At 48.1% G+C, this 72,089-nt stretch overlaps 1 long non-coding RNA gene across 1 annotated transcript; it reads left to right on the forward strand.

Moving 5' to 3' along the window:
- The first annotated feature begins 27,907 nt into the window (after nucleotides 1-27,907).
- LOC143682360 (uncharacterized) lies at nucleotides 27,908-36,881 on the forward strand. Its single transcript, XR_013175090.1, has 4 exons — nucleotides 27,908-28,060; nucleotides 28,173-28,250; nucleotides 35,713-35,748; nucleotides 36,225-36,881. It is a non-coding gene; the product is annotated as an uncharacterized LOC143682360 (long non-coding RNA).
- Nucleotides 36,882-72,089: the final 35,208 nt, after the last annotated feature.

The following is a 72,089-nucleotide window of genomic DNA, read 5'->3' on the forward strand; positions in this document are numbered from 1 at the left end:
ATCACCCAACAATGAAATACTTAGGTATAAATCAAACAAAATATGCACAAGCTCTATATGAGGAGAGCTATAAAACTCTAGTAAAGTTGATCTAAATAAATGGGGAGATATTCCATGCTCATGGAGAGGAAGATAATTATTTGCAATTTGATATACAAGTTCAACACAGTACCAACAAAACTCTCAGCAAGTTATTTAATGGGTATCGACAAATTGATTCTAAAGTTTGTATGGAAAGGCAAAAGACACAATATAGCCAACACAATACTAAAGAAGAATAACATCAGAGAACTGACATTAATAGACTTCAAAATTTACTAAAAAACTGCAGTGATCAAGATAGTAAGGTATTGATGAAAAAATAGACAGATATAGGAAACACAATAGAGCTCCCAGAAACACACACGCAAATATCGTTAACTGATGTTTGACAAAGGAGAAAAGGTCATTCAATAGAGAAAGGATAATCTTTTCAACAAATAATGCTAGAATAACTGAACGCCCATATGCAAAAATGAATCTAGATACAGATGTTTGCACCTTTTACAAAAGGTAACTCAAAATGAATCATAAATCTAAAGATTGCAAAACGTTAACTGTTTAGGAGATGACATAAGAGAGAATCTAGGTGAGCTTGGGTTTGGCAACTTCTCAGATACAACATCAAAACAAGATCCATGAAAGAAAAACTTGAGAAGTTGGACTTGATTAAAAAGAAAAAACAAACAAATAAAAAAAAAAAAAACAACTTCTGCTCTGCCAAAGACATTGTTAAGAGACTGAAAAGACAAGCCACACACTGGGAGAACATATTTGCAAAACATATATCTGAGAAATATATGTATTCAAAATATTTTTTAAAAGTTCTTTAAACACAAACAATAAGAAATAATTTTGACCAATTACAAAATGGTCAAAAGATCTAAACAGACATGACACCAATGAAGATATACAGATGCTCAACATCATATGTCATTAGGGAACTGATGATAAAACCACAGAGATACTACCACACACCTCTAAGAAAGGCTAAAATCCAAAACACTAACAACACCAAATGTGGGCAAGGATGTGGTGTGACTGGCACTCTCTGAATGCTATTTTAAAGGCAATCAGGCAGTTTAACATAGACTTACCATACTATCCAACAGCCACACTCCTAGGTATTTACCCAAATGAATTGAAAACGTGTCCACACAATGATCTGCACACAAATATTTATAGCAGCTTTATTCATAATTGCCAAAAAATAGAAGCAACCAAGGTGTCCCTCAATAGGTAAATAGATAAGCATCTATACAACAGAGTATTATGCAGCAATAAAAAGAAATGAGCTATCAAGTCATGATAAGACATAAAGGGGCTTTAAATGTATATCACCAAGCAAAAGAAGTCAGTATTTAAGGGCTACATACCATATGATGCTGGCTAAATGACATTGTGGAGAAAGCAAAATTATAGAGAGAGTAAAAAGAGCAGTAGTTGCCAGGGGTTCTGGGGAAAGGTGAGGAGGGATGAATAGATGGGATATGGGCATTTTTAGGGCAGTGAAGTGATTCTGCATGATACCGTAACGGTAGGTAAATGACGGTATGCATTTGTCAAAACCCATAGAGCTGACCAACACAGGGTAAAGCCTGACCCAAAGTTTGGACTTCAATGGCTAAAGAGAAATGAACATTGGTTCATCAGTTGTGAACCAATTCTAATGTAAGGGGGCATCACACTAATGCAAGGGGCTAATAGTCGGGGGAAATGTGTGTTCTTGGGGAGAGTGAACACATGGGGACTCTGTACTTTCTGCACAATTTTTCTGAAATGCAAACCTGCTCTCAAAGGCATTCTAGGACGAATGATAGCACCTATTCCTAAGTGTCCGGAGGACATTCGAGATGAACCATGTGTATCACCGGACCCTTGGGAGATGCTCCCTGAACAGTAATTCTCGTCCAGTTTCAGAGTGGTCAAGTAGACCCGTGGTCCAACCACTTAGGGTGGCTATTCTTGTCCAGCCCCGTGGAGGCACCCCTCCCCTCTCTTCTTTAACCATTTGCTCAGATGCTAAATCAAAGCTGAGTGCCTGGTCCCTGACACCCTTCGCCTCCAGCCAGCCGCCAGCAGAGGTCCAGGCGTGCTTTATGGACCTTCTGCCCCCACAGTCAGTGGTTCTCTGCGGGACCCAAGGACGGGCTGCGTCCTCCCCTCTCGGTGGCTCCCGCCGCTGGGACCCAGGCCCCTGCCCACGTCCCACTCGTAACGGAAGGAGATCTGAAGTGCTCCACTGGGCAGCCAGGCACCCAGGATCGGCTTGGGAGAAGACCCCTGGGCTGGGCGTCCCATGAGGGGCTCTCGTGGTGATTGTCAACGTTACCGTCTCAATAGAAAGATGCTTTTTAATGAAATCTGAAGGGCTGATCTACGGATGTGCCTTGATGCCCTGTTGACGTTATTCATGACCCTGTGCTCACTGGGCTACTACAGCCTTTGCCCAGGGCTCTTTCTGGCCCACATTATACACTGGGCCTCTGCGGTGGCTTAGACCAGGAACGCTGGGGAGCTGATGCCCCTGAGAGCAGCCTCCACCAACCATGGCAGGAATTGGAGGATAAATACCCCAGCTCCCTCACTGCTGGGTGGGACAATTCAGAGGTGCTCCAGGCACACAGTGGGGTTGTGCTCCCTCTGCCAAGAGCAATCGCCTGCTCATTGACACACCCCACATCGGTTTCTCCCCTTCCTTGTCTCCCAGTCCACCCACCTATGGGGGCTTCTGGAATCACCTCCCAAATAAACTACCTGCACTGGAGGCGTCTTTGCCTCAAACCTGGCTCCTGGGACACCCAAATGAAGACAGATGCATCAAAATGGCCTCAACTGTTGATAATTTAGCTTGCAGTTTCTATGTGAGAGGCACTGTGCTTTCCATGAGTTGAGTCACTTGAAGCTTACAACAGACCTAGAGTAAGGTACCACTATAATGTCCATTTTACAGACAAAGAGACTGAGGCCCAGAGAGACTGAGTTACTTGCCTGAGGTCACACAGCCAGGAAATGTCATAACTTCTCTGTTGGAAGCAGGAGTAGAATGCCTGGACTCCACTGGCCGGTCCTTACCTCTACCCTCTGAGTTACCCAGGTCCTTCCTCACACCCCACTCTGGGATTCTGGGGATGGGAGACCCGACACTGCCTTGCTGTGAAAAGCAAGGATGTCTCAGCCCACCCAACTGGAATGGGAGCGATGAGCCCATTACTTACTGGGTGGATGCAAGATTGAATGACACACAGCTTGTGATATGCTTGGCCTGGGGCCCCATGTTCATTTATTCTCACTGCACCTACTTATGTGACTCATCAGCTCACAGAAGGGATGGAACCAGCTGCCTGGGTCGGAAATCTTATTCAGCCACTTGACCTTGGGCAAGTCACTTCCGCTTATGTGTCTCAGTTGTTCCTTTTGTAAAATGTAGATGATAGCTATAGTGTAACAATGCTATCTACTCACGGATTGGGTAAGAGGAGTCACAGATGACGCTGGCAGGGCACACAGCGTGCTGTTCTTACCATTAATACTCAAGTTCACGGCTTGGAAATCATTTAGTCATGCCGAGTTGTGGGATCTACAGCAGTACAACGGGGATGGGGATGTTACTTATTGCACCGAGCATTGTGATGCAATGAAGTAATGCAAAGGACATGCCTGGAATATAGTATTTACTTAATAAATGATGTATGTTAATATTATGGCTACCCAGTTTTGAGCATTTGCTGTGGGGTGCAGCCCACTGCAGAGCGTGTACACACACCATTTCCCTTTATTGTTACAACAACTAGGCTTGCCAGATAAAATAGAGAAGGCCCCATTACACTCGTGGTTTGGATAAACCACAATTTTTTTAGTGTGAGTATATCCCAAATATTGCATGGGATATACTTATACTAAAAAAAATATTATTCATAATTTATCTAGAATTCAAATTTAACTGGGTATCAAATTTAACTTGGGCTTTCATTTGCTAAATCTGGCAGCCAGAACAAGCAGTCATTTAGAGAAGCAAAGAGATGAAATGGCTTACCCAAGGCTCAAAGAAACAGATCCCAGCCAGGTCCCTTAAGTTCGGTAGCCCCTGCATTTGTGGGATGTAGCTAGCCGGGGAATGGGCTCACTCTGATTAAGTTGTTCTTTTCACCAACTGAAATGTCCTCTCCTCTGCCTGATAGGGGTTTGGTCTTCAGGTGTTTTGAAGAGCCTATTCCCATTTCCTCACTTCTCAAGCCTTGGGAACTCTTCGGGACCCACTGCCGTCTGTGTATACAGCAGTCTCAGCGACCACCAAGGCAGGCCACCGCTCTGTGCACAAAACTGGCCTGGGCACCCTGGGTCTTGGCTGCAGAGAGGAAAGGACCAAATCCAGCACTGGCTGGTGTCAGGCAACCCTGCAGGAAACAAACAAACGCAAGTGGAAAAGGGGGAAAAACATCTACCCGTTACTTAATGCTTTCCCTGCGTCCAAATATTTACCCTGGTGGGAACTGAGCACTGGCTGTGGTTAGGAAAGCAAGAGCGAGCTGGGACGGGGAGACCTTTAATGCACTAATGAGGACGGATGCTTGCATTTGCAGACCCAGAGGGGAGGGTTGGGTACGCCTCATCTGAAAACAAGTGTATCTGAGGTCAACTACCAATGGCAAGGACAGGAATGGGCCCATCTGGAGATGCACAGGCCCCCGGGGGACCCTCAAGGGGCCGCCCTCTCCAGTCGCAGCCTCAGCATCCTTACCTGCTTTCCTACCTGTCTCTCATCCAGCTTCCTGGGCTTTGTCTCGAAGCCCTGCCCCCTCACCTGTCCAGCCCCATCTCCCTGGTGACCGCGTCCTGGGCATCCCCAGACCATACAGTTTCTGGAGGTGGCCCCCACTTCAAGGATAAGGGGACCAAGGCCCAGAAAGAGAAAGGGACTTCCCCAATGTCCTGCAGGGAGCTTAGGCCGGAGCCAGCCTTCTCCCCAGGTTTCTGGACAACAAGGCCAAGCCCCCTTTCACCTGTATTTGGCAGCACACTAAGCCTGAAGCTGGAGCCTGCTTCCTACCTGTTAGGTGACCTCAGGGAAGTTGCTTCCCTTCTCTGAGACTCACTTGGCTGGGGTTGTAGAAAGCACACTGGCTGGAAAGAAATGAGTCTGGAGTTTTCCTGCCAAAATGCATTTATCCATGTATTCACCCACTCGTACCCAGTCAACTCCTCTGAGCATCTCTCTGTGCTGTCAGTGTCCTAGGACCTGCGGAGGCCTGGGGCTGGGGACCATGCCATGTCTCCGGCGACTGTCCCCAGTTCGGAGAGAAAGGCAGACAAGCAAACGGTCCCAGCCAACCTCAGACAGAGGAGACCAGGAGCCCGCGGGACTTCAAAGGATGGGGTTCCACCCAGCCGGCATTCTATATGGGATTGAGGCCTGAAAGATGAGTAGAGATGATCCAGGTGCATTTTAGGAACAAGGAACAGCCCTGCCAGATCCACCCGTGATGGCCATGAAGTCCAGAGCCTGCTTTGTAAACAGCAACACGGAGTCGAAAGAACAAGGCAAAGATGTCAGGCATGCAGAGGCATTTCCCACCTCCTCCCAGGTGGTCGGGGCCTGTGACTCAAGACATTTAGGAAAAAGGGATTGCATCTGAGTTTCCCACACTGGTTCTGGGCAGAGTCCTGGGCTTCTCTCCCATGCTGAGTCAGGCAGAGGCTCGCACCGTCCTCTGGGGAGATAGCAGCCGCCAGCTGCCGGACTCACGTGTCGCCAAGGTAAATGCTCCCAGCAACAGCCTCAGAGGTGTGGCTGAGCTCCACTCTACCCTCTGTGGGGGCTCAGAGAAGGGAAGCGAACTGCCCAGGGTCACACAGCAAACAAAAGTCTGGCAGCGATAAGAAGCCAGGCCAGTCTCATTCCAGAGCCACAAACTTGGCTTAAGAACTTTGACGATACTTTCAACCCCGGGAATCTGGGATCCTAGGGGGTTCTTTAAAGAAATCTAAATCACTCCCCCAATGAAACTCACACAGGAATGATCTTTTCCCAGGGAGGAGGGACTCCCAGCTCCTTAAGGGCTGTCTATATTCATAAAAAGCTCCTTCAGCACTCCAAAGATAACTGGTTTGTCCTCACCTGCTGTCTGGTATCGCAGCAAAATGACAGAGAGGACCCCAGGCGGCAGGGGAGCTGGACCCCCTCCTGAGGCAATGAATGGTTGATAAATCCAAAATGTCCCCTTTACACACACACACGCACAGGCACAGACACCCATGTTTGCAGTGAACTTGGTATTTTATAAAGGCATTGCATCCTAGCATAACGGCATTCACATGGGGACCTTGCAGGATGGGTTTTCGTACCTTGTCCCCATTTCCCAGAAGAGGAAGTTGAGGTTCCGCAAGGATAAGGGTTCAAGTGGCGGAACCGGCAGCAGGTCTACCAATTCTGCAAGGGTTCACCGGCCTGTGGCCGCAGCTGTCTCCAGAGAGCAGGAATCTTGTCTCATCTCCCGGCGCCTCCCCTTGCCTACATCGGAGGAAATTAATCGGGGGAGCCCCAAGAGGGTGGGGTTCAGGTCTGTCTCGTTCAGTTCACCCCATACTCCCAGAGCCTGGCACAGCACCTGACATGGAGTAGACTTGCAGTAAATACGTGCGGATTGGAACTGAGTTAAAGGTTTAGTGAATGTTTGAAAAGATTAATCAATCGATTAACCAATTAATTAAAATCACATAGGCACATAGCTAAAGTAGTAGATGAATTAACAGAAGGGGCACTCAGACATTTGGGTGAAATTAAAAATATGGGAATGGATGATGGATGGATGGATTCGTGAATGGATTCATTAGCAAATAGAAAGGTACTTCTATTTGTGCCTTTATATTTGTACATTTATTCACTATAGATGAATAAATGAATGTTGATATAAATAGACAAGTAAACAATAAATAGATGAGTGAATGACTAACTAACCGGGTAGAAGGGTGGTTTAAGTGGATGGTGGTTCATGCATGTTGAGTGATTACAGGGAGGAAGTACTTTTCGGGCCGCCCAGGGAGAGAGAGGCGCTGCTTCCGTCCTGGGCCACAGAGCACCGGCCTCCCACCTCCATTCGGATGCTGCAGTCGGGTTATTTTTGTCCCCGCTGCGAACGGGGAGCTATTTTTCTTTTTGGACGAAGCTTCTTAGAGGAAAAAGCACGCAGAGCCCTTCCTCCCACTGGTGCCCCTTGAGCTGTGCAAACCCACCCTCCGCCAGGAATAAAATCAAGCAGAAAGCCATGGAAAGTGCAGGAAACCAAACGTGGAAGGACTGAAAAGGGAGCTGGACAAGCTTTCCTGCCCTCCCTAGGGACACAGAGGTCCACAGTGGGAGATTTCTCAGGCTGGTTCGGAGGTTGCAGACAGCCGTCATCTCGCTGCGCAGCTGCTTATTGAGATTTCTGCACCTGGCCATTGGTTCTTGATAAGGAGATAGAGTGTTCATTTATCTGTTTTTGCAGGATGAAAGACCCAGAAGTTAGTGGAGATGAAGAATCCGACCGTGTGGCTTTGCCAGGGCTGCAGTCATTGGAAGGCGTGGCTGGGGCTGGGGGAAACCACTTCCGAGGGACTCATGAACATACCCGGCCCGTTGGTGCTGGCTGTTGGCAGGTGGCCTCAGTTGCTCTCTCTGAGTGCCTCTCCAGAGGGCGGCTTGAGCTTCCCCATGACGCGGTGACTGGCTTTCCCCACGGAGAGTGACCCCACAGAAAGTTAGGGTGGACTCACCAGGGCCTCTTCTGGTCCACACTAGGAAGTCTGCATACTGTCCCTCTCGCAAGTCACCAAGTCCAGGGCACATACAAGGAGAGAGGAGTGCAAATTTGCTTGCGAGGAGAGAAGAATGTAAATTTGCCTTTGGAAGAGAGCACTATCAGAGAATGGGGAGGTGTGTTTTTAAATTGCCAGAGAGAGTGCTGGAAGGCCCAAATGATGGGGCAAGAAGACGTCGTGAAGCTCTGCAGGAAGGAATGTCGAAGTACACTCTGCCAGGACGGTGGCCTGTGGCTGGGAAAAAGCTGGTTGTGTGCAGGAACAAAGGGTGTCCTTGGCTGGAGCACATGAGAGAAGCCCAGATCAAAAGAAGAGAGGTTGGAAAGAGGCCGGACTGGGGCTTTTCCCAGACACAGACATTTCCTTGCATGTTTATCCATGTCACTTGACTGACTCCTCCGGGATCCCATGAGGAGGTTGTGTTGTGATTCTCACTTTGGACTCTAGCAGCTGAGGTGTGGCGATCAGAAAGGTCACACGTGGGAGCCCAGAACTAGGATTTGCACTCAGGCAGGCTGGCCTCCAAGGGGACATCCCATAAAGGAAATATGAGGTTTATCGTTGAGAGCAAAGAGGGTGAAATGCCTCTGAAGGTAAAAGGTGGAGAAAGAGAGACCTGTAGAGACAGAGATGAACACAGCACAAGAGAGAAAGAGAGGCACAGACACGGGAGGATTAAGAACTGGGAATCTTTAGGCAGACAGGCACAAGGAGAAAGGAAAACAAAGCAAGGGACAGAGAGGCGGAGATAGAGGGAGGCCGAGAGACAGCGGAGAGGGGCCGGCACATGCGCGGGTGTGCGTGTGCACGGTGGGTGTGCTCACGGGGCGGTGCTGGGGTCCTGGTAACTCCCACCACCCACTGCCGCCCGACACCCCATCCCCTCCCCCCAGATCAGCGGGAAGAGTGGGGAGGGAGAGGAAGCTGACAGGAGACAGTGCGATTCCAGTAATTCCAGATGAAATAGCAGCCAGAGCACTTGCCAGGAAGTCAGGGTGGAGTGGCCAGGAGAGGGAGTGAATGTCTAGAGAAAGCTTGGCATTTAGCTTTACAATTCCCCCCTCTGTGCCCCCAAATTACCCTACCAATGCAGTAGGGGGTGGTGGTTCTGGGCCGGGAGGGCAGCTCACACCCATGGAGAGGGAGGGCACGTGAGGCTGGTGGCTTCCAGGAGTGGGGCCCTGAGGGACTGTAAGGTGACAGAAAGTGGCATGGGACATGGCAGTCTATGCTGCACCCTGGGCAATGGGGTGTTGAGGGAGGGAGAGTTCTGACTTTCCCTGTGTACCTACTGTGCGCTGGGAGGATCAATCCATTTTCTCTCTGCTGAAAAAGTGTCTGCCCCGAGCTCAACATGCCGTGTACCTGGTGTCATTTACCCCAAGCATCCAGTGCTTATTTGCAGCCAAGGAAAGGCGGGGGGACCAGAGAGGGCAAGACACCAGCCTGCTGTCGTCCAGTTGGTAAGAGGCAGCAAGGGTTTCCAACTGAATGTGAATGCCCAAGCGAGGCTATACTCCAGCTGTCTTAAATGAGCCCCCTCTTTAAATGCCAGCAGTGGAGAGATTCATGTTGTTTCTATCCCCCACCCCAATTTTTAATTTTTGTCAATTTCAAGTCTACATTAAAGTTGCAAGAATAGTATTTGTATTCGCTTTGCTTAGGGTCATCGATTTTTCTCATTTTGCCACATCCACTTCGTCTTTCTACTTGCTCTCCTTTCCCTCTCCCTCTGTTTCTTCCCCATCTGTCTTTCTGTTTCTCTCTCTCTGTCTCTCTCTAACCCCTTAATGCTACCGTTTAAAACTAAACTCCAGGCAGCAGAATATTCCAATCCTAAATGCTTAGCCTGTGCCACCTAAAAGTGAGAATATTCTGCTCTCATCACGACACCGTTATCACACCCAAGAAAGTTAATATCAATAACTAAGTGTTATCTAATGTAAGGACCATTTTCAGGTTTGCTCAATTGTCCCCAAAATATCCTTTAAACTATTATTTTTTCTCCATCCAGGATCCACTGCTTTGCTTTTGGTTTTCATGCGTCTTTTGTTCCCTTTAATCTGAAAAGTCCTTCACTTTAATATTTTTTTTCCTTTGTGATGACATGGGCGTTTTTTAATTGTGTTACAGGATGCCCCGCAAGCTGGGTTTGTCCAGCAGTTTCCTCACAATCAGGTTGAGGGTTAGCTTTTGGGTGGCCGTGAGGCACAGATCCTGTATCCCTCCCATGGCATCTGCTCTGGGGACACGTGGTGTCACTTAGCCTTCTCGCCGGGGGTGGGCTAAGGTTGGTTAACGTGGGTTCCCCCAGGTCTTTCCATCGTGGAGGTAGCTTTCCCTTGTGTAAATGACACATGATCTGTGGGGTGACACTTCGGGAGTGTGTGAAATCCTGTTCCTCGACAACCTCTCGCTCTTTGGTGTTGGCACCCCTTCATTTTATCAAGCCCCCAATATTGATACGTGTGTCTGTATGTCCTGTCCTACAAAACACACGCAGCCTTCTCAGAATTCTACCAATCCAACTATGGGCAACGCGAGTTTTTGCACGTTTTAATATACGATTAAAAGGATGCACAAGAGACTTGTGTCCCAAGAGTACTTGGGCGAATTCCCTTTTTGTGCGGTTATGGTATTCTATTCCTTATCTAATGCTGCTATAAAGCTTAGTGGCTTAAAACAATGAGGTTTATTACAGCCTGGTTTTGGTGGGTCAGGAACCCAGGCACAGCTGCACTGGGTTTTCTGCCTCAGTTTCCACAGGCTTTCATCAAGGCGTCAGTGGGGTTTGGGGGTCCCTCTGAAACCTTGACTTGGGGACGCAGTCTGCTTCTGAGCTCACACTCACAATGGTTGGAAGGACTCGGTTTCTTCGTTTTTTTAAATATCTTTATTGACAAAACAACATGCAAACATTCCAACTATGGTGTACAATCAGTGGCTCACAATATCATCACATAGTTGTGTATTCATCACCATCATCATTTCTTAGAACATTTGCATCCCTTCAAAAAAAGAAAAGAGAATAAGCTCATACATGCCATATCCCTTACCCTACCCTCTCATTGACCACTAGTATTTCCATCTACCCAATATATTTTAACCTTTTTTTCCCCTATTTTTTTCCTATACCCTTGATTGATCACTAGTATTTCAATCTACTCAATTTATTTTAACATTTGTTCCCCCCATTATTTATTTTTTAGCCATATTTTTTTACTCATCTAGGGCTCTGTTTCTTGAGAACTGTTGTCTGGAGGCCGCCCTCAGCTCCTTGCAGGTGTTCCCTTCCCTCTGGGAACCCGCTTCATCAGAGGAAGCACATGAGAAGAGCCAGGGAGGGAGGGGAGGAAGCCATAGTCTTTGGTAACCTAATCTCAGATGGGACATGGCCTTCGCCATATTCCATCAGGTAGAAGCAAGTTTCTAGTCCCCCCTACATTCAAGAGTTCGAGACCACGCAAGAGCAGGCACCCTAGGAAGTGGGGATTACGGGGAGCCAAGTTAGAAGGCTGCCTACCGCAGCTATCCATTTGATATACCGTTGAATTTGTTTGCTTCTGTCCGTATTCAATTTCAGAGTTCGCCGACCTCTCAACATCTTTGATTTCACTTTATCTTTGAATACGTAACATATTTATATGGCTCAAGAGCATAAATCATGGAAAAAGCAATCCTAAGACAAGCCTCATGCTTATCTCCATTCCATCACAACATTCCTATCCATTTCCTATAGTAATCTTCTTCATTCACATCTAACCAGAAGGGAATCCTGGGTTTGTTTGTTTTTTTTAACGTAAATTCATATATGTTTCTTATCTCCTGATATTGCTTGGGGAAGAGAAAGCATGTTAGAGATATTCTTTTGCACTGTTCTTTTTCATTTGCTAATATATCCTGGAAATCACTTCATTTCTGTTCAATGAAATGGTCCTCATTTTTATAGCTCTGTAATGCTCCATTATGTAACCACACCACCATTTATTCAATAAGCCTACGAATGGCTGTTTAGGTTTTTACTAATATTTTGCTGTGACAACTGATTTCATAGCATACTGTGCAATTGTGCTTCCAGATTTGGGAAAGCATATCTTCAGGATAAAGTCCAAAGAGTGGGATTGCTGTGTTAAAACATAAATCCATAGTTGATTTTGTAAGATATTGCCAAATAGCCCATTTTTCATTTCCACCAGCAGTATATGAGAGGGTCTGTTTCTCCACAGCCGTATCAACAGAATATGTTGTCAAGCTTTTAAATTGTCGATCTGAGAAGTGAGAGATACTATTTCTGTGTAGTTTAAATCTGCATTTCTCCTTTCATATTTTAAGGACTGTTCATACATTTCTTTCTGTGAACTGTTTCTTCACATTTTATGACCTTTTTAATATTGGGGATTTGATATTTATTCTTGATTTCTAAGGGCTTTTTATATATTAAGGGCATCAAACTTCTTTTATGTGATATAGATTGCAAATATTTTCTAACAGTTTCTCTTTTGTCTTTTGACTTTGCTTTTGATTTTTGCTGCATAGTCAACTTTACATAGTCAACTACAGCAGCCTTTTAATTTCATTATATTTTAAATCATTATAAGAAAGGCTTTATCTTCACTCAGTTGTAACGGAATTCACGCATGCTTTCTTCCAGTGCTTTTATGGTTTTATTTTGAGTGTAATTGTGATCACTGTCATTGTTACATTTAAATTTCTGAATCATTTTAGAGTTAAATCTGGTATAAGAAGATGATCCTCAATTTACAGAGGAGGAAACCGAGGCTCAGAAGATTTAAGTGACTTTTTCAAGTTCATACACATGGTAACAAAAGTATTGGTTTAATATCTACTACAACCTAGATACAAGACTATGCACTTTCTGTTTATTATCTTATTTCATCTAATTTTATTTGTTTTAATCTTTACCAAAACCCTTTCAAATAGGTTGTGTTTCCATTCAAGAAATAAAGAAACTGAGATCCACAGAAGTGATGTGACATGTTCAAGGTCACACAGCAGCAAAATGAAGGAAGGTACAAGGAGAAGTCATCTATGTCAGCTTTTGTTTAAGAAACATTCCTAGAAGCTGCAATATAACACTTCCACTCACATCTCATTGGCCAGAATTAGGTCACTTGGCCACAACCAGCTGCAAGGGAGACTGAGAAATGTAGTCCTTATTCTGGGGAGGGGAGCACGTGTCCGACTAAACTCATGCATTCTTGTACTACGGAAAGAAGGGAATAGGTTTCAGAGAGCAACAACCAAGGTGGTGAAACCGAGGTCTGGAGAATTATGTGATTCCCATAATGATACCTTTGGTCCACTGCAAATGATGGGACACAGAAGAACTCCTGGTGGGGTTCAGATGCCAAAGTCCTTGCAGGTTAACCCAGATCCAATGAGCTAACTTTCCCACACGTGGTTCTGTTTATCCATTTCAACATATGGAGCCGAGGTGCAAATGCCCAGGACCTACTTCCAAGACTTCTCTCAGATACCCATCCCTTCCCTAACCCTGGAGTTGACCGTCATCCTCTCTTCTGACTTATTCGATGGCCTCTGCTTCACAGATGAGGAGGGCACAAATCAGACCATATCCCAAGGTCCAAAGCCATAAAATGTTGTTGTTTTTCTTTCCCAAAAAAGAGCAATAAACAGAATGATCAGTTGGAAGAAACCCAGACTGGATGTTTTTGACTCAACTATAATAAGAATAATATGGCTTCTGATTTCTAAATACCTACTGAGTGCCAGTCCCTGGTTGGACTTTTTATGTGCATTGTCCCTAATCTACAACTCAAGTTTACAGATGACGATGATGGAACACAGAGACTCTAACTTGTCCAGGATTTCAAACCTAGAAAGTACCAGAAATTGGATTGGGAACCATTTCTGCCTGGTTGCACAGTACCCTGTTTCGGACTCTAACCTGCCAAGCAACTGCCCCTTATATATTCAGATTTTTACAGACTAAAATTTTACTGTGTTCTTTCATTCTGAGAACATGCACAAGGCACCTACTATGTGCCTGGAGCTCTGCCAGGTGCTGGGGATACAAAGCGGAACAAGACTTCCATCCCTCTTGGAGCTGACAGTCTTATGGGAGGATCCAGATGATAAACAAGTGCACCAAGAAGTCTGCAAAATGATTTCCGATCCTGATAAGTACCAAAAAGAAAATAGGGAACTGAGATGGATCTTGGGCAGGGGTAGAGAACTGGGTAGGTATTGGAGACAGAGGTATAACACCTGGGAACCATCTATGCAAAAGGCTTGAGGTCAGAAAGGGCTTGGTATATTCTAGGGCTTGACCTAAGGTTAGTGGAAGTGTGGTAGGCAAGGAGGCCCTGGAATGAAAATAAGCTGGCGCAAGAGGCAGGAATCAGAACAAGTAAGGCCATCAGAGGTTTGCCTGAGAGAGTCTCAGTGTAATTACTAATAATGCCCCCTTTTCTGCTCAGACATACCCAACTTGAATGAGAAATCATATGGTTTGTTAGTTAGCTATTGCTGTGTAACAAAACATCCCCAACTTAGCTTATAAGTCTGTGGGTCAGATGGGGTGTTGGCTGATCTGGCCTGGGCTCCCAATATGTCCGCTATGAGCTAGGGGTCAGCATGGCTGCTCTACTTCTAGGATTGGCTCCACATATCTCTCATCCTCCAGCAGGCTGGCCTGGACCTGTCTTCATGGTAGTAGCGGGGTTCCATAAGAAAGCAAGGAATTGTGCAAGGCCTCTTGAGACTTAGTCTTGGAACTGGCCCAGCCTTGCTTCTGCTACATCTGTTCAATCAAAACAAATCAGAAAGCCAGCCCCGATTCAAGGGAAAAGGAAATAGATTCCACCTCTTGATAGGAGGAGTTGCAAACTCAGCTTGCGAAGGGCGTTTTGGAGAATTGGAACATGTGGAAAAGTAGAGCCATCAATGAAAGAAACTTGGCACATATGATCACCTTACTAACAGGACGTGACGAGAATTTTGGATTTTCTAAGCCAGGGCTCGACAAACCTGTTCTGTTAAAAGACCAGTTAGTAAATGTATCAGGCTCTGGGGGTTTCTCTGACGCGACTGCTCAACTCTGCCATTGTAGCTTGAAAGCAGCCCTACAAAAAAAAATTACAGGAAGGAGTGTAGCTGTGTTCCAATAAAACTTTATTTACAAAAACAAGCAGCTGCTGGCACCGACCCCTGGGCTGTAGCTTGCTGGTCCCTCTTCTCAGTGCACTGATCCATTGAAAGGGGAATAACGAGACCAAATTTGTGTTTGGAAAGATGCCCTCAGACAGGGGAATGGACTATGGGGTGGGAGAGGCAGGGTCCAGCAGAGAGCTGACCTCGGCCGGGGCCAGGCAGGGGAAGTGGCTATGGGAAAAAACTAGATGCATTGGAAGCACACGTGAAAGTAGAAGCTGCAAAACCTGGTTGAATGTTTTCAGGTTCCAGGGTGCAGGAAAAATGCCATTTACTGAGATGGGCAAGGCTTGGGTGTGAGTGGGGACTGGAGAAGCTGAAATAAAAGACAGTGCCTCTACCTTTGTGGAGCTCTCATTTTAAGACAGGATCGTATTAGCTTCCTTTAGCTGCTATAACAAATTGCTGCTAACTGGGTGGCTTAACACAGCAAAATTCATCCTCTTAAAGAGCTCTGGAGTTGAGAAGTCAAAATTAAGGTTTCGGCAGGACCATGCTCGCTCTGAAGGCTCCTGGGAAGAATCCTTCTTTGCCTCTTCTGACCTTCTGGAAGTTCTTGGGAGTCGTTGGCTTGTATCTACGCTGCTCCAATCTCTGCGTCTGTCTCACATGGCCCTTCCCCCTGCGTGTGTGTCTGTGTGTCCTCTCCTCTCCTCTATAAGGACACCCGGCATTGGAGTCCAGGGTTCACCCTACTAATCCAGTATGATCTCATCTTAACTAATCACAGCTGCAAAGACGCGATTTCCAAATAAGGTCACCCTGGGAGGCTCTGGGTGGACGTGAATTTGGGGATGACAAGATTCAACCCCTACAAAGACTAAGAAGTCTTCTTTGTGGCAGAGGAAGAGAGCAGGAAGCGCTGGAGCTTGGCAGGGGAAACCGAGTCCCGGGATGGGGGAGGCTTTCTCTGAGGTCAGAGAGTGACTGATAGTAAAACCTCAAGCAGGAACCAGATCCCCCCAAGTTCACCCCCCTAGAACGGCAGTCACCCAACTCCTTAAAAGAGAAAAAAAAAATAAAGCAGAAAAGCTTCCTCTGTGGATTTGTAAGCAACTGTGACAATTCGAGTGATAATTCGACTCCTCGGGGCTGATGGGTATCTGGCTCAGTGCTGAATAGAATCTTCAGTTTCTTGAAGCTTAAAAGAAAAAGGACTTTGAGCCCTGGGGCTTTCACATCACAAGGAAATAAAGTCCCTTGCAGAATTAGAGGATCAGATAAGTCGAGACAAAAATGGAATTGCATAAAGTAAAAATATCTATCTGGATCTTTCCCCCTAACTGCTAGCAACAAGGAAGAGTGGAGTCAGGCTGCCAAGTTTTATTCTGATGAATAGCCTCTCCCCATTTGAGCGGATTCCACAAGGCTCTTGACAATAGAGAGGTGATTTGGGCTGGTGAAGAGGGAACTCCAAAACCCAGTGTGCCCTCCCCCACCTCCAGGAGAGATGCTCAGCGGTTGACCACGGGAAAGCCCCCAGCTACCAAGCCAACCCGCTTACTGCATCCTCCCCTTCTGAGAATGGAAAGGTGTCTGGTGTGCGTATAAGGTATGGCGGCCATTCCTGCCCGCTAAGGTATAGCCGTCATTCCTGCCCGCTAAGGTATGGCGGTCATTCCTGCCCGCTAAGGTATGGCGGTCATTCCTGCCCGCTAGGCCCAAACGCCCTTTGCTGAAGGCATGAAGAAGGCGTGCAGAAGCATACCATCTGGGGTCGCACAGACTGGGCTTCAGTCCTGCTCCTGCTGCTCCCCTAGCTGCACGACCTTGGGCAAGTCTCTGTTCCACTGTGAACCTCAGTTTCCTCTTCCAGACAATGGGAATGATAATGGTACATAGCTCTAGGGCCACTATGAGAATTGAATGAGGTGATGTATGTAAAGTGATGACACATGCTGAGTGGGTCATAGTACTAAAACTACCTGAGTAATCCTTTTCTAACCTCTAATAGTTGGAAAAGAAAAAGAATGAAGGAATTGGAAAATAACCTTTACCAAGAGCCTATTATGTGTTAGACATTTCAAAATACTTATTTTCATAAGGTTCTTAATAATTTATCCTGTGAGATGAGCCTGTGGCATAGAGATAGAGACACAAAGAGCTCAAGGTCCCTGAAAACTGCCAATATAGAACCATAAAACATCCCCCACCCCAAACCCAGAATATCTTCTAGACCAGGTATTCACAAACCAGGAGCCTGCTGCCTATTTACGTCAATACGTCTTTATTGGGACACAGACACACCCATTCATCTGCTCATTGTCTATACTGCTTTTCATGACAGTGGTTCTGACGAGGCTGAATGGCCCACAAAGTTGAAAATATTTACTTTCTGGCCCTTTATAGACAGTTTCCTCAACCCCTGATTGGACCAATAGCAGCAGCTTCTTCTACTTGTCAGGCACTTCCTAGGTGCCGGGGACTGCACGGGCTGCTTCACAGGCCTTTAATCCTTGCAGCTGACCTCTAGGCTGGCTGCTCTCGTTAGCCCCCTGTAGGGATTAGAAGTGTGCATCCCCTTGAAAGATGTGTTCAGGTGCTAACCCCTGGGACCTGGGAATGACAGCTTCCTTGGAAATAGGGTCTTTGCAGATGTGATTAGTTACGACGCGGTTGTTCTGGAGTAGTAGATCTAATTGCAACGCTGGTGTCCTTGTGAGAAGGCCACAGAGAGACACACAGACCCCCAGGAAAGAGGACCAGGGCCAGCGGAGGCAGAGATTGGGGTGTTGCAGCGACAAGCCGAGGAATGCCAAGCAGTGGCAGCAACCAGCAGGAGCTAAGAACAGGATGGAAGGATTCTCCCCTATGGCCTTCGGAGAGAACCTGGCCATGCTGACATCTTGGTTTGGGACATCTAACCTCCAGAATATATTTTTGTTGTTTGAAGTTCTTTGTTGTGGCAACCCCCAGAAAACTGAGACAGGACTGTTACTATTCCCATTTTACGGATGAGGAGACCGAGGAACAGAGAGCTGAAATGACTGACCTAAACCACTCAGCTTGAAGGTTGGGGAGGGCAAGATTTGAACCCAGGTCCCATTTGCCTCCAGAGCTTCCCACTTAACCCTGTGCAGGAGGGAGGGCCAGGTCTGGGGGCTGGTCTCCCTGGTCCACTGCAAAGGGCTAAGCTGTGATTCTCACGCCTGCCGCTCCATACATTTACCCAGGAAGCTTGAAAAACTAGGAGGCTTCCTTTCCCACAATAAGGAGTCTGATTTAGCCTGACATGCGGGTATAGAGGGGTGTAGATTGTGAAGCACCCCAGGTGATTTCCATGTATAGCAAAGGGTGAGGTTCCCTGGGCTAAAGAAAGGGAAAATGACCCATGTGCTGGAAACCCAGAATGTTGGAGAGCCCACCTCACCCATCCCTTTGGTAGTTCACCTTTGGGACCATCCCTTTGGTCCTCTGACCACCACTGTTGGCGTGGGATATTAGGAAAGGACAGGATTCCCAGCGGCATGCCCCCCCCAACTGTTAAATCAGCCTCCCCCTACAAATAGAGCGTCCCTAAGGCACGCACAGCTCTCAGTCTTATGAGAGTTAATTAATCAGTTTATAGGTCCATTCCAGAAGAGCAGCGGGAAAAAATTCACCCACACGCTGTCCTCTGGGGATCAAGAAACTCACCCTTTTTTGCAAACAATCACGTTAGCAAAGGAGCTGCACTGAATACCTTCTCCGGGCCTGTCCCTGTCGCAGCTGTTTGCATCCTTTATCTTCTCTTACACTAGCAGCAATTCTATCAACCTTTTGCAGATGGGGAAACTGAGGCCCAGAGAGGTGAGGTCATTTTCCGGAGGCCTCATATCTGCAAGTCGAGGCGCAAGGAGCCTGGGTCTCCTGGCCGCAAGCCCCGAGAATGTTCTCTGCCAAGAGGCCGCTCTGAATGCGTCTCCTTGGCTCCAGAAGATCTTTGTTCTGGCAGTGCGTGCTGAAAAATAATAGACCAGGGCATTTCTTTTCCCCTTTTATCAGGTCTCAGCATCCTCGAGAGAGAACTAAGCGATCAGGAGAAGGTTATTCTGCAGCAGGGCCCCCTCGCTGCCATAGGTCTAATAAAACAAAACCCCAGCCAAATTAGGGGCATATTTCATCTAATGGGAGGAAATATATGTGGCATTTCTGCCTGGCGGTTGACCTGCTGCATTTATGCGCAGAGAAGGGGTTCGATACATCACAGGGCAGTTATGTGCTGCTTAAGTGGCCTCTCGGGTGGGGGACGAAAAGAAAAATCTCAGGCCCGGCTCCCAGGCGTCTTGCATTTCTACTGCTTTGCTCTCCGGCCACTGCTGCTGCTGCCAGGGAGTGGCATGAGATTCTGGTGCAGGGAGGGACCCCTGGGAATCCAAAGCCCTGGGCTACGGAACTCCCTGCTCTGCCTCTCACTCACTGTGTATCCTTGGGCAAGTCTCGGTTCCTCTCTGACCCTCAGTTTCCTCCTCTGTGAAATGAAGAGACTGGGGATCTGTGCCTTTGAACTAGACTCTGCAGTGATGCGGAATTTGGGGAAAGAGGGCTGATTTCTGAGACCACTTTGGAGAGCAAATAGTGCCCAAAAGGTGAAGTCAGCCCCTTGTTCGGGGGCATCCAAATTATTTAAACTCACACGCCAATAGATAGATACACACATGCATAAATATATGCATATGCACATGTATAAACATCCATCCATATATGTGCGCATGTATAGAAACGTTTAAAAATCATGGCTGTACGCTACTGTATTCGTGTATTTTGAACATTATAAAACACACAAAAATGGAAATTGTTAAAGGAAGAGCGAAACTATATATAGAAGTTCTATTAAAATTCTAACACACCCCTCCCATCCCCAGGCCGCCCAATCTCCCTTGCTCAGCTCTTACTTTTTTTCCTTCCTATAGCACTTATCACCTTCAAACATATTCTATAATTTGTTATTTATAACTTCTGGTGCTCTATGGGGCCGTGAAATCAGGCTGGAGAGAGGTAAGGCCAGAAACAAAACCTCTCGAACCTGGGTCCACTCCCCCCACACCCCACGCGCTTCCCCAGAAACAGGCTTCAAAATAAACAGGTTCCTGTAAGAGTGGGCAAAGAAATACAAATGCATTAAGAGAATGTATTGCGAGCTGTTTATGCAATAATGTAGCGACGTTAACCCAGAAGTGGATTCTGTCCAAAGCTGTATATGGGTAATTGCACTGATTCTGCAAAACAAGTGTAAGAGGTTTAGAGCATATATTTAATGAAGAGAGAGAGAGGAAAAGGGAATATGTCAGACCCTATTAGATGCATTCTCGGCCAGTGTCTCATTTAAGGCTTGTGCCCATTTTGGAGGTAGAGCTTATTAACAGGACCATTTTAGAGATGAGGAAACTGAAGCAAGTCAACCAGCCAGGTCGAGTCTGGATTCAAAGGCAGGCTCGTCTGACACCAGGCCATTGCCCTGTTCCGATGTCGCGTCCAAGCAAGACCAGGTGCCCGGTGGCCCTGGCTGCGCTGAGAGGAGGTGAATCGGAGCCCGACTGTCCGTGTGTCTGGGAGGTGGACATGTCGGTGTCTGTGCTTCTGGCTGCTGTGTTGGCTGGGCTCCAGGCTCTGTGCCGACAGCTGCAGAGGAGCAAGGAGTCGGCTGATTTAGGGCCCATCTGGATGGACAGCCGACAGGAACCGGGCTGCTCCAGACGCTCTGGGGATGCGATAAGCACGGCCTCTGGGTGGCCCGGCATTCCTGCACCGGGACGCCAAGGGGGAGGCAGGCGCCTGGAATGTCTGGGCAGGTCGTCCTGCCCCACACAGCCCTGGGGTCTCCCCTGCTGGCTGTGGCCTCCCGAGGACCCCCAGACTCAGTGACGGCCCCCTGCTCCAGGGAGCTCCAACGCCGCCCCATCCCAGGCTGCAAGGGCGAGGGCCCTGAGAGTGGGCTTTGGGGGCTGCTCCTCAAAGCCCCAACCCGAGCTTTGGGGACCTTGTCCCTCTACCTAGGATATATGGGGTGACCAGTAGGAGACATGCCAGACACAGATCTGAGCTCTGGCCACCTTCTGTTTACTTCCTGAAAGCAAAGGCCACTCCCAATTCCAATCCGTTCTCTATGATGCACAAAGACTTTCTCCAGCCCTCATCTGACCATGTCCCCACCTCTACCTACAGCCTTCCATGGCTCCTCTTTCCTGGCCCTTAAGTTAAATCTAAACCCTTTCCTTTTTTGGCTGGATGGCCTGGTCCCTATTGACCTCCACATCTCCTTCTTCCATAGCCCCTCCAAGCACACTCCTCTCACACACACGCACACACCTAACCCAACCCCACTTTACTTTTATGTCCTACGAAAACACATCGTGTTCCTCAAAGGGTCTTGTGTCGTGCTCGTCCCCAGGCCTCTGCACTTACCGATCCCGCCACTCCCCACTCACCTTCGCCTGGCCAGCTCCAACCCACCCTCCTTGCCTCTCCTCCAGGACGCCTGCCCATGACCACATCCCACCCCCAACTGGCTGGGGGGGCCTTCTCAGGACTTGGCCTAAGCCCTCATCGCCCTGATGGTGATTGCTTCCTCACCTGTCTCCCCACTAGAAGGGGGGCAGGGGTTGCAGGCGGGGTCCATGAGAGCAGACCTAAGGACCCGCTTGTTTACCACTGCTCCCTTAGCACGTAGCACAGGGCCTGGCATACAGTGGGTGTCCAATAAATGCATGTGGCTGGCAACAGGTTTGAGACCTCATCCTGCTGGGGTCCACGGTGGTCTTCCAGCATGTGGCACACCCCGGCTCCAGAACAGTATTGAGCCCTAGGACACGCCAGCATTGCATGAACTTTACATATACTCACCCTGTGCGATGAGTACTCATTATCACCTAGTTACCAGAGGAGGAACATGAAGCCCAGAGAGGTTAAGTGACTCACCCAAGGTCACACAGCAGGCAAGAGGCAGAGCTGGGCAGGCTGGTCCCAGAGGCCTGGAAACCACTGCTCACCACAACACCAGGGAGCCAGGACAAGTGCTCAGGAACCGGGCAGACATGAGACTGGGAATCGACTGTCCTAAACAGCTGAGGACCAGGAATTGGGCAGAGAATCTGACTCAACGGCCACGCACAACCTCTGCCATTGCTGGAATATCAGCGAAATTATTAGCCTCCTACCACCATCCCAAGTTATGTGCTCCCCTGGGGCTTTACCTCGCCCTGCTATAAGGGCCTGACTCCACCCACATCAGGGGAGGCTGGACTCCATCTTCCATGGAGAGGCATCATGTGTAATAGTAGGCATCATGGTGCAGACTCTGGTTTAAAATCTATCTTTGCCATTCACTGGCTGTGTGAACTTGGGCAAATTAGTTAACCTCTCTGGGCTTCAGATTCCTCAGTTTTAAATGGGGATAAAAATAGCACCTCAGTAGGATTTAGGGGGAGGATTATAACAGATGTCCATTTCTTAGAAGAGAATCTGGCATGGAGGTAGCATTATGTACCTGGGTGCCCTATCTTTTTGCCCTTATAAGAATGGATCTAATCATGCTTCAGTTAACTCCCTGGGCAAATGGAGTCACCTTGTCCCCAGGAGGGACACCCTAGGACTGCAAGGAAATCCTATGAGGACAAACACATGAATTTGAATCCTAGCCGTGCCCTGTCTTGCTGTGTGACCTTAGCCAAGTGGCTTTCAGTCTCTGGGTCACAGTTGCTCCATCTCCACGAGAAGGGAGTTGTTTGCTCTAAGTGTCCTCCCAATTCTCACCTCCCCTTCAGACTGTGAGGTGTCTGAGGCAGTGAGATGTATGCTATGGGGGAAGCACATGTCTGAGCCTTGGGCAGGGAGAGGAAATTCCAGGGAGCTGGGATTGGTAAGGCTGCCTTTTCTGCCAGGGTCCTAGAAACCTTTTGGGCCTGAGCAGGCAACCTGCCAAGTTCAAGGGCAAGCAGTCCAGCAGCTCCAGCTGCTTCCTGCCCGCTGCCCTGTGCTCATCTCATAGGGCCTGACCAGCTCCCTCTGGGGCTCATTAGCTGGGCAGCCAGCTGGGGCCCAGGCTACTGGGTTCCCACCAGGTCCAGGGGGATGGCGTTCACGCAGCACCTTCTCCAGGCCAGGAGGGAGCACCATTCCCTTAACCCCACTTTACCCAGAGGACAGAGGAGAGAGTAGGGCCTGGGCCTAGGCTTGCAAGGAATGCTGGGAGATGTTCCCTTCAATCTCCTTGTGCCTTGGGTCCCTCCTTCCCTCCCACGTTGCCCCATCTGACTCCAGGCCTTTTAACCCTTTTCCTGCCATTCTGAGTTCCTGGCAGTTTGAGCCTGGGCATGGAGCCACATAGACCTAGGTTCGTTCCTGGCTCTGCCACTTTAACCTGGGGCTCCCTAATAAGTGTCCTCCTTACCCTGGGACTCAGTTTCCTCATTTGTAAAATGGGCATCATAATGCTGTCCAAGCAGATTTGCCTGGGGTTTGAAAGAGAGTGGAGGCCCACTTTGAATGAAGCCTGGTAGATCAGCTATGCCAGGCTAAAGGTCCTTCCATGTCCTTCTCTCCTTCTTGGCTTCTTTCTTTGTTCTTGCCTCATTGTTTTAGGTTACTGCAGCCACTGATCTTTTCTCAGAGGCTGAAGGGTCAGTGGCTGCCTTTTTCAGCCTTCCTTTGTTTTTCCTCAATCTTCTGGGTTCTCACTTGCAAGCTCCTTGGAGGCCCTGCACATCTCATCTCTCACTTTTCTCTCTGTCTCTCCCCATCCTGTCTCCCTCTGCCCTACCCCATCTCAAACACACACACACACACACACACACACACACACACACACACACACTTTAGCAGGTCACATGGGGGCAACTGACCTTTTATTTTCTCAGACCACTGGGTTAGTATCTGGTTGGGGGTGGGGAGGTGAGCAGGAAAGACAGAGAGTGTTTCCCACACAAGCAGGACCTTTCCCATGCTCCCAGGGCTGTGGGCACGGTGGGAGGGCACCCCCTGCGTACATCACACAGCCAGTGTGCAAGGCTGGCCACCAGCCACTCTGTCCTCAAACCGAGCTCTGAATCACCCCCAGCAGGGAGGATTCACAGTTTGGTTCCTGGGAGGGACCAGTCCTTACCTATCCATTACTCCATATATTAATAAGATGCATTTGCATTCTCAAGGTGCAACCTCACCCCACCCCAAATAAGAAGAAGTCTTGTTGGGGGGGTGGTGTGCAAGTGTGTAGAAGACAGCATCTGTCGCCTCAGAGCTCACAGGCAGCTGGGGAGGATCAGACATTAGCCCATGGAGATATAATATCTCTAGAGCTGTGAGGAGATGAGCAGAAGCTTCCAGGAAAGGGGGACTCAAGATGGGACTTGAAGTCCATCCCATACAGATGAGAAGGGCATGCCTCAGGTAGGGACAAGGAAGCAGGGATGGAGCTTATGAGGCTACAGAGCAGGGTGGCTGGAGGACATACGTTTCCATGGAGGCCCCAGGAAGGAGAGACAGCAGATGTCAAGGAGGTAGAGGGAGGGGTGACTTGAGACCACTCTAGGGAAAACCTGGAAACCAGACTAAGGTCATTTCCTTGGTAAAAATGTACCTGCCTGACCTCCATCCCCACCCCAAGTCATTTTATCTGTCCCTGCCCCAGCACCCCTCACCCCCCAGGGTAGATTTATCAACATGGCTCTGCTAAGCCTGGCAAAGGTTAAGATCCTGCAGAGATTCACTCCGGCACTCCAAGCCTCAGTTGCCCTATCTGCAAAATTGGTGTGCTACTAACAGCAATGACAATGCGTGCCAAAAATTTACCAGGGAGACAAGTAGCACATCCCCAGGCTCCAACGCAATTTGGCTCTGCTTCTTAGACACTGGGGGAGCTTGGACAAGGTCCTCATACCAGGAGCTGTGTGGCTAACTCGAGTCAAATCTGGCCCATCCTTTGCTTCTGTAAATTAAGTTTTATTGGAAAACAGCTATACCCAATTGTTTAAATGGGAGTAGAAAGAGTACCTTCCTTATAGAGTCATGGAGAATTCGGCAGACTGGTAAAGGTCCTGGCACACAGTAGGTGCTTAATAACTAGTCACTGTTGTTGCTGTGGCATCATTAAGTGCTGGTGCAAACACTAGTCCCGATTATTTGATTGAGCGAAGGGGAAGGTTTGGGGTTGGCTTTTCAGCTCTTGAGGAAATGGATGCCCAGGAGGGTGAGACAGCTGCCCCCAGCCTGGAGCCTTCCCAACAAGAAGGATCCATTCCTGGGCTAGAGAAATAAAATGCCATCTGAGGGAAGGCAGGGCAAGCATCAGTAATTGCCTGTAATTTGGATTCGGGCTCTCGAAGAGAAAGGTTTTGTCAAAGGCTTTTCACGGTCCAGTGTCCCTGGAACCCAAGGTTATATGGATCAAGTCCTTTCCGACATATATTTATTATCAGGCAGAAATGGCACTTGGATTTCTCTCCCAAGCTGTGTGCAGAGCTGTCTCGAGCTGCTGCAAAGCTCCCCAGCGAGCAGTCTTGGCAGAAAGGTGGGACATGATTTACTTTGGAGCCAGGGATTTCAACCGAGCCTCAGTGTTCACATCTGTAAACCCTGCGTGGTGATTTCCTGCAAAAGGCTTGACACCGTACCTGGCCCACGGTGAGAGACAGCTGGCAGCTGCTATGCCCGCTTTTATTAACAACTTTATTCTCCTCTCTGGACCCACAAGTAAACGCGCAACACATTGTGTAAGAGCTCGGTTGCCAAGTGTCCTCAAGCAAGCTACCCAACGCTAAGACTCAGTCCTACTTGCGAGGTGAGTGACTAACAGCCTCGGCTTCACCAGGTGGCTGGGGCATTAAACAAGGCACAGATTTCAAAATGGCCAGTGCACAGTCGGTGCCTCAGAAATGTGCCTTTGCCTGGTTGCAGGAATCCATATCTGCCTTAATTCTGAAAGGAACTGGAGAGACTGTAATGGGTGAATACCACACAGACAAGAATGTACCCACGGATTTCTTAAAGGGGAGAGATGCATTCTCCTTCCCCCTCTAAGGGGGTGGCTGTGCGCTGGGGGTCAGTGCCTGCCTGAGAGGGGACCCAGATGGTATCCCAGAGTGGTTAGATGGCCTGGGCTCAGGACTTGGACAGATTTAGCTCCAATCCTGGCAGGAAAAACCTCAGGAAATTGCTTCACCCCTTTGAGACTCCATTTCCCCTTTCAGTTCTTTACTCTTCATTTTCTCAAATGTTTTATGGAATGAGTGTTTTATGCACTGGGAACTATTCTGGGTACTGGGGATTTATTAGGGAACCAGACAGACCAAGTCTCTGCCCTCTTAATGTGTCAGACAGACAACAAACAAGTAAATGAATAAATGTTTATGATAAATGCTAAGGAAAAAAATAACCAGGTAAGAGAATTGAGAGGGAAAGGGATGCTGTTTTAGACTTGGTGGTCAGGGCAGACTTCTTTGCAGTTGAGACACTTGATCAAAACAAGGATGGAAATAGTGCTAATTACAAGGGGACATTGTCAGGCTTTAACCATGTAACCTAGATAAAAGTTTTACCATATTGCTTGGCACATAATAGGCACGCATGTGGGTTGGGTAGTGGATGGATGAATGGGTGAATGGGTGCATTGATGGATGGATACATGGATAGGAGTGGATGGATGGGCAGATTCATGGATGGGTGGTGTATCAGTCAGGGACCCAGTGGGAAATACATGGGTTCGGGAAACAAACAAGAAAGTGTTGAGGCACCCAGGGACTAGCAACAGGGGAACATGTTAGCATATGTATTCGCTAGAGAAACAGGATCAGCAAGAAATATCTGTACATATAAAATGTATAAAAGAGTCTCAGGTAACCATGGGGACAAAGAGTCCAAGGTCTATAGGGCAGGCCATGAGCTGGCAGCCCCAATGAAGGACTTCAACGAATTCTCAAGAGAGGCTGGCTGAAGCAGGAAGAGTGATTGTCTCTTCTGAATCTTCCTTAAAAGCCTTTTGGTGATTAGGTTAAGTGTCACTCATTGCAGAAGACAATAAGGCAATTGGTTATGGATACAGCCAATGCGGTCATGATTTAAGTCCATGAAATGTCCTCATAGCAACAGACAGGCCAGCGCTTGCCTGACCAGACAACCGGGCACCACCAGCTGGCCAAGTTGACACATGAATTTGACCATGACAGCATCCTTGGCCTTGAAGGAGAGAGGGAGGGAGATGCGTTTCCAGAACCTGGGCCACAGTCTGACAGCATCTGTGGCTGTGGGTGAAAAAGCATGGCCTCAGTGAGCGGCCAGGAGGGAAGAAGGCAATAACTACCTCACTCTCACTCTCCTCACTTTCTTATCTGCTGGCACCTTCCACTGACCAAGCCAGTGTAAGGAAGTAGCCAGCGGGTAAGGAAGTTTATATCATGCAGCCCCAAAGGTGAGCCTCTTGGGACCACAGATCAATGCAGAGAGGGGTAGAGAAAGGCTTGAAAGAAAAATAAGCAGCACAGATGGGTAGATGAATAAATGGGCAAGAGTCTGAAGGTCCAAAACCCAACAGAGAGGCCTCAGCGACAAGCCAACATTCCTTCTCAGACCATGACGCCTCTTGGAGATTTTCTTTTTATTAATCAAGGGAGGCAAGCACAATTGCTATTAAATAAATACAGACATAAATAAATCCTAATAGCTTAGCACAACTGATGTTGATTTCTAACATCACAGTCTGACGTAGGTCAGGGAACCCTCCTCTAAGTGGTGGCATGAGAAACTGATGCCCTTCCTTGCTGCGACTCCAGCATCTTTAACGGGGGTGTTGGAAGACAGAGCTGGCAGAAGCACCTCGCTCTTAAATGCCTCAACAGGAAGTGACGCATCACTTCCTCTCACATGCCATTGGCCAACAGAAGTCATGTGACCTCCTCACAGCCATAAGGATGCTGGGAAATGTCCTCTTCTATGTTCAGGAAGTGAAATCAGGTTTTGAAATTAGCTGACCCATCTCTTTAACATTATTTCAGGACTCAGAGCAGCCTGATACCAAGAAAGAAATCAACCTGTTCTGACCTCAAATGACAAGATTTAGGTAAGTGGAGAAAAGCCTGGATTTGGGAGTCACTCAGACCTGGGCTTGAATTCAGTTCAGCCACCCTCTAGCTCTGTCCACTAGATGATATGCCCACTTCTTCCTGCCCTAGGTTCCCAGTCTCTAAAACGGAGAACTCCCAGAAAGTTGACCATCTGGCACAGCGCCTGGCACAAAGAGGAGCACAGAGGTTTGTTGAGTGAGTTTTCAAATGTAACCATGAGGACCGAAGAAGGTGAGGTAGCAAAGTACATGACACAAGGCAGGGCACATAACAACATATCCTTAATCGATGTGTCACTCCACACGCAGCTGACTCCTTCGGTCCTGAAAGAAGCCAATAATAGCCCTGGAGAGAAGGAGGCATGCTTGCTGGGATCACATTTTACAGAGCAAAAATAAGGATGAGGGCTGTTTCCCTGATTTGTGAATTTCTTTATGTACAACATCTTACATAGATATAAAACTGACATTGCATTTAGTTATTCATTTGTCGGATGGCCTTTTCCCACAAAGGATATGACTGTGTGATGAAATGGGAGAATCAGGCACTCCATTCACAGCTGCTGGTGGAGACTCCAACAGGCAGCTTCAGGCTCTGTCAGGGTTTGTGTTCTGGGGACATCCCGTGTGTGTGCCGAGTGGTGAGCGCTGCTCCCAGGTAAAGATGCTCAAGGGTAGGGAAGAAGGGGGGTCCGGTAGTATCAGGAAGGGGAGGGGTCAGTGGGTGAAAGCAAAGACCAGGTTCTGAGCCTGGGTTCCGACCCAGGCCCCCACTTCCTGGTTGTGTGGTCTTGGACATGTTATTTAACCTCTCTGTGCCTCAGTGTCCTCATCAGTAAAATGGAAACAGTTATTGCCCTGAACTCACAGTATTGTTGTAAAAACGACATCAAGTTAGTACCAACAAGTGCTTTCATGCTGGAAAATAGGAAGTGCTCTGTAAGCAATATTATTACCGCTTTGAGTTTGAGTCTCTTTGATCTAATATTCACTCAACAAACATGAGTTGGACACCTTCTATGTGCCAGTTGCCAGAGAAACACAAGCTGGCGAGCAATGCAGACATGGGATTGTGCAATTCACAGCCTGGATACAGGATGGATAACTCCAGAGATGCCTCTTTAATGAAAACTCCAAGGGAAAGTCTGGGGAGGGGAGTGGCTGGAGTCTCTATGGGTCCCAGAAATGCCCTCCAGCATCCCAGTCTTGGGATCGCCGTCCCAGCTCATTGTCTCAGAACTTGCCAAGGCATCTCAAGAGGCAGGGATCCTGGTCAACATTCACGTGTGGCATCAGGGTAGAGGCCCTAGGCAACAAGTACACAGAGTGGAAAGGTGACTGATGTATGGCCAAGGACAGAGGTTGTGATGGAAAGGACTGGGCAGTGGCTCAGTTCCCACCAGTTCAGAATCAATCTACAGCCTCCATTCGGAGGCCCACACCACCTGAGTCCCTCTGCCTCTACTTCTCCAAACAGGGTGACTCCCAAGGGAGCTATGGGGCTAAGGAGCAGGACAGGCTTATTCCAGGCATATCTGTGCCCTGCACATTCTCCGGGGCAGGCAGAAAAGTGGACAGTGTGTCCAGATTGGGAATCAAAGACATCAGATTCAAGTATGCAAGGAAAATCTTTACCTTCCCCTTACATAGGATATGACATCCAAGGGTGAAAGTCTCCCCCTGGCAACGTGGGACATGACACCCAGGGATAAGCCTGGCCCTGATACCATGGGATCAGCAACACCTTCCTGACCGAAAGGGAGAAAAGAAATGTAACAAAATAAGGTATCAGCGGCTAAGAGAGGTTCAAATAGGGTCGAGAAGTTATTCTGGAGGCTGCTCTTACACAAGCTACTGGTAGATATTGCTAATTACCACCGTTTGCCAAACTGCAACCAAAACCATTCCTGTTGACCCTAAAGAACACCTAGGGCTCTATCTGAGATTCTACAAAAGTTTCATGCACTAAGATTACTTTCTAGAAACCTGCAACCTTCGGATGGGATCCTGAGCCAGATGAGTCCTGAAACCCAGTGGAGCCAGCCTGTCCAAGAACAGCAACAAGTTCTGTCTCCCTATCCCAAATTATAAACACCCCTTCCCAACATGAAAAAGTTAGAATGGGCATAGCCCAAATACCCTTAAAGATTGGGAGAAAGATCAAAGGAGAAGGAAGAATTTTAACAGAGAAGATAGGGTTTAACAAATGAATATAACTGCTGAATCGTTATATTGATATTTCTTTTAGTCTCCAGTGTCTTGGAGCAGTTAGAAGGAAAAACCTATCATAGTGGGACTGTAACCCATGCCAAACTCTGATATCTGTTCTATAACCATTTGTTACAACGTACTTTGAAATTTATTGCTTTTTGTAAAGATGTTATATTTCACAATAAATCATGTTAAAAAAAAAAAAAAAAAGACCTTGGGGCTTGAGGCCCAGGTCCCCTGCTTGCTATGTGACCATCGAGAAGCAATTCTCTGGGGTCTTCACTTTTCCCCTCTGTACAATGGGGATGATAATCCCATCTCACACAGTTTTTGAGTATTGATGAGATCAACAATCTGAAAGGGCTGTTGATTAAGTAGAATTTTGAAAGAGGCAGCAGAACCCGTCCTTCTAGGGCAGGACCAGACTTGGTCCTGGGTTCCAAACCCAGTGGCATGAGTTATCCACCATGTGGCCCTGGGCACATCCCCAGACCTTACCTCTCTAGCCCTCAGTTTCCCCATCTGTAAAATAGGATGGTGGAAATAGTAGTAGTGAGAGTTAAAAAAAAAACTATATTGGGTGGGCCACAGTGGCTCAGCAGGTAGAGTTCTCACCTACCCATGAAAAAAAAAAAAAAAAAAGAAAAAGAAAACTATATCAAAAACGCATAGTATGAAGAAAAAAGAAACACTTAGCACAGTGCCTGGCTGGAGGTAACGGCTCATCAGCAGTAGGTAACATGCAATGAGCATCCAATAAATATTTTTTGAGTCTTTAAGTGCTGGTTACCTTTCTAGGCACTTGTGATAAGGGAGGGAACAAAACAGCTTTTGTGGGGCTTATATACAAATAAGAGTGAAAGGCACCAATAAGATAAAATAAACTATAGTAAGTTAAGTGAAGGTAAGTGCTTTGGGGGAAATAAAGCAGATACAAAGGGGACAGGGAATGTGAAGGGATATGGAATCATGACCGGGTGGTCAGTTGACATCTGAGTAAAGAGCCAAAGAGAAGAGGGGACTAGGCATGGGATCATTTGGAGAAAAAGCAAGCCAGGCAGAGGGTGCAGGCCATGCAAAGGGCCTGTGGTGGTTCACTGGCATCGAGGAGAGGGAGAGGAGCAGAGGATGAGGTCAGAGAGGAGACGGGCAGATCAGGCCGGTGGCCATGAAAGGACTGGGGTTCTTTCTCTAAATGGGACAGGAGCCAGCGGGCAGTTTTGAACATAGCAGTTATATCCTTTGCATGGTTTTGAAAAGGGTGTTTCCAAGACTGAAGGGATATGGGTGGACACGGAGGCCATTAAGAGGCCATGGTCCAGGCAAGAGGTGACGGTGGTAGCTGCTGAGGGGCTGATGCTCATCACAGCCCATTGAATTTACCAAGTTATTTAATAGCTAGCAGTATGTGCCTGGATCAGCGTAGGTGTTTCCTCCTGGTATTTGGTCCTCCTGATACCCCACCTCACTCACAGAGGTTGCCCCACCCTCCCAGCCAGAGTCACGTCTCCTGCCTCCCTTTCCCATCCACTTGTCAGCGCCCTCCTTCAGTGCAGCCTGGCCAAGCTGAGAGGTCTCAGTGCCTTTAATCTTCCTCCAAGCCAACCTCCCCATTCCTCTTCATCATGACAGCCAGCTTCTGCTGGCCTGGTTCCAACTTGACTACATTCATCTGAAATCAAGGGGCCCAGGATGAACTCCAAATGCTCTCCAGATAATCACGGAACCGTCCCAGCTGGAAGGGGCCTTGGGGAACCCCAAGTCTGAAAACCCCGTTTCATGGGAAACTGAGGCTCCGTGAGGCTGACCATTTTGTCCACTGGTCATGTGCACTGCTGATTAGTTGCACAGTCACCATTAGAACCCAGGCCTTGACCCCCAATTTGGTACTCCATGTTTCCAACTGGAATGCCCTCCCTCCCCCATTGGAGGAATTCTCTGTCTTCTCCTGGTGGAAGACCTAATTTCTCAGCTATACAAATCTATATTCCTCCTTCTCCAACCCTAAGGAGTGGTGCGTTGGAACCACCTTGGGCAGGGACCCTGACGTCCAGCATTTGTCCACTTCAGTTGGCTGCTGGGTGGTGAGAATTGAAACAATGCAAGAGGAAGGGTGGGTCAGAAAGGCAGGTGGGATGAGGGAAACTGAGGCAGGAGCTGGCACTGTGAGGTAGGAAGAATCTTTGAGCCTGTCCCACACTCTTCATTCCTTGTCTGAGCTGGTGCTATCACATTCATGGCACTTTGCTTCTCCAGATGGCCACGTCTCTGCTTCTGTCACCCTCACCCACGAAGTGTCACCACACGGTTGGTCTTTGCCTATATAAAGGTTAAAACAGGAATCTCGCTGTAGTTTTAATTTGCATTTCTCTTCGTATAGGTGAGGCTGAACATCTTTTTACTTGTTCCAGGAATTTTATCACTGGTTTGTGTTACTTCCTTAAAGAATAAAAAATAAACCTTTTTGCAATATAAATTGCAGGTATTTTCCCAAGTTTGACTTTTTTGCCATAGATTTTGCTATGCAGACTTTTTAAACTGAATTGAATTTATTAATATTTTCTTTTACTGTTCCTGAGGCACATTTTTACACCATCATGTATTCATTTAAAAATTTATTGAGTACCTACTGTTTGCCAGGCGTCAGGAATGCAGAGACAAACAAGAAAGACAAGGCACTTGCCCTCACAGAGTTCAAAGGGTAATGGGGGAGGCAGAGATATTTAGATAAGATACTTTCAGAGAGTGTCAGGTATTATGACTAAAACAATAAAAGGCGATGTGGAAGTCAGTAAAGGTTGAGGAAGTCTTGTTTTAGATCTTAATTATTACCTACTCTGCATGACAGATTATCGCAAATTTAGCAGCTTAAAGCAACATGCACTTATAAAACAGTCTCTGTAGGTCAGGATTCCTGGTGTGACTTAACTGGGCCCTCGGCTTAAGGTCTTTACAATCAAAGTGTAGACTGGGCTTCGTTCTCATCTGGAGGCTCAACCGGGGAACAGTCGCCTTCCAGCTTCTTCCAATTATTAAGAATTCCTTCCCTTGTGCCTATATGACTAAGGGTCCCAACTTTCCACTGAATAGCAGCTGGAGACTGCCCTCTGGCTCTACAGGCTGCCAGCAGTCCCTTCCACATGGGCTTCTTCAACATGGGGTTTACTTCACCAAGTCAGCAGGAAGAGGTTCTCACCTCAAGGAGGGCCCAAGCTTCCTTTTAAAGGGCCCATTTAAGTCAGGCCCATCTAGGATAATCTCCCTTTTGAAGAACCCAAAGACAACTGATGTGAAACCTTAATGACAGTTTCAAAATCCCTTTGCTATGTAGGATAAATGAATCCCGAGGGAAACATTCCATTACCCTTCCTTGCCCTATTCTATAGGTTGGAAACAAGTCACAGATCCCACCCAAAAGTGAGAATTGCACAAAGGTATGCACACCAGGAGGAAAAAAATGTATGGGTGGTCTCCATAGGTCTTGCTGCTGCATAAATGTAACTGAAGAAGGTCTTTCTGAAGAGATGACAGTCAAGCTAAGACTTGAGTAACACAAAGGAGGCAACCATGTAAGACTGGAGGGGAACAGCGTTCCTTAAAGAAGAAGCAGCGAGAGCAAAGATCCTGGGGTGGAGATGAGTTTGCATAAAAGAAAGAAGTGGTGTTTGACTGGAGTATATTGAATAGGAGGACAGTGAGATGACACATGAATGAAATGGAAAAGAAAGGAAAGGAAAACAATCAAAAGGAAAGGAAAAGAAAGAGTGGATTAGAGCCAAGATGGCAAAAGACCCAATCTCAAATCCCAGAGGGGCCCCATCTCCTAGGTTGACTCTGAGTCACTCCCTTTTCCTTCTTGGATGGATCTTTCTCTTCTGTGGACTGAAACAGCTTAAGTCTGATAACCTTGTGGACCTTTCCAGCTTTGGCAACTTGTGAGTCTCTGATGGACTGAATGACACCTCTTGCTAATCAACCAATGACACTAAATTAATTAAGACCTTGGAAAGTGATTATCTCAACCCTGGGCTTTCTCATGCTTCTTAGATATCTACAGAGGAAAGGAGGTACTATGTAACAGAAAAAAGAATACAAGAAACACCCAGGGGTTGGGGTGGGGGTTTTCAATCCCCCAGAATCAAGGCTCAGCGTTTCTGACCTTGGGCTGGAATGCCGGGATCTGCACAAATCATTAAGCTCTCCTTGCTGGCGGGATACCCCTCCTGGAATCCAGCCCTCCTAGCTGACAATACATACGGAGTTAGTTGGGCCCCACGAAGTACAGGGATCGAATTTCTCTGCTCACCCTTGCCTTGGAAAAGCAGAAACGTTGTGGTGGTTGGGAGTTTGGGGTTTGTGGGGATTTTAGTCTTAATTTTTTTTTTTTGGGTGAATTCCAGAGGAAACATTGACTCCCAGCTAACCTAAAGCAAAAGGCCCTGGATGAAAGCATGGGGTGGGCTCCAATGAAAGCGGAAATCAGTCCAAATCTCCTTGAACCTCTTTCAGGGAGAACAGGCTCTTCCCTGCTTGGCTGGGGGCAGGAGAGAGGGACGATGGATGTTCCGAACAATTGGTTCGGTTGTGTGGTCACTTCAAAAGCACAAAGTTCAAAGAGGAACCTGAGCGGATGGGAGGGGTTGAGAACAACTGGTTAAGAACCAAGGTTCAGAAGTGAGAGGCGGACATTCCTCTTGGATGTTTCCCAGCCATGGAGCCAACCATCCTGACGGCCCCTCCCTGGCAGGAGGAGAGTTGGGCAAAAATGTCCCTGTGTGTAGGGGAGATTTATATTGTCTTTGGAAATAGCCTTATTGTTTTTTGTAGAATTGACACTTTCCAATTGCATAAGAAAACAAAAAGGAAGGGGGGAAGAAGGGAGAGAGGGAGAAAGAGAATGAGGGAGGACAGACTTTGAAAAGTATAAGGAAAAAAGCCAAAGTCATCCTTTAATACCTCAGAACTGGAGATCTGCAACCCTGAATTATAAGCCCCTTGGAGAGGGACTTTGTCTCATCTCATTTGTATCCCAAAGGTCTCCACTAAGGGAGAAAAACACTCCTATGGGGAAAAACATGGTGAGCTCAGAGATTCTCCGGGAAGGCCCATCAAAACCCCCACCACATCCAAATGGATGGAAAACACACTACAGCCTAGAAGAGGGAAAAAGGATGCTAGTGAGTCCATTCATCCACTCCAGAACCCAGTGCTGTTCCCTGGAGGTGATAGCCTCTGCCAGTTGTGCCCGGTTCAACTTCCCATACCCTCAGATGCTGCTAGGAGAAAACAGGAAGAATGTGATTTCTGGGAATCAAAGAAGAAATTGTAGGGAAGTGAGTGGGGATGGGTACAGACTGAGGGCACAGTCACTGCCTTTCCAACATGATCTGGGCAAGCAAATGTTATTTGGTTTTTTTTTTTTCTTTTGGCATGGACAGGCACCAGGAACCAAACCCAAGTCTCCATCATGGCAGGTGAGAACTACCATTTGCTTTTAAAAATTTTTTTGGCATGGGCAGGCACCAGAAACTGAACCTGGGTCTCCGGCATGGCAGGCGGGAACTCTGCCTGCTGAGCCACCATGGCCCACCCACCATTTACTTTTTTTTTTTTTTTTTTTTTTAAAGGAAAGACAGAGAGAAGGAAGGAAGGATAGAAGGAAGGAAGGAAGGAAGAAAGGGAAACATCTTTAAACATTTTGTTGTTTTATTGTATTCTGTTTCTCCGTTTTTGTTACATGGGCTGGGGCCGGGAATCGAACCGAGGTCCTCCGGCATAGCAGGCAAGCACTTTGCCCGCTGAGCCACTGCGGCCCGCCCCCACCATTTACTTTTGATACATAGAAATGTAAGTGACATCTGGATGCCCAAACAGGGGATAATTTTCTCCTCACTGTTGTTGTCTCTAATGATAATCTCCTAATTAGAATCTGAGCAGTTCAATTACACAGGGCGAGAGCATCCAATGGTGCAGCAATCCCAGGCATGTGTGATCCTCACAGAAGCCCAGGGGTTTATCCTTCCTTGTTTACAAAGCTGAAGAAACTGAGGCTCTGGGAGTTGAAGTGATTGGCCCAAGGTAACATCATTATTCAGTGGCAGAGCAAGGGTAAGTATGCAGACTTGACTTCAGGTCTTCTTTTCTTTCCAGTTTCATTTCCTACCACTCTTCCCCAGGGCTTTGCCCAGCACCCGTTTTTAACCATGTACCTCCCAAACACACCCTGTAGCTCATATCTCCATGCCATTGTCCAGGCTGTTTCCTCTATTTGGAAGTCTTTTTTCCTTTCAGGCAAGTTGCAACTTGTATTTGGAGACTAGTTCCCATACCCCCTGGGCTGCCTTTCCTGACATTCCAAAGTGAAGATACACATTCCCCATTTCTCTGCTGGATTTGAGCCCTTTACAATTATTGTTGTAATTTCACACTATGTCTCCCCAACTGCACTGATATTCTTGACGGTGGTAGATATGTCCTATTTAGTTCTGCTTCCCAAGATCTTCATACAGATAAATATTTGTTGAACGAATGAATGAATTTTGACTTGTAAATATTCTCATGATTCCATGCTAAAATGTCAACCATTGTACTATGCTGCCTTATTCGTCACCAGACACAGAAACAGACTCCTGTGAGTTCCTGAGCTCTTATTACAATGGCCCTCAGCTGAAGGATCCAAGATAACAGCTCTCTTTATTATGTTCAAGTATCATATGATTCCCCCACCTCACCCTACCCCATCAAGCAGATGGGAAGGGCCCATCCCACTCTCCCACTTCCAGGAAAATGGCATATTCTCTGTACCTTGAGTTTTCAAAAGCAGGGTGATGAAGCTGATAGCTCTTGAATGATTTCTTTTTATCACTGAAATATTGATTATAAAGATCTCTTCTGTTTTTCTAATGGGATAGCCTTGCCTCAAAGTCCATCAACTTAGGAAGCACGATGAGACCAGGGTGAAAAATGAGGTCCTTCTTTCTATAGCCAGCATGTAGCCTTGCACGCATCAGTTACCTCCTCTGAGCCTACATCTCCCCACCTATTGCACAGGAATAAAGGTGCTCTCCCTTCACAGGACTGAGTGATACGATGCAGCAGGACCAGACACTCACCAAACAATAGTGTTATTGCCCCTCCCTTTCAACACCATTGCCAACACCTCCCAATGCCCCACTTTTCAGAACCTGGAAGAATAACCAACTTGCTGAGTGTGTCACAGAAAACCACATGCTTGTTAAAGACATAGAGCATGACACTTAGGGTTGAACCAGGCAGGTACCTGTTCTCCAGGAAGCCACATTTTATTTGGGAGATGATCTCAGACAATTCAACACTAAAATTGCATGAAGGGGAGAACTTAAACGAGGAGGTCAGAGGAGATCATGCCATTGAACACTTACTCAGAATGCGTCAGGTCCCCATTCAGCCTCCAAATTGATTTTTCCCAGAAGCCTTATGGGGCCATATGCAAATTAGCACCTAGTGACCCACCCGAATACCCCAGAAAAAGTTTCTAAGCTGAATTTGTAGGTTAGCTTCCCTCTCTCTACTTCTGCCTCCATACCCCCCAAGCTTCGCAGAGAAGGCTCCAGCATTTCTTCTTTCTTGCCTCTCCTTGTAGCGTTGTGACTATGGGTTTGGGTTGATCCCAAGATCACTGTCTGTATTCAGACCCCAAATCCTCCCCTCACCTCTGCAGGGCAACTTTGGACAATTTACTTGACCTCCCTGAACCTTGGCTTCCTCCTCGCTCATCCAGGTGGTTATAACAACATTGTACCTACTTCATAGGAGGATTCGCCAAAATCACATGTAGAAAGCACACAGCTATGATTCCAAGATGTTTGTCATTATTTATTCTTTCTTCTTCACCCTTTTCCCTCCAACTCTGTCCACTCCTTTTATCTGCATTCCCACTTCTCTTCATTCTATCCCCTCATATCTCTTTCTCTTCATCGCTTTCGTTCCCTGCTACCCAATCCCCTTCCCCCTCCTTCTCCTCTTTCTTCTCTTTGTTGAGCCTTCCTGCTCCTACGCTTTTTCTCCCTCCAGGTATATAGCAGAACAGATTTCACCTGAGTAAGGAAAAGAGCACACATGCCCTCAAGCCATCTCCAGTGGCCAACACACAAGAACATTTTCTGCCCGGTTGAGCAAAACCAGAAATGAGGGGCATCAGCCCACCAGTCTCCCTGGCGGTGGGTGCCCAGAGGGCTCCTCACTCCATTTCCCCAGTCCCGAGGTCGTGGCAGAACCAGCCTCCCGTCCTGCCGTTGATGTGGAGGATAAATACCTTCCAGGCCATATTGTGGCGTCATGGGGTAGGTCTTGGGGGTTCCTCGCAGAAGCTGGAAACAAAGGCATATTGCTTCTAACTTATTTTAGCAGTTTTCAGTAATATGATTTTCAGTTCACTTGGTGATCAAAAAACACACCCTTTTTCTCCCCTTCCTTCTCATCGAAAAGGTGAAAGCAGATCTGGGTCGTACTGGGGGCTGACGGGGCGTGGGGGGGGGTGGCTGATGGTTAGGACTTCTTTTTTTCTTGTTTTATTTTTTTATTCCCACTAATTTCTCCGTGCTGTGGAGAATTTGTCACATGCGCGCGGGTCTGTTTGATTTCATTAAACAGAATATTTAAGCATAAAAATTGTTTAATCGCCTTGTGTCATTATGAGATGAATTTCATTTTGCATACATTTGCATATTTCATCAGAATTAAGGCTGCTAATATGCAAATGAGAGACAGGTTGCGGCTGAGGTGTTTATTGTAATAGCTGCAGGCTGTTCCACTTGGACAGCTTTCCAGGTTGTGGGGAAGGAGGGGGAGGGAGAACTCGGGGTGGCTCAGAACACTTCAGGAAGCCCCCAGGTCCCCAGGGCGCCAAAAGATGGGTGGGCGTGGCCCGCCTCCCTGCCCTGGGAGACTGGCCAATCAGAGCAGGCCCAGCCGGGGAGGCAGCGAGGAGCCCCGCGGCGTGGCGCAGAGGCTCCTGGGAGCCGGTGGGGACCGGTGCTGGGTGCGGGAGGAGCGCCCGGCGGGGCTCGCGCTGCTTGGCTCGGACCCCCCCACCCCACCTTAGGGCGCGCGAATCGCAACCTGGAGGCCTCCGCGCCTTCTCTGCGCGTTTGTGCCGCTGCCGCGTCCCCCGCCTGCATCTTTTCTTCTCCTTTGTTTCCTCCTTGGCTTTGTTTCCAGCCCTGCGTAGTTTTTTCTCACCCCTGATTTCTTCCTCTTCTTTGTTTTTCCTTCGCGGTGTTTCCTCCCGCGCTTCCTGTCCTCTTTGTGTCCCCCGCTCCGCTCTTCCTCCCCTTTGCTGCTTGGGTCCCCCGACTCCCCTTCCTCGGCGCCCTCCGTGCACATCCCTCAGCCTCCCCGGCCTGGCGACAGCAAACCCTGATAAAGCCCCGCCCCCACCGGAAGGTCAGAGGTCACATGCATACACTTTACCTCTCGAGGGCCGGTGCCCCAGTTTCCCCGGGAGATCCGGTTGGTGTCGCCCCCCAGGCCGGGGCCAAGGGAGCAGGAACTCTGTGTGCAGCCAGCCTGGCAGCGCAGCGGAGGGAGGCTGGGCCGGCCCAGGAGGGGTCTAACGCAGGAGGCTTTCCAAGGAAAGTAGCACAGATGAGCGTCCCTGGGCTTGTCCCGTACGGCAGGTGAAATGTCACACGGCTCCAGCATCGCTGAGTGAGGGCAGTTTGGAAAAGGATGATGTGCGTGAAGCAGAGGCAAAAAAAAAAAAGCAGTTTGATCCAGGCACTGGCCTCAACAAATGAAGTTCCTTCTCCCGGCCTCAGTTTCCCCATCTGTCTTTTGCGATTCTCCGGAGGCGTCTTGAGGGGTTGCAGGCAGGAGGACCACTCCGGAAGGGCAGAGTCTTGTTCATGAAATCACACCCGGATTTACTGAGCCGCTGCCACGTGCCGTTCACTGGGCCAGGCTCAGATACACCCTGAGCAATACAAGGCCCCGCCCTCCGGGAGCTGACTTTAGGTGCGAGAGGCAGCCCACCTTAGGGAAACAACCCTCATCATGTCAGGCCGTGACAAATGCCATGAAATGGGGTGTGGACGATTACTAGATCCTGCCACACCCCTTTCTAAAATTCCCTTTAGCGCCTGATGGGAGCCACGTCTTGGCCAGCTTTCTGGGCCAAACCCCAAAGGTCCAGCCATCCCTCACCTTCACCTCCAGAACAACCAGAGGGCCCTTTGGACAACCGCACTTTCCTCAGACCCCCTGACTTATCTCCCCGGAGCTGCTAGAGCAGCATCTGCCAGGGTAAACTCCCCTCCCCCAGCTGCCGCCCCCTCCAGTTTAGCTGTCCGGGTCTGCATTTTAGAGCCTGAGCAATTAAAGCAAAATTAATTGGCTAGTAGACAATCACCTTCCAATACCAACAGGGAGCGAGCGGGAGGGCCTGTTTTGCTGAGTCGGCAAATTGCGCGCAGTGCTTACAGGCTGGGGGAGGCACAGAGGGGGTGGGGGACGGGAATCAGAAGCATCTCTCCTTTCCTCCCCCATCCCAGCCCCCCTAGCCAAGTCCAAGGGCCAGCCATCGGGATCTGAGCATCTCCGCCGGGAATCTGTCTTCGCTGGTGCGGAACTTTCTGGAATAGAACTTCATCTTTGCAACTTCGTAATGTCTAACCCAGGGATGTTTTTAAATTTGATTTAATTTTTAATATCTTTATTCTCTTCCCTGTCGCAAAAGCAATACGTTTCCTATTGATTTTTAAAAATCAAATGTTACAAATATGTATGGCTTTAGAAAGCCCCATAAAATTATACCTCTGCGTGCATATATATGAGCATTTGATGGGGGGGAAGGGGAGTTAGAGGATCTCAAGAATATACACCAAACTGTCAATAGCAGTACGTCCTGGCGTGTGTGTTGAGGAGAAGCTCACAGGGAATTAGGTTACATGTAATATATTTAAACGAAAATGAAATGGGCACCAACCAAGATGAATTATGTTGCTTGTGTTGTTGTTATTGTGCTTATGTTTTCTGTTTTTGATATCATAAAAACCAAGCATGTTCATGGTCAGGAAAATATTACAGAAATAAAGAAAAGACCCTGGAATTCCCAGCTTCCCTAAAAGACCCTGGAATTCCCAGCCTCCATTCCCACTTGCAAGCAGTAACTCAGAAGTGGATACCATGGTAAGAAAATGTATGCTCCTGGGCTGGAATTTAGGCTCCTTTGCTTGCGGGCTATGTCAACATTTCACATTCAGAAAACTCTATGCTTGATAAATACTAAGAAATACTAAGTCACTATGAACCTCAGTTTCTTCATCTGTCCAATGGAGTGGACACATAGTACTTCCCTCAACCCAAGAGAATTGAGCATAAAGAACTTAGCATGGTGAGTGCTTAATAAATGGGGTAGTTCTATTCTGTGAATTGGATACCCAATTTCATAGGGATTCAGGAGGTGCTGGAGTTTCAAAAAGAATTGTTAAAGATAGGGTCCAGCCCAGAATCCAGAACAGAACGGGGGTGGTATGAGGGAGCAGATACAGACAAAGCCTGAATTGCATCAAAGTTGAGATGATACAGGGAATCAAAAGACCTGAGTTCGATCCCCGGCTTTGCGACTCCCCACCTTGTGGGCTTGGGCCAATTCCTTTCCCTCTCTCGGGCCTCAGTTTCTCCAAGAACAAATAGATGGTCTAGCACATATTAGCTGATGGACAAATATTGTGAATTTATATGTTTTTTTCTTTTAATGAACTTGTATATCTAGTAGTTGGGGACAGAAGAAAGCTGGGGAGAGGTGATGGGAAAGTAAATCAACTAAGTTTGGGAGTTCAAGAGTGACCATCAGGGGCCCCCAGAATGCTGGACAGAAGGCCGTGTTGTAGGGCAGTTCCCTTCTGGAGGCCCATGGCAGGGCTGAAAACAAGTGTGCCAGGAAAGTCTTTGGCCTGAAGGTACGTGTTTGTGTAAGAAGCCGGGCAAGGCCCAGGAGGTAGGGGCTGCAAGGATTGCACCGGGGAGGCCGAGAAACCTGAGCGCGTCCTGCCGGCACCCAGACGGGGTCACCAAACCCAGACTAAATAGTCTGGTGGGCTGGGTCTGGGCTGTCTGGAAAACGATCCCCAGGATGGAAGGAAGAAGTCAGGGAGAGGGTGGGGGTGGGTACAGTCAACACAGATGCCTGTATCAGCGGCCGCGCTCAGGCCACCTCCCTGAGGTGGAGTCTAAACGGGAACCAGACAGCGGTTTTTTCTTTTTCGTTTCAATTTCCTCTTCTCAGTGCGAGAGGGGGAGACCTGGGTTCCTCCTCTGCCTGCCTCCCAGGCTCTTGGCTACACACCTCGCTCTGTGTTTCGGGCCTGGAGACCAGTTCTGCACACCCAAAGGGGTCCCAGTGCCACGGTGTGACCTTCGATTTTTAATCAGCCTCTCTGTGCTTCATCAGCCCTCATTTGCCAAGCGAGGATCAGCCTGTGTTGTTTGGGGCTGGGGGCCACCACTAGCAGCTGTGTGCCTCTGTATGGATGGGACAAAGAGGCCCCTGTGAGCAGATGCTGCTCACTGGATTCTGATGGCAAGTCAAGTACCTGCACTAGGTGCCCTTGGGCAGCAGACAACATGCATAACTGCCTGCAGAACCCTCTCTGTGCCACTGTCCGATCTACATAAGCTTCACATCAATATGAGGAGATAGGTGTTCTTACGGATGAGGAAGTTGAGGCTCAGAGAGGTCAAGTGACTCACCCAAGGTCACAAAGCTACTAAATGGCAGTGCCAGGATTTGAGCCCGGGTCTGATCTTAAAGCCCTGCTCACATATGGCATCGCAGTGTTACTGCCTTCTTCTAATGCATTAGGCTTTGGCTGATACATCACTTCTCTAGGGAGGTGTCTGCAGCTTCCCACCCTAGCCCCACAGAAGGGGGGACTGCTCCCACAGAGCCCTCTGCTCCCCCTTTGCCCACCTTCACCACCTGGCAAACAGGTGTTTCTTTATTTCCTGGCAGCTTCTCCTCCAGACCTCCTCTGTCTGTCACTGCTGGGTCCCCCAGGGCCAGCCCAGTGTCTGCACACAACAGGCACTCAGGAAGTCACTGCTGGATGAGTAACAACAACTACAGATACACAATAATGCTGTTTATTTAAATATCTGATTAGGAAAGAGTTTTCACTAGCGCATATGAAAATCAGATATGCGGGGAGACCCACTGGGAGAGCCCAGATCTCTTGCGGGATCTGGGGGGCCCATCTGGAGGGTGAACACAATCCATCAGTTTCACTGGGAAGTTGAGGAGAAGCCTCAACGCCCCCCGCTGGGTTTGCATACTGTGACCAGTGTGGGGAGGGGGGCAGCGGGCAGGTTCGGTCTCTTCCTCCAGGTCTGAACAGTGGGCACGTTCTCTCACCACTCCCGGGGCTTAGGTTCCAAGCTCTGTTTCCCTGCAGTCAGCAAACCAAGCACCAGTGTGGTGGTGGGGGAGAGGGGTGCCCAGTTACCTTGATGCCCGTGGCCCCACCCCATGCTCGCCCTCGGCTCTCATTCCTTCCAGAGCTGGTAGCATCTCTCTCCTCTTCAGTGGTTGTTTTTTTTTTTTTTTCTTTTGCATGGGCAGGCCCTGGAAATCGAACTCAGGTCTCCTGCATGGCAGGTGAGAACTCTGCCTGCTGGGCCACTGTGGCCCACCCTCCAGATGGTTTTTGAGCCTCCAGTAGAGGCTTGAGAGGTATCAAGGGATAGGAGCCCATCTCAGAGTTGGCACAATGGAGATCAGAGCAGGGTATAAATGAGCCTTGATCTGACTCTCTCCATGCCACCATCGCCCCACTCCCCACCCGTTTCCCAGACCTGGAAAACAGATTCATTCATTCCTTGATTGTTTGTGAGCATCTTCTCAGGCACCGGGGGCTGGGTAGGGCAGAGTGGATAGAATGGCTTCCTGGCCTTTATCTGATCTGCAGTCCATGGATGGAGGCAAATCTACAACAAAATCTCCAAGTAAGTTTAAACCGGGAACCAGGATAAAGGCTGTGAAAGGGACGAAAGGGGAACCCTGAGAGCTAATATATTAGGAGGACTCAACCTCATCTGGAGACATCCAGGAAGTCTTCCCTGAAAAGATGGTAACAGGCTGATATCTGACTATGGGGAGGAGGGCAGAGAACTTTCTAAGCAATGGGACCAGTGAGTGCAAAGGTCCTGTGGTAGACCCAGCAAGGTGACCACAAATCACAAAAAAAAGCAGTGTGGCAAGAGCCAGGGAGAATGGGAAAGGGGTACATGGGGCCAGGTGGGGATGGGGGTGCCCAGAGTGGCCAGTCCCCCGCTGGAAAGATGACTTCACAGCCTGGGGCAGGGAAGAAGTGTGGAAAGGATTTTGGCAGTAAGATGTGGTATAAGTAGGTGGTGAAAGTTCACTTTTGCTGCTGGGTGCCCAGTGGATGGATCTAGAAGGCAAAAGGGAAGTGTCTTAAAGAGACTACCGCAGGCATCTAGATGATGAGAGAACTGAGGTTTTCAGAAGGAAGTAACTTGCCCACAGGTTCAGATGGAAGTTAGTAGAGCTGGAATTTGAACCCAGGCCCCGAGCTTCTCACTCATGTCTCTGATCTGAACCTTAAGGACAAAGTTACAGGCAGGTGATTCTAGACCAGGGAATCGAGTTTGGAGCTGGAAAATGGTATAATCAGCCTCCATCAAGGTTCAGCTGGCTTTGGCAGGCATGGCCAAAGAGGTTCTTGAACCACTTGCTTTTCCAGAATTGGAACTGGAATTGCCAGGGCAGGAATGTGAGCTCTGGAGAAAGAGAGCCATAGATTCAAATCTGAGTTTTGACTACTTCCTGGCCAAATGACCTTGGACAAGGAACCAGCTCTGAGCCTCAGTTTATCCATATGTGACGTGAGATAGTCGGCTTGCCCAAGTCCAAGGAAACTTCCAGCACTAATGTGACTGTTTAAGTGATGAGAGTCTGTGAATTTAGGTCAGAGAAAAAAAACAATATCTCCGTGAGATCTACACTGATGTGCTGTGTGGCCTTGGGTAGGTCACCAAACCTCTCTGAGACTCAGTTTTCTCACCTGGAAAACAGTAAAATTCAAGGTGCCTTGACCACCTCTCGGGTACTGTGTGCAGATAACTTACCTTTGGAACTCTGCATCCTTGAGGATCATTCCCAGATCGGCTCTCCCTAGCAGATACCTCTGGACAAGCGTGAGTCTTAGAATCTTGGTCTCTAACACAAACACAATAATTCCAAGTTTGCAGGCTTTTTATAAGAATTAGAGTTAACACATTTAGCATCTGACACTTAGCAGGCACATAATTAACAGACAATAAGGATAATATCATCAAGAGCTAATGTTCTAGGGTGCCTCCTTCACACAGCCAAATATTCTGTTGGTGTTATACATTCTGCCTCAGTCTTGTCATTCAGCCAACATATGCAAAGGTGCTTTATAAACTGTAAAGTCCAGTGCACGTACAGATGGCCCCAGTGGAAGTCATTGGATGTCCCCTGGGGCCTCCTTTAGAGCAGAGAACTCATAAATGGAGAGCTGATGGATACTAGAAAATGACCAATGCATACCTCCCACCCTGAAACTTTTCATTTACCAGAATTTGCGATCCCTTCACAATTCAGCGAAGGCCTGGGCGGCGGCCGGCAACCAAACCTCAGCCCAGCCACTCCAGCAAGGCAGAGATGAAGGGCCCATTGAGTTCTTTTCAGGTTCCAACTGCATGTAATGATGGCCCTTTCCTCCACTCATAAACCACATATGGAATTAATAGCAGCGGCATCAGACCAGACACGGCTGGGTTTATTCACCAGAAACAATGAGACGTTAAAAAACCGGGGGCAGAAGAGGTAGAGGGAAGCTTTAACAAGCTTCTGGGTGGGATTTGTATCCCCCTCCCCTCCCTTTTCACTTTATTGAATCTGGTCCTTGCTGATTTGGTTACAGCGTGTGATTTCAGTTTATGATTCAATAACCCATTTGAAAGCTTGTAAATAGCATGGTTCTGCTATCTGCTTCCTTCTCCCCAAGGGGGTTAAGGAAAGAGGGGGAGCTCGCCCGCTGGCTCTTGCAGCAAGTTGGGCAGGCCTTGGAGGGGTGTTCCCAGGGGCTGGGTCTCCAAGCGGGGTGGACCGGGGGTCAGGGGTGGACCCCTAGCGGGGACAAACTGGACCCAGCTCCACCATCCTCTGGACAAGCCGGGACCTGCCAGTCCAAATGAAGACGGGCCGTGCTTTGGGTGTCCCTGCTTCTCCCAGTGCCGACCTGGGCCCAGGACCGTGCTCACCAGTGGCTTCGGCCGGCCCTTCCGGAGCCCCTTCAGATATAATCTGTAAGGATCTGCTGAGTCCTCACAGCTGAATTTCTTGAGAGTCATCCACACTCTCTGTGCCACGCCATCACCTCCCACCCACTCCCGAGCCCCTTGCAACCGGCTCTGATTCTGCCCCATTGGAAACTGCCCCCCTGCCCAGGGCCTCAGGGACTGACGGTTGCCAAACCCAGGGCACACCTTTCAAAATATTTGTCCTGCAGGGTTTCTGGGTGGTGGCATTCAGTGCTGTTGACCATCCGCCCACCCCTTCCTTTTTGGAGTTCCTCTCCTTAAAGGGGTGGTGTCTCTTCTCTGCCTCTGAAATGTGGGTGCAGCCACGGGACTCACTTTGAGGGATAAAGGCAAAAGTGACAGTGTTACCAGTTTGGGGCTTAGACCTCAAGAGGCCTTGAGTGTTTCCGCTCTGCAGCGCCACAAATAAAGGGCAGCCCTGGGCTCCCCTACCGGTCCTGAGGGGAGACTGAGAGGTATACGAAGCAGGACTCCAGAACCCAGACGAGCCCAGGTCAGAACAGAGCCTCTGGCTGGCCTGTAGATACAAGAGGGAGTCTAGGCGAATGACAGATCAAGAGGTTATCGTTCATGTAAGTCGCTGAGGCTGGGGTGGTTTGTTATGCAGCAATAACTAACTGATACTCTATCTGCTGGGTACTTTTCAAGTTTATTAACCAAATGACTCAATGAAGGAATGAATGATGTGATAGGCCTCTGGGTCTGTAATTTGCAGAGGTCTTAACTGTGCGATTCTCTGCTTCTGTGTCTCTGTGGCTTTCGTTCCTAGAGTAGAATTAAAGGCGTAGTTTTCTGGGGGAGAGCAGGAGAGTAGCATGATGTGTGCAGAAACTTCCATGCTAGTCTTTGCCCCATCCTGGGTTAGCCTTCAATCTTGTTGGTATAATGGGAAATTAGGAAACTAGAAAGACTCTACTCTGAGGCTTGTTTGGAAAGTGGTATGAACAGCTGAACTGAAACACATCTTCATGACCCCCCTGCCCACAAGGAAAAGTCCAAATGCCCCAGTCTGGCCTGGAAAGACCTTGGGCTCTGGTTTTACAACCACTTCATGGCCTCTTCTCCTGCAGTTCCCACTTCTCACTCCCTAAGATCAGGCACAAAAGTCTGCTAAGTCGTTTTTCCATAGAGCCCTGTTTTTGCTCATGTGGTCTTAACTTCCTAGAATACCCTTCCTCCTCTTAGCCACTTACTGAACTCCTACCCATACTGCAAAACCCAATCCAGAGAGCCTTCCTGCAGAGCCTTCCCCAAACTCAGGCCAAATACTCTTCATGTGACACCGGAATAATTTAATGTCATGTCAGTCACACCCTATCCCCACCCCCCAACTACTGTGAACTCCTCCAGAACATGCTCAGTAGAACTCAAAGAAGTTTGTAAATGAGTGAAAATACTGGCACTTTGACACTCAGGCTGCTGGTTCAGTGCCAAAACTATGGACACTGAAATCAAGAGATCCTGGTTCAAATCCAGACAGGTGTCACTCTGGAAGAGCAGGTAGTTCTATTATTTCTCAGATCTCAGTTTCCCTATCTGTGAAATGGGGCTGCAGAGGGAGGCTGTAACAAAATACCATCCCCAAAGCAGGCTCCTTCCACCCCTCTGCCAGGAGAGTCACAGCCTGGCTCAGCAATACCAAAGACCCCAAGAGGCCCCCTCCTCAGACCTGTGCCAGCCTGGCCAGGTGCCCATGTGAGTTGGGTCAGAAAAACTCTGCTTCTGGGAAGCCTGCCTCTTTGGCCCCCTTCCTGTGCCTTTCTCAGAGGTGGGAGGTCCCAGGAGTTGGGAATCACAGAGAGGCTGGAGCTAAGCCTTCTCTGAAGGCAACATTCCCACCAGTGAGGAGGCCCCAATGAGTGTTACGATGCTGTCATCAAATTAATAATGACTCTTCTTTATAGAACACTGGTTTGACTTTCCATTCATTATCTTGCTACAGCCCTGTGGGGTGGGTGCTTTTATTTTCCCCATTTTAAAGATGAGGACATTTTTCTCAGCCCCCTCTCCCACTCACCATTTTCTTCCTGAGACTGAGCATCTTTTATCTTTGACCCTGAATCTCCATGCAGTTTGTCATGGTGATCTTTTTTACTGAACTCCTGACCATACTGCAAAACCCAACCAACAGAGTCTTCTAGCAAAACCTTCCCCAAACTCAGGCCAAATTTTGAGAATGATCTCAATGTACCTGTGTTTTGGGTTTCCTGTCCTCTGAGCTCTGCTACCTGGAGACCATCAGGTGGGGCACATGACACACAGTCCATGAGAGCTCCTTGGTCTTGGAGTGGCCATAGTGGAATGTTTCTGTATATGACAGCCTGACATATTCTCCCCACTTCCCAAATTTCTGAACTTCGACAGATATTTTCAGCATGTGATATACCAGGCTCTGTTCCAACAGGGGGAGATGCTTAAATAAATGGCATAGGCTTGCCCTCAAGAGTTTCCCAATCTGATGGCAGAGGCAACTGTATAGACAAACTTCTGGAGGCCATTTATCTAGAGCTGACAGTTAAAGACACTTGGAACCAAGAACCTATTCAGACATCATCTTGGTACCAACTCTAGCCAATTGCTCATGGCAAGCTGGAAATTCCGGGGCTCAGACAGAAAGCGTGCTCTGATCAATTAGTAATGTCTGCCATGTGCACAGCTAGGCAAGCTCTGGCCCGTGTGCCAACTATCTGCCATTCCTGCATGAGTAAATGCCACTCTTACTAGGAGTGGCAGGCTGGTCCTCTCTGAGACTCGCTCCTCTCCCCTTCTGAGGGTGATGATGCAAGTTTTAAAGTGAGAAGTGGGGGTGCTGAGGTTCACCATCAGCGGGGCTGGAGGGACCCACAAAGAGTGAGGATTTTTCCAATCCCCATCCGTGCCAGGGCTATGATGCCTTGGAGGAAGGAGAGAGACCTTCTCCTGAGGGAGTCTAGAAGGCTCCCCAGAGGTACTGACAAGTGAGCTGCGCTTGAGCGATAAGGATAAGTAAGATTTCAAAATTTACACATGGGTCCAATTGACATGTATTGAGCCCCTGCTGTATCCCATATAATTTCCAGGTGGAAAAGAAGATGGAAGGGAGAGCCTGTCTGGCAGCCAGATGGGCCAAACAGAGGCACAGAGGGACACCATCCAGGCAAGCCCGGGAATATGCAGTTGTCAGGGTGACGGGAGAAAGGACTGTGATGGCAATAGCGGTGAGCAGGGGCAGCGCCAGGCAGTTCCAGGGTTTACCTTTCATCCCCCGGACGCGGGGAGCAACTGGAAGCCTCGTCCTGGAGCACCATCTCTCCGGCTCCTTGCAGAGGGCGTGCCAGCGAGGGGGCGGCTGCAGGGCTCAGGAATCTTCTCCCCGAGTGTTCTCGGCCCCGCCCCGGAGAACGGAGCTCCCGCACGGCCCGCGAGGACGCGCTGCTATTTTAAGCCGCCTGCCAACAGCCTGCCTGCCTCCCCCGCTGCTGCCTGACATACGGCTCCTGACAAGGAGCCCTGTGTCGCCCCAGCAGACAGTGCCTGGCGGCTGGATACGGACCTACACCGGACAGGTGACAGCTGTGCGGGCACCCAGGTCCCTGACCCGCCAGCCACTGGGGCACCAGGGGAACCCACCATCCCCACCACCCCCGACACCCACCCCAGCTCTGAGACCAAGCAGAGAGATCTGGGTGCTGGTCCCTGTCCTGTAATTTCCTTGCATGTGACCCTGGCAGGGTACTTCTGCTCTCAGGGCCTGTGAAATGGGTATGATGGTGTACTGATGGAACCCACCTCCCAGCGGGGTTGGGGAGCTCTTTGTGTAAGGGGCTTAGCCCAGTGCCCAGCACATAGCAGACACAGGTGACGATGAGAAGCTTCTGCTATAAGCATTGTGCCCCATCATCCCCCTCCCCTGCTTTATCCCGCAGCACCTGCCATTATCTTAGAGACTCTTGGAACCATAGGGCCAGCATCTGTAACAGAGCTGGCCACAGAGTAGGTGCTCACTGAATAAATCAGTCGATGCCCAGAGAAGGGCGATGGTCTTTGTGAAGTTGTGGAACTTCTCTGAGCCTCAGTAAAGGGCCTTTGTGCATTCCTTTGTCCGTTCATTCAGTAACCAGTCCCTGAGCCCCTACTATGTGCCAAGTGCAGCGTGAGGCTCGGTGAACCCAACGCTCTGCAGAACCCACTCGACCCCCATCCCTGTATTCATCTGAAGAGTAACTTTCTCATTTTAAAGGCGAACCAAATTATGAGCTCTTTGACCTCAAAATAGGGGGATTTGGGGCAGTACAATGGTGGCTCAGGGGCAGAGTTCTCACCTGCTATGCCGGAGACCCAAGTTCGGTTCCCGGAGCCTGCCCATGCCAAAAAATAAATAAAAAGGTGCATTTGCACCCAACCTTGTCCGCCTTCATAAAACAAGTGCTAGCTTCACTGCTGGGGCCTGTCACCACCAGATCTAGTCAAGAAGGAGGAAGTAGGTTTGTGGTGGTCACCTTTCCAAGCAGGGTGAGGGGCAGTTTGGCAGTGGACAGCTAGGCGTTGTCCCAGAGAATCCTGGGTCCACTTGGTCTGCTAGGAGAAGGTCCCCCATTCCACTGGGAGGTTCCAAAACATGTCACACACTGGCAGGGAACAGAGTCCTGATATTTCAGATTGATCCAAAGAGAGAGCCACAAACCTCTCCCCACAGGACAGGGCTAAGTGAGGGTCACTTTTCTCAGTTGTGGCCCGACACTCAGGGTCTGATGTGCTCTAGTCCAGGGACCATCCTGACCCTGCTCAATTATATTCCTCAAAGCCAACCACAGTCTGACATTTCAAACTCCAAACTTCTGCGTTTTAATCCTGTTGCACCTATAGTAGATCAGAGCCTACTCACTGGAGCCAGCCTGCCCAGGTTCAAATCCTAACTCTGCCCCTTACCGGCTGTATGACCTCAGGCAAATTGGCTAACCTCTCTGTGTCTCTCTCTTTATCCTTAAAACAGGCTGTAGAAAACATTTACCTCATTGACTCGATATACGCAAAGCACTTGGATTAGTACTTGGTACTGTAAGCACTGGGTAAGGCTTTGCTATTTTGATTATTTTTGTCATTTGATTTGTAGACTTCTGGCATGATTTAATGAGGAGTACAACCTGACAACCAAAGGGAGTAAGTTTCTCTGCAAAGGTTTAGTTGCTCGAGGCAGTGGGGTAGGAGGTCCTGCTTCCCCAGAGGGGACTCTTTCTAAGCACCCAACTCTTTGCTGCCCAATGGCTTATGAGGCTTCCATGCCCTTGTCATGGGCTCATGGTGAGTGGAGAGCTTGCTTCCCCACCCTTATCCCTGGACTTGGCCATGTCACCCACTTTGACCAATGGGATATTAGCGGACATGATGCCGGCAGCAGCTGGCCGTGTGCTCACGCTCCCAAAGTGAAATACATACAACAGATCAAAACCGTACTTGTAGCCTGCAGCCAAGGCTGAATCAGCACAAGACTGACCTTCCTGCAGAACCCTGAACAAGGAAGATAAAGATGTTTTTTATTGTCAACTGCCGAAATGTTGGGGTCATTTGTTACGCGGCATTAGTACGGCAATAGCCAGCTGATGTATGGGCCAGTGCATGGCCACCAACAGGTTCTTGTGACAATTAAAAGAGGTAATGCATGGAAAGTGCCAAGCATGATGCTAGGCACCCAGTATGCCCTCGGCTGGCCTGCACTATTTTATCGTTCCTATTACTACTACTGCTGTTATTAGTGGTGATGGTAGTGTTATCAGCCTCATCACCACACCCTTTCCCCACAGCTGGGCCTCCCAACTTGAGGTCAAGTGTCCTCCAAGGGCCAAGCATGCACGCCCCGCTCCCTTCCCACCCTGCCTCTCCTTGATGTTCTGAAGAAATGAGAAAGAAGTGTTAAATTTGTTCTTGGCTACTTTTCCTTGCAACTCCCAGAGGCCCTGCTTACAAACTGAATCAGTTATCAGCTAGTTAGGCTGGCGGGCCCCGGAGGTGCCACTTGAATACAGATAGGGACCCATGCATTATTCAGTGCGAAGACGGGGAGAAATGAGCAATGCGTCCAAAGCCAGAACAGCAGTGGCAGTAAGGGAATAATTAGCGAGCTGTCACTTGTCCCTGTCACTGTTTCCTCCCTTAACACATGAGGGAAAATAAAAAAATAATTTTTTTTTTTTTTTTTTTTAGAGGAAGGAGAAGAAAAAAGGCAGGGGAGATCATCTCGCTTCTTGAAGCAGCTGCTAGGTTAAAATGTGACACTGAAGAAGCTGGAAGCACGGGCCTTGCCTCAGCTCACAAAAGCCATGGCCTGAGGCGTCCCCCCCACCTCAATATTTTACTGAACCCCTCTTCCTGCCTGATGATTCCCGAGCGCCCACCCCAGCATTTCATTCAGAATTTCTGCACGTTTCCATAGCACTGAGAATTAATTTTTCCCCTCTAAAGAGGAGGTGGGGTCGTGGGAGGGAGTGGGCAGGGGTGGGGGTGGAGGACATGGGGGGGGCCGCAGAGCCATCCAGGGTTGCAAAGGTTTGAGGTGACCTTCCAGGAGGAATCCAGAATGGGGTTGACAAGAGCTGTGCCTCACTCGTCTGGGACTGTGCGGTTTGATTATTCATGAGTTTACGCGTACAGAAAGAAATCATTTTGTTGCGTGACTCCTCGTCGTTTCTTCTGGAAGTTATTTTTATTTATCTATTAATGCCTTGTTAAATATTTTTTTTTCTTTTCTTTTTTTTTTTTTGGTGGCAGCGTGTGCTGCTGGTTTGCCGCTTGGGGTGTTGAGCCAAATCCGTGATGGTCTGGGATGCGCTGAAGGGGAGGTCAGTTTTCTCGAAGGCCTCCCTCCCTTTTCACTTGGAAAAATAGCAGAGAGGTGGGGGAAGGCTCGGCAGGTTGGGAATACTTGGGGGGTTGGTTCAGGCCTCTGCTTTCTGTTAGAAACGGGCAGGTTACGTTTAGGTAGGACGATTGCTTTCTGCAGTTCTGACTGCTGTGAAACTCACCTGCATGGAATGGAGAAAATGCTTGGCCTAAGAAGACTCAGAAAGAGGTCATAGGAGAAAGCACGGGTCCAGGAGGGACACAGGGCTAGATAGCGGTCACCAGGGCCCAAGTGGGAGGCAAGGCTGTCCATGTGTGGATTCCAACTGATAAACAAGTTCATATTTCCTCATGAGATTACTCAAGCATGGAAGATTTCATCCTGAAAGCCCAGAGGTCAATGGAATTCGATCATGGAACCACTAGTCCAGTCCTTGCGTGCATTCCATTGCTCCTTTACCCAGTGCCCAGGGCAGACATGGCTAATCAATCCCAGAACACTGCCCAGCCCCAGTGCAGCATGCAATCAGCATGGCCACCACTGGAGCTGGAGCAATCAGAACACTTCCTGGCATTCCTTGGGTATGGGGGAGGGATGGAACCTGTAAGGGTGGGATCAAGCTGTGCACTGAAAAGATCATGAGTTCGGGGTTCTGGAGATGCGAGCGTGAGCCTGAATGGATCACTTGGTGTCTCTTTGATCTCTGAAAAGTTTCTCCATGGCTGGGGACTCAATTTCAACATCCAGGAAATGGGTATAGTAAAACCAGTTTCCTGGGCAGCTGGAGGAGTCAATGATATGCAGCTTGCTAAACATGAGGCTTGATGCTCTGTGAGCTCCCCCAAATCACCTCACTCCTTTGGACTCCAGACCTCTGCCCATACTGTTCCCTCAGCCTGAAACATTCCTTTCCCCCTGGCTAACTGCTACCTTGTCCAAATGCCACCTCCCCCATGCAGCCTTCAGAGATTAACACCATAACCCCCTGCAGGATAAATTACTCCCCCATCAAGCCTCCTTTCTGCGGGCTCTGCTCTTTCTAACTGTGGGACTGTGGGCAAGTCACTTAGCCTCTCTGAGCCTCAGTTTCCTCATTTGTAAACTGGAGATAATAAAGTGCAACTACTTCATGTGGTGTCTAATGAGGTGATTAGCATTGGGTCTGTGCTCAAACAAATGCTAAATAATATTAGCTCTAGTTATGATTTGTTCAATACATTTACTGAGCATCTGCTAGGTGCCAGGGAGTCAACCATATCCTGGGGATACAACTGTGGGTAGACATTTAAAAAAAGGACAGAGACAGAGACCCTGCCCTCGTGGACAATGCCTTTTCTGTCCCACATGTTGCATTTTGCCATCATCTTTATTAGACTTTATTAGCCTTAGATTCTTCTCTAAATGGTCTTTGGATTGATTTTCCCAGTTGGCCCACAAAAGGAGTTTGGGCATCTCCATTGGGAGACCAATTTCTTTTCTTTAGTCCTTTTATTTGTGTGTTTGTTTGATGTGTAGAACTATCCCGTAGATTTGAGTTCTCCACATCTTTAATATCTGTGGTCTCCATCTTTGTGCCAGCCATGGGGTACGTGTTTTTATTCCCATTCTGGAAATGGGCAGATAGAGGCCCAAAGAGATGGAAAGCTCTCAGCCGGGTAGGGGGATACAGTACAGGCTCATCAAGTGTCTGCCACCAAGTGTCCAAATGGCCTTGGGCAAGGGGCTTCACCTCTCCAACCCTTGGTTTTCCCATCTTTAGAATGGAAAGCAAAGTCAGGGCAATCCTGCCAGGCACCATATATGGATGATTCCCTCTCTCGGCCCTCTGCCCTGAAGATTGTGCAGTTCAGTTGAGGGTACGAGATCCACTCAGACAACGAGATCCCCATTATCCATCATACCCAGTGCTTCTGGGGGCTTGGGGAGGTTCTGCACTGCGGGAGGTTGGGGGACCCTTTTCACATGCCCCCAAATATGCAAATACTTCCCACAGCTGTGTTCATTATTAAGGATTAGATGGAGTGGGAATTTTGTAGCTGATGTTATGGTATACAGACAGTTGGTTACACATTTCCTTTTTAAAAACATTTTGCAGTTGCCTTTTAATATGTTGTAGCCAATAAGTTTGGGGGGATGTCAAATATTTTTGTGGATCCTTGAAAAGCTGTAGGGCAAAGATCATGGATTAGAGAAAATCTCTGCTGTCTCTCTTGTATCTCTCTCTGCCTCTTTGGCACTGTCTCCTATTTCTATTTCTGTGTTTCTTTCCCTCACTCTCTTTGACTGTCTCTTTTTTTTTTTTTTTTGCACATATATACACATACTGACACTCCAAGGTGAACGATAAAGATGCCCTTACTTCTCCACATTGTCCCTTCTTGACACCTTCATCATCCTCCAGGCCATTTTGCCTGCACTGAGGATACCAAAAGTGGCACAGATACCCTGGGGCCATATCTGACCCCCATCTCCCCCTGCTTCCCTTCGCCCTCCAAGCTACCGAGCTTGGTAAAGGAGACGCTCGCACTCAAGTGCCAGGGTCTGCTGAATGCTCAGCAGGTGGCCAGACAAACACCCTGATCAGAAAGGAGCTGCAGGATCATTGCAACTGGGAAGGAAGAGAGAGGCTGATCAAGCAGGCTTGGGAATGGTAAGAGCTGACAGCTGAGTCAGGCGCCTCGGCTCTCAGCTGGCGTATCTTTGGCCCACGGGCCCAGCAGCTGGGCCTCAGGCACAGGGAGCCCGACCCTCCTTCCGGAGCCTGAGAGTCCTCAAGATGTGCAGCGACAAGGTACAGAGGAAGCCAGATCTCCTGCAGGGTATCTGTCCTGGGACAGTGGTGGGGACACCATATTGCCTGCTGGATTGGCGTTTCCAGGAGCTGCCTGCTTGCCCCACGCTGAATGGAGCCATCTGCTTCCCACAGTGTGGGGTGATCCCAGGAGGGATCCTTGGGGGGAAAAAAGCTCTCATGGGCCTGCTTTATTGAGGTATAACTTACATACAGCAAAGTGCATTGATACTAGGTGGACACCTCCGTTGTGTTTTGCGTGTGCATGTGGCCCAGGCAAGGAGGTCACCTGTCTCTGGCAGAACAACCCCAGGGCCCTTCCTAGTTAACCTCTGCCCCGAGGTGCCCACGGTCCTGACCTCAGTCCCCTCTATCCCATTTGATGCACCTTGTATGAACGGAATTATCCATTCTATATGCTTTGGTATCAAACTTTCCTGTAATGTTATAGCTGCGAAGTTCACCAGCAGTTTGCTCTTTTGCATTGTTGAGTAGTACTCCACTGCATGAAGGTATCATGATTGATTTATCCATTCCACGGCTCATGGACATTTCAATTGTCCAAATGATGTTCTATGAACACTCTACCTCATGTCTGTTGATGGTTATATGTTCTTTTTTTTTTTTCCCTGTAGCATATATATTCAGAAGTGAAAATCCTAGGCCCAAAGTATATATGTGTTTGTACCTCTGGTAGATATTGCCAAGTGTTTTTATGGCTACATACATATACATATATGGCATATATATATATGTGCATACACATATATGATGTGCATATATGTATATATATCTTCTTTCTCTTATCTCCTTCCATATCTCTATCTCTTTCTGTCACTGTCTCCTCCCTATTTCTATCTTTCTCTACTCCCCTCTCTCTCTCTCTCTCATATATACATGGTAATGCCAGGCGTATCGGGTTACTTAGAATAAGGATACACTTTTCAAAAAGGGATTCTATCTAAACCTGAGCTCAAGGAAAACAGTAAGTAAATGATGGCACAGATGATAAGAATTCTGTCAGGTTGTCAGTTATGACAAGAACCATGAAGGAGGTGTACCATGGCTGATGTTTAGGGAATCTCAGAGTGCTACATCATTTATTCAACACATTATTCAACTCATTATTCAATGCATACTTACTTGCCTCTCTTTCCTCATCTGTAACATGGGGATAATATAAACAAAGCACCACCTCCTAGAGTTCAGTGTGGATCAGAGGAGCTGACAAGCAGCACGTGACACAGTAAGTACAAAATAATGTCAACTGTTGCTGCTGTTTACTGAACACCTACTACATGGCAAACACAAAGAACTCGGTGTGTGTCACCTTGCTGAGTCCTCACGCCCACTCTGCGGGAGGAGCTTAATTATTGGCCCATTTTACAGGTGTGAACGTTGGCTCCTGCCTGAGGTCACACAGCTGGTGAGCGGTGGAATGGAAACTCAGGTCTCTGTTGCTCCAAACCTCTTATTTGCCTCGTCATCCCTTGAAAAGAGCTGCTTCTTGGTCACTAACAGAGTCAGTGATTTCTGCAGTGTTATTATATCCGGTGTGGATTGAATTTGGTTGGATGTAACTGCAAATCCAAAGGCAAAATTCAGAAGTAGGCTGCCTGGGTCAAGGGTGGCAGATCCAGGCCCCCTCTAGCTGTTACACCACCCTCTTTAGGGTGTCACCTGCATTCTATTGCTCACAAAATGACTGCCAGAGCCCTTACCATCACATCCCCTATTCAGTTTAGAGTCTGAGGAGAAAGGTATAACTATTAGCGCAGATTGCCTCCTTTATATGGGCGCTTTCCTGTAAGCTACACCCAACAGCTTACAAGTTTTTGGACAGAAGGTGTCACCTAGCCATCCTATGTGCAAGTAAACCTGGAAAATGAAGCTTTTAAAAACAAATTTTTTTTTTTTAATTTTCCAGACTGCGTACACTTGCCCAAGGCACCGGGGCCTCACCTCAATCAGGCACAGAAAAGGATCATCACTGTAAAAATTCCAGTAACTCCCATAGTCCTGAATTCTTTTGTATATATTTATGCGTGCATATATATGCACATACACAAAATATGTGTGCGTGTTATAACCTAAAAAGAGTAAAGCATATATTATTATTCAAACTGTAAAAATGAGAGACACAGAGAGAAGAAGGAACCTTTTCAGGATCACAGAGCAACTAAAGTGGTAGGCTCCATACTTGGGTCTCTGTCTCTGGACTCCAAGTACAGTGCTCTTTCAAGCATCCTGGGCTAGTTTTTCCCCAGGTTGGACACCTTCCTTCCACTTGTATCCAGGCTTTCGGCATTGTACAATATCATTAGTGCAAGATCACCAAATATTTATGGTTTTTCTCCCTTCCAGAACATATAGGGTGGCACTTCCTGCATGCCCCACCTCTGGGTTAGCCTAGGGACACGTGAATAGTCCTGGCCAGTGATCTGGGAGCAGAATCAATAGGTGTTGATTCTGGGTAGATTGAATTCCAATTGGAAGACCCTTCAGAGGTTGCTTTTCCTTCTGGCACGCTGGGCAGCCACTTTGGAGAGGGTGACTGCCCCTTAGCCTGACACCCAAATGATTCTGATGAACATAGTCCCTTGCCAACGTGGAATGCATATGCAGCACAAGTAAGAAACAAACTTTTGTTGTTTCAAGCCGTGAAGGTGCGGGGTTTGGTTGTTAGTGTAGTAAAACCGATTCTCTCCTGAATGATACACATAAGATTTGTGTTTCTTTACTGACTTCCGGATCAAACGACCCCAATGGGGCTTGCGGAGCTGTTAAGAAGTTCTTCAGTTATGCTGCCGGTGGGCAAGTAGGAGCCCAACGAGTATAGAAAACTGGAATAGAAGGATCTAGAGTTCTGTTCCCCAGTACAGTAGCTGCTAGCCACATGTGGCTATTTACATTTAAATGCATTAAAGTTAAGTAGAAGCAGCATTCCATTCCTCCTTCACACAGACATTTCAGTGCTAAATGGCCACCTAAGGCTGATGGCTATACCCATACAGAATGCTTCTATTGCTGCAGAAAGTTGTACTGAACGGTATTGGTCTAGAGCCTTGGAAGTTATATCTAGAACCCTAGAGTCTGGGAATGGCGGAACTTTACAAAGATAGGATGTGTAATCTTAAATTGTTGCTGTCCAAGCATCCCTGACTCTCGAGATAGGTTTGGTCACAGAAATGAAAAGTGCTTCCTGGATGACCATGAAATGCCAAATGCCCCCCTCGGGCCATTTCCGGTACCTGCAGGAGTGGTCTGGAAGCCGCAGCATCCACACATGGTGCAGGATGCAAAGCCGGATCAAGAGGCAAGCAAGTGGCCGAGCATCTTACACCGGCTCGCCTTTGGAGCCATCAGTGTCTGCCACCATCCACGGTCATCAGGGGACAGCGTGGTCAGGACATCCCTAATAGGCTTTGGATGAGCAATGCAAAGGGAGGAGAGAATTCTAGTGTGGGGGGAGTGTGAATGAGGTCAGGGGCAGGGCCACTAAGGACGACTCTGTAGCCACCATCACTGGGTAATCCTGAGAGTCGCTCTGCCACCCCGAGCCTCAGTGTTCTCATCTGCAAAATGGGAAGAGTAGCTTGCAGTTATGGAGCTCTTAGTCCTGCCAGGCAACACGCCAAGGATAGCATGTGTTTCATCTCCTTTTTTTTTTTTTTTTTAGCATGGACAGGCACCAGGAATTGAACCCGGGTCTCCAGCATGGCAGGCAAGAAGTTTGCCTGCTGAGCCACCGTGGCTCTCCCTGTTTCATCTCCTTTTATCTTAATAATCCCAGGAAGCAGATTCTGAAAATTATTTCTCTCTCTCTCTCTCTCTCTCTCTCTCTCTCTCTCAGGTTTGACCCTGTTTCTCCAAGTTGAATGTAACTGCTAAAAGGCAAAGCACTGCCCTATTCATCCCTTAATCTCCAGCCCCAGGTAGAGAGCAGATAACAACAGACAGTTTCGTCTTCTCATCCTTGGGTTGAATGCGAGACACACTGAAAATGAGTCTGTGTCAGGTGCCAACAGATCCCTTCTCTCGAGGCAGACATCATTGCCTCTCCCTGATATTTCCAGATGGCCTCTCCTGCTTTGGTCAATGGAAAGCAAGCAGAAAGAGTGAGCATCGTTTCTGGGCAGGAAAATTAAGAGGCAGGACAATTCTCCACTCTTTTCCTGCCATGGAATCATGTGTGCTATGGAGGTGTCAAAAGATTGAAGCTGCCGGGGTCATTCACTTGCTGGATGGAGAAGACCTGCTCTGGAAGGTCACTCAGATCCATCATGAACTTGGAGAGAACATGAAATGAGCATTTGCTTTGTTAAATCTCTGAGGTTCTGGGGGTTGGTTGTTACTGCAGCATAACCTGACCTAATCTACCTAAAACAACCAATGTTGAGTCCCACTCACCATCCACTAAGCTTCAGAGTGTCCCTGGCTGCCACTCCACATGTCCAGTGTGGGATGTCTTACACTTGTGACCAACAGTGGTCCTAGGTGGTCTGCACGGGACCATCAAAAGGACACGACAAAGCATGGACTACGGGAAGGGATGTCAACTCTCTTTACTTCCTCATAAGCAGCTACCCTTGAGACAGGTTCCTTGGGTACTTAAAAGATGCCAACTTCTGGAGTTCTTGAGCCAAACACCAACTATTGTTTGAATGTTCTCATGCACTTTATGAGGAAGATAAGGCAATTTCCCAGAGACCAAGTCTGGTTTTGAAGCTACCTCCTCCCTCCTGGGGAAGGAAGAGAGCAGAAAAGTGTTCATGTGTCCATGTACCATAGACATGTGCTGGTTCTGTCCCAGCATTTCTCCATTCCCAAAAAGCCCTGGCTTCTGTGTGGGGATTCGGGCACACCTAGGAGCACCAGAGCAGGAGTATGTGACCCAGGGGAGCCTATCAGCACATCTCTTCCATGTGAGCACAGAGGTGAGGTCATCAGTGGACTTGGGAATGAGGCTTGTCCAATCAGAAGGCATCTCAGGGCTTCAGGGGAAGTGCTGAAATAAGACCTTCCCTTCTTCCCTGCTGGGCACCAACAAGAAAGTCTGGGATTGTGAGCAAGGCAAAGAGCTGTGAAAAGAACCAGACTTAGAGTGAAGTTGACATCATGGGAGACAGAAGGGGAGACGTTACTGAGTGGCATCTTTGAGCTGCTGGAGCAAGCTTCACCTGATAGCGAAAACCTGCTAACTTTTCTGTAACAAGAACTCAGAGCTGTATTTTTAAGCTCCTTGGAATCAGGTTTTCTGTAACTCATAATGTAAGTTATCTTAACTGGAAGACAACATATATATATCATAGGACTAAATCTTCTGCCAGTCCCCTCTCTCCCAGTATCCTAGATTAGAGGCTCCAATGGTCACGAGTTTATCCTGTCCGTTTTATAGATAAGCAACCGAGGTCCAGGGAAAGGGCGGGATGTGGCCAAGTTCACTCAGGGAGTCCTTGGCAGTTCCTGGCTGCAGATTCTGTGCCCAGAAGGGGAATCGTGTTGGATGTGACTGCACCTACAGAGAGAGAGGGAGAGGGAGAGATGCTCTTGCAGATGTGAGCAGCGGCTGCCTGCAGCATAAATGTATGCAAATTTATTCAGAGTAGCTCTGCATGGCATGGGCAGATAGAAGCAAAGCGAGGAGGAAAATTCATCTCAGTTTCAGGGATTTTACCTGTGATAGGGTGCTCCTGAGATGTCTGTGAAACTCTCATTACCCACCCCCTTTCTCTCTCCAATCGGTCCCAAGTCCTGGCTGACTCTACTTAAGCAACCCATCTCCCTCGAATCCGCCCCTTCTTACCAGCCCTACACCAATGCACGGGGTCCTGCCTCATTCACTCTCCATGAAGCTATTTCTCCAGCTCTTGGCCTGGGCACCCTGCCTCCCAATTTGTGTTCTGCATGACGGCACAGAAGGCTATCTAAGATGCCAATCAGATGGCACCGGCCCTTAATTGAACTCTTCCCGTGGCCCCCAGAATAAAACCCAAGCTCCGTGTCCCAGTAGTCAAGTCCTCGAAGTCTCCTCTCTTTCCTGATCTCCAGCTGCACACCCCTCACCTTTTGTTGAATCTTCAGTTGAACCTTGGGAGCACCAGACTTTTGTATATTCTGTTCTCTCCGCTGGAGATTCCCTTTCCTTCTGGCATCTAAGAAAGCTGCCCTCTTCTATAAGCCCAGCTCAGCAACTATTTCTTCTGTAGCGTCTTGTCTCATCTTCTCAGGTCGACAGAATTGCTTCCTCTAGTCCTACTATTAATGTCATAATGAAAATACTAGCCATGATAGTAGGAAGAAAGTTTGTAAGTGCTAACTATGGCCCTGGCATTTTGCTAAACACCTTTTAAGGGTGATCTCCACAAATCCTCCCCATGTCCCTGCCAAATAAACATTGCTAGTGTTATTCTAACCCCCGTTCCTATTTTATAGATGAGGAAACTGAGGCTTAGTGAGATAAAGCCTTGTGTGCCTATGATTCCACAGTTAAATGGAAACAGGCTGGCCAGGAGCCCGTGGTATGAACTGTTACACTATTCCATGCAGATGCTATATATATTTAAATGATTTATAGTTCATGAAGCACTTTTACATGAGTTAGTTTGAGCTTCTCAGTGACCCTGAGAGGTACATGTCTGTCCCCTTCACTTAACCATGAGCTTTGTGAGGGCCACGTCAATTTTTTTTCATCATCTCTGCATTCCCAGAGCTCACCCAGAAAGCCTAATGGTAAGTGTGTATTAGATGGATGGATGCATGGATGGATGGGCATGTGGATGGAAGGATGGATGGATGGAAAGACAGATGGATGGATGTATGGACAGATGGATATGTCCGTGGATGGATGCATTGAGAGAGGGAAGAATGGGGGAATGAATGCATTAATGGGTGGATGAACGGAGGGATAGATGGGGGGCTGGCTGCAAGAATCTAAGAATAAATGGTCAGACAGATGAAGCAACAACCCCCCATAAAACTCCCCGCTGTCAATTCCAATGCTTCCTTGAATCCAGGCACTGTATTAACCATTAGAGTTATGTGAATAAACCAAAAAAATCACAAGCCTAAGATTTCCCGGGAACTGCCGTCCTCTCCACTTTTCTCTGCCCAAATCCCTGCTCACTTCAGAGGAGGGAACTCAGTCCATTGGAAAGGCTCTCTGTCAGCATCACATCTCCGTGCGGTCGCTGGGCCCCGCACCTCTGTGTTTGCACACGTTAAGGCAATGGGTTCGCCGAAGGTAAGAGTGAACCTGGCATCTCCGGGCCGGTTCCCATGGCCTCCCTCTTGGCAGAAGCAGGCAGCTCATGCCACGCAGCACTCGGCAGCCTTCCCCAACCGCCGTTGTCTGCTTTCTAAATAAACCCTGAGACAGAGCCATGTGGGGTTATAAATCAGCCGGAAATCAAATGCTAACATGTAAATAAATTGCAAATCAGCTGAGAAATTGGTTTCATTTTGAGACGATAAAGCACATTTCTCCTGCGCTGATTTTGTAAGGCGCCCCTTAAGAATTGTAATATTTCTGTGTGGTAATGATAAACATTAGCGAGTTGCTTTAGAAATGAAAAAAATAGACAGCCTCTGGGGATTTGAAAAACATATGCACTTCAAATTGGAAAATCCAATTTAACTGTCCATTATAAGGAGAATAAAAAGGTAAGGATAGGATAATTTTGCAGTTACACAGCATTTGACTAAATCTGATTCCGCGATGACAGCCACACTTTAAAAGCTACAAGTCTGAATGCAAGGAGACAGCAAATCATTTATTTATGATTGTAATCTAGCCCCTGTCTAACAAGTTAGCGACTGTGCCGCTTGCTCCCTGGCTGTGGACGGCATGTGTACACTTGTCATGTGTAGCTCTTAAAAACACTTCTCGTGGAATTTCTGGGTTCAGGGTGGCAGTGGGGGGGAGGGGAGTAAAATAAAGGAAGGAGAAGACAAAAGAGATAAACCTTGTCAAACGTACTCAAACAGGCAGGTGCTGAAACTGCAAAAGCATAAGAAGCAACGAATGTGGTTGGCCGCCTTGTGGCATCTTCTCATCCCCTCCCACCTCTCCACCTGTACCTACCGGAGCCCCCGCGATTGCAATGAGCTCTCAAGCGTGTTTTCTCAAAATATGCCAGGGGTTCCCCGGAAACACACTTGGAAAGCTCTGGAAACAATGACATGGAGGGGACGCTCAGAAGGGCGAGGACTGCGTGCAGATGCAGCATTTTAAAGCCCCAATGCCAGGATTCCAGAAGTTACTTACTATTAGCTTTGACTGCAGAGTGCAATTATCAGCTATTTCAGAGGCTTTCCGAGGCCGGCCACTGGGCTTAGACTCTTTATGGGGCGGGGTCTCTTAAAGTTTCACAGTGCCCGAGGATGTGCAATTTCTATGTCCTTTATACAGATGGGAAAACTGAGGCTTGTCGTGGTTCCAGTTGCCCAAAACTGGTATGTGATGAAGCCTAGAGTTTACCCTTTCTGAATCCTGAGCCTGCCCTTTTTATAACTATGATCATTTATTTATTCAATTATACATGTATTTATTGAGCAACTACTGTGTACCTAAGCCTGTTCTTGACGGAGGGGATGCAGGAAGTGGGTGAGGTGTATTGAATCTTATAAGTAAATGAATGGAGGAAGACAGAAAGGACATAAATAAGAAAAGAAATAAGATAGTTTCAAATAATGCTAAATGCAGGAAGAAAATGAAATGGGAGCAATCAAAAGGGGCTAATTCAGTGGAAGACCTGGGTTTGATTCCCGGCCCAGGCACCCCACCCCACCCCCCAAAAAAGAGAAAGAGACTAAGTTTGTGAAGCGCAGTTATTGTTGATTGGGGGTCAGGAGAGGCTCTATGAGGGAACAACAGTCCACCCGAGACCTGGGTGACAAAGAAGGAGACAGCCCCATGAAGACCTGGTGGGAAGGGCATTCCAGGCAGAAGGAACAGCAAGTGTGAGAGCCCAGAGGAAGGAATGAGTTCAGAGTGTTTAAGAAATAGTAATGAGTCCAAGGCAGCTGGACGGGGTGTTGGCGGTCTAAGAGGCAGGTGGGAGGAGACGGGGTAAGAGAGGCAGACAGGGTTAGGGTGTGGCAAGACGCTACAGGAAGCTGTTAGGGTTGGTTTTCGTTGTTCTTATTGTTTTGGGGTACATGGTCTGGGAATGGAACCCGGGTCTCCCGCATGGAACAATCTAGAAACTGAGCCACCTGTGCACTCTAGAGAGTTTTAAACCAGGGAATAGTACTGGCCTGACTTTAGTCTTTAAAACTGCCTTGGCTGGAGCCCTATGCTCAGTATTGAGTCTAACGAAACTAAGCTTGCAATCACTGCACTAGACTGGACTGTGTGCTTGGGGCTAAGCAGCAGAAAGCAGGCCAGCTCTGCTCCTTATCCCCAAAGTCAGATTTTTCTCCTACACCTGGTTGGAGGAGCCCTGATTCAGCCTGGGTGAGCAATGGCGGTAATTTATTCCCACTCATCTGGGGGCACACTCATATTTACCAGGATGATATTCAATCACCTAATAGGAGAGGGGGAAAACAAGGCAGGCTGTTCCCCGCCCTTGCTATCGGCCATGGATGGAATAAAACTCCAGTAGGCAAATGGATATTCAGGATGCCCTTTAGTCTGTGTGGGAGATACATCCACCTGTCTAGGGCACAACAATTAAAACCGCACACACTGAAACATCCTTCCCGCCCCAAGCATCTGTCAGTAGCAACATAGGAAAGGACTTTCCAGCAGGGCTGCCTTAGCGTGTGTCTGAAAACACTGAGAAAGCCATCATGCTGGAAATGGTTATTATTCAAACTATTATTTGCAACTGTAATAATAAAACCAATATTCACTGAATCCCCTTCTATAGTATCACTCTAGCATCTATTCTTGATCTTTTACTCCTCTCATCCTGATTGTTATTTCTGGGAAATCTCATGTACACCCACAATTTCAAATATCATCTATATACTAATGTCTCTGTAGCTCTATCTTCCCAGCCTTTATCTCCTTCCTGAGACCCGGGAATCTGGACTCTGAGACCCCGGCAGACCCCCTCACCCTGAGCCCCTGGCAGACCCCCTCACCCTGAGCCCCTGGCAGACCCCCTCACCCTGAGCCCCTGGCAGACCCCACACCCTGAGCCCCTGGCAGACCCCACACCCTGAGCCCCTGGCAGACCCCCTCACCCTGAGCCCCTGGCAGACCCCCTCACCCTGAACCCTGGCAGACCCCACACCCTGAGCCCCTGGCAGACCCCACACCCTGAGCCCCTGGCAGACCCCCTCACCCTGAGCCCCTGGCAGACCCCCTCACCCTGAGCCCCTGGCAGACCCCCTCACCCTGAGACCCTGGCAGACCCCACACCCTGAGCCCCTGGCAGACCCCCTCACCCTGAGACCCTGGCAGACCCTGGACCAGGGGTTTCACTGGCAACATTTGTAGCTGTTACAACACCCCTGCAGTGTTGCTATTTCGATCAGCCCTAATTCAAAACTTACACACCAAGGCTCAGAAAGGTTTGGAAATCAGTTAAAGAGCTCACAGAATCTCAAGTAGCCAACCCAGAATTCAAACAGAACCTCTCCTGCTCTAGCATTTGTCTCTTTTCAAAACACGTTCATGGCCCTCCTTGCCACAAGGCCCTGTCTTTTGACACTTTCGGAGACACTTTGCGCTAAATACGGGTACAGTTGCTGGAAACATCTGGCAGCCCATCGCACAACAAAATCTCTCTAACGCAGGTTGCCTCTGTTCTAGGAATCAGTTACTGACCCATCAGAATCTGTAGGATCTGGTTGTGATTTCAGCTACGTTCAATCTCTGCTTGTCACCGGGAAGTTTACGCGAGATTTGATCAGAATTTCACAAAACCAGGCAGAGCCTGTGTGGAGCTGTCAGATGAAATAATTTGTCAGTGATGATTGTGTGAATTCGTAAATATTTATGAATTCACAAGTTATAAATGTGCAGCTTTCGGGAGGGTGGAATCCAGTGCTCACCAAGTCACAGATTACAATGAATATTTACAGAAACCCCAATCTGCTAATATTAGTTCTTTGTGCTTACGAAAAAGCTCTGCCTGGATTGTAACCCTTTCGGGGCAACGTGTCTGCGGGAAAAAGAAGTATAACTAAAGGAATAATCCCCTCTGCAGAAAGATAAATAAAACCACAATATGTGACATTTGTACAGCGTCTACAATTCTCAGTGGTGTCCCAGGTGGTAAGCCCCTCGCTCATCATTTTAAAGGTCTTTGCTGGTTCGTTTTGGAACCTGAATGCGGGTGAAAAGTCTTAAGATGGCAGATGGTCAAAAGACCAATTTCTTTTTCTAAGTTCTCATTGAGTGATCTGCTTGTTCTGAGGCCTTGACCCAGTCTCAGAATCCCTCTAAATCTGTTTCTATAGAAAGTAGAATATTCCAGATTTAGTCACGGACGTTCCACCTTAATAGCACTTTCCTTTCAACACAGTTGCAGGGGAGGCACTGAGCCTGAGGCCTGCTCTCTCTTCGTTAAAAAATATTAGTAAGCACTGGAGAGGTGTTAAAGACAGACTAACAGCAAGCTGGGACTCTCTCCCTGATGAAGTCAGGAGAAAATGGAAGTGGAGTCAAAAAGCCATGAGTCTCTGGCCCCGAGAGGCTGCGTGGCATAGCAGGGTGGTTAGGGCAGGTCCTCAGAGCTGGCCTTTGGGGTTCGAGCCCCAATTCTGCAGTTCATTAGCCACTTGTGACCTCAAGCCAAGGAATTAATTCCCAATGCCTCCATGAATGCAGCTGTGAAATGGGGGTACTAATTGTTGCTACTTTAAAGGGCTGCCCTGTGCACGATGACATGGGTTGAAGCTCCCAGAACTGGCAACTGTGCTTGCTAAGCTGTTTGGAGCCCTGGGCCTCTGATCTCCCTGGATAGTTGGCATTGGCCAGTCTCTTCCCTCATCTTAAAGTGGGACGGGGTGGGGGCCACTGGGAGGGGAATGTGAGCTCTTTTCTTTTGGAGTTCTCCCAGCAGTCTGGACCCGAAGACTAAGCATGCATGCCATATTTTCCCTTCTCCCGTCCACAGCAGGGCTCTCTCTATGGCAAGCTGCCTAAATCAAGACTCACCATCCCATCCACAAATCCCCATCCCATGCTCTGATCTTAGGAGCCCAGTAATTGGAAAATAAAGGCTCCATCACGCCCTGTAATGAAACCTTCCACAAAGAGAGCAGGGGCGTTCTAAAAAGAGACACCCACGGTTGGAGGTATTTTCCAAACCGCATCGCATACAGAGCCATATACTGTGGCTCTGTTTCCTTTGCACAGATATTGGACAGCAAGCCTCAGTTTTCCTATCTGCGAGATGGGGGCAGAAGATTATTATCTAGACCTAACATCGTTATCCCATATCTGATGTCAGGCTTGTTTGTGTCCCACAACAGCTGCTGCTAATAAACTGCCCCCTTCCCCTGTGTGCCCAGTGCATGCAAATGGCAGGAACCTCTATCGCCCTTTGGATCCAGGAACCCAGACAGATGTCTTGGAACTTGGCACACCTGGAGCAGCTCTTCCAGAAGATACCCATGGGGCAGAAGAGAAACAGCAACCCCTGCCCCCCAGACACATGCAAGCAGTCCCCTCTTCTGTGAGCTGGGGGCAGGGGGTTGAGCGGGAGATGGGAACAGGTGTAAATTAATAATCTTTTATCCTTCTCAAAAATAAAGGAAGATGGTGTAATATTGCACTGTATGGACAGATCACACTTTGTTTATCCATTCGATACGATGGGCGTTTGGGTGGTTTCTGCCTTTTCGTTATTGTGAATAATGCTGCTATAAGCATTCACGCACGAGTTTTTGTTTGATGCCTGTTTTCATTTGGGGCGGGTGCTATATAACCAGGAGAGGAATTACTGAGACAGAAAGCAGATTAAGGTCGCCAGGGGCTGGCAGAAGAAGACTGGGGAGTGATTGCTCAGTGGGTACTACGTTTCTTTGGGGGAAGGGGCATGAGAAAGTTCTGGAACTAGATAGTGGCCATAGTTGCATAATATTGTAAACATACTCATTACCACTGAATTGCCTACTTTAAAATGGTTAAATTGGTAAATATTATTACGTCCATTTTACAATGATAAAAAAGGAAGATTGTTATTAATTAAATTATCTGAAACACACAGCATGCCTTTTTTTTTCCTTGTAATTCCATGTCTCTTCATTTCATAGACATTATCGCCCCCATTTTGCGGATGGGGAAACTGAGGCTTGAGCACTGTCATGAAGATCTGCGAAACTCTATTGGCCAAGGATTTCCATGACGCACAACCCCCAGCCTGTTTCCCACCTTGCCTCTTAACGATAGCAGCGGCTGCGTACTGAGCCAGGCAATTTTCCACACTGCTTTTATGTACCGTCTCATTTTATCTTCACAACAAACGTTATAAAGCAGGGACTTTATGACCCTCAGTTTTCAGACTAAGGTTAAGTGGCCCAGGGTCACGTAACTGGAAAGTGGGGAGGTCCGGATTCAAACCGAGGAGACTGATGCTGGCTCCCCAGCCCTTAAGACAACGCCGCTGCTGAGCGCGGTCTGGCAGGTGAGGACACAGGGACTGGGGCCACTCGGCAGGGACGCCCGCATTCAACGCAGAGCCAAGCACACAGAGCGTGACCTCTGCAAATATTTGTAAATTGAGTTTTAAAAATGCACCAGCCTTCCTGATCCTTGAAAATCTCATCTTATAAACAGATATGTCAGGGAGCAATTATTCGCATTACTCAAGATGTCTTATTTTATAAAAAGGATTTACATCAGGGTTCCTTTAAATAGCAAGTCCCCCTAGTGCATTTAAAAATACGATTCAATTTATAGCTTGGAATTACGCAGACACTTTCAGAAGCCTTCTCTTGAGTAAAGGGAGCTGGCATGAATGCCATTCATTCATCTATTTTTTTCGCCAAGCAATTATTTAGGACCTACTATGCACTGGGTGCTCTGAAGGATCAGGGGATTCAGAGATAAATGTCATGGCTGCCACCCTCCAAGGGCCCCGAATCTGATGGGATAGGCAGAATAATAAACAGATGAATTTTCCAATTTAGGAATAGATTAATGCTTTGGGAAAACAAAGAAAGGAATCCACTGCCTTCGCTCTAGGCATATTGGCTGGGGAGACTTCCCTGAAAAAGGGCAGGTGAGCTGGACTTTGTGGGATGAATAAGAGGTCACCAGTTGGAAATTGCCCAAATAATGAGCAATTTTCCCACATTAAAACATTAAATAAAAAAAACATTAAATATATGTGTATATTTAACATTCATCAAATTCCATAAGCCATACTATTTCTAGGCAAGTGTGGTTATGTTTTGTACTCATGTCACACTCAGATCTTTCGCAAATATTTTCATACAGTCTATCTCAGCTGACTCTCAAAACAATATTATGAGAGGAGGAGGGCTTGGATTTTTCTTTTTGCAAGTTTTCAAAATTATTATTATTATTACAGAAGTAATGTACACTCTAAAAAAAATAAGGCAAGCAAAAGCGAGACATAAACAGGACTCATAATTCCCGCCCCCCAACATATCTAAAATTAATAGTTCAGCCTATATCCTCCCACTTCTTTCTCTCAAGAATGTGTGTTGTTTGGTTGCAAAAACAAAACAAAACCCATAGTCTGAGGTTTCCTGATTTACAACCAGCTCCATAAAAAACACAACACATCAAGGAGAATATCTACCTGTGTTACTCAATATTTTTCCTTCAGTAATTTTTACATGACTATAGGCTTCTCCATTGCATATCCTTATTAAACAATCCCTTAGTGTTGGAGAACTAGGTTGTTTCCAATTGCTTGCTTCTAAAATAAATAATGCTGTTGCACATCCCTGTCACACATCTTTGTGTATATTCATGCTTATTCTCTACCCATCACCCTCCAAGTAGTATCACTAAGGACCTGGATATGTCACAATAGCTTAAGGACCTGGGGGCAGGAGGCACGATCCCCACTTTGCAAGAGAAGAAATAGTCAGCTTAGGGGCTCAGAACTTGAGCAAGGCCTCCTGCCTGGCAGCCGGGAGCCTGCTCCTTCCCACCTGGCCCACCTGAGTCTCTTTGCCACCAGAGAAAAACCAAGCCCAGCAACCCCCAGAATCGTATGGAGGAGAGGGATGTTGGGCAGGAAGGAAAAGAGATGAATTGTTGCTGGGGGATTTTTTTCCCTTCCATTCAGATCTTATTTATGGGCTTGGGGAGGCAACCTGGAGAGCTTGGCCAAATTGAGGCAAGCTCCTGCAATGCCGTGTTTTTACATAATCCCTGCCCGGAGGTCTCCTGGCAGCAGAAGTCGTGAGGCCAGAACTTCTCTCCCCAGGCACAGAGGCCGGGTCTACTCGGGCAATCAGTCAGCACATAGCTCACCGGGACTTCTGTGGAGGGCCGCGCTGGGTGGAGGCAGAGCTGGCATGCACCAGGCCCGGGTCCCAGACCCAGCTGAGTCACAAACTCCCCCTGAGACCTTGCGGTGGAGAGGTGGAGGCTCTAACCCTACTCCAGACCCTGGTTTTCCCATCTGCGGAACAGGGACAATGGACTATGTGTGTTGTATAGCAGCAAAGAGATCTGGGCGTGCAGTTTCCCTGGCGGGGATCCTCATTCCAGCTGGGAGAACTTAGCAAAACAGCTTAACCTCTCAGCACCTCTTTCAGGCAGCAGAGACTTAAGGGACCCCCCCCCGACCCAGCCCCGAGCTGGAAGGACATTGCTCAGGTGCCGCTGGTGCAGAAGTGAACACGACAGAAGAGTCCTCAGTTCCCTGCAGCCCCCATCCCAGCGGGGCGGGGGGGGGGGTGACAATATGCAGATGGCT

Source organism: Tamandua tetradactyla, chromosome 5 (genome assembly GCF_023851605.1).
Source record: "Tamandua tetradactyla isolate mTamTet1 chromosome 5, mTamTet1.pri, whole genome shotgun sequence".
NCBI lineage: Eukaryota > Metazoa > Chordata > Mammalia > Pilosa > Myrmecophagidae > Tamandua > Tamandua tetradactyla.